General features: G+C 36.4%; 9 protein-coding genes across 13 annotated transcripts; 1 reads left to right on the top strand and 8 right to left on the bottom strand.

The window, feature by feature from the left end:
* Positions 1 to 18,120: 18,120 nt before the first annotated feature.
* LOC113741721 (putative late blight resistance protein homolog R1C-3) lies at positions 18,121 to 22,521 on the bottom strand. Its single transcript, XM_072047147.1, has 2 exons — positions 20,733 to 22,521; positions 18,121 to 20,630 (listed from the first exon to the last, which is right to left on the bottom strand). Exons 1-2 carry the CDS (start codon positions 22,519 to 22,521, stop codon positions 18,121 to 18,123), a joined length of 4,299 nt encoding a protein of 1,432 aa, XP_071903248.1.
* A 3,023-nt stretch (positions 22,522 to 25,544) lies between these two features.
* LOC140005905 (putative late blight resistance protein homolog R1A-3) lies at positions 25,545 to 26,066 on the bottom strand. Its single transcript, XM_072047140.1, has one exon. The coding sequence runs from the start codon at positions 26,064 to 26,066 to the stop codon at positions 25,545 to 25,547; it is 522 nt and encodes a 173-aa protein (XP_071903241.1).
* Positions 26,067 to 27,674: 1,608 nt separating this feature from the next.
* Positions 27,675 to 33,308, bottom strand: LOC113741714 (uncharacterized). Its single transcript, XM_072074930.1, has 2 exons — positions 28,983 to 33,308; positions 27,675 to 28,295 (listed from the first exon to the last, which is right to left on the bottom strand). The coding sequence occupies exon 1, from the start codon at positions 33,227 to 33,229 to the stop codon at positions 31,607 to 31,609; it is 1,623 nt and encodes a 540-aa protein (XP_071931031.1). The 5' UTR covers positions 33,230 to 33,308; the 3' UTR covers positions 27,675 to 28,295; positions 28,983 to 31,606.
* On the bottom strand, positions 29,002 to 31,576 carry LOC140004292 (putative late blight resistance protein homolog R1B-16). Its single transcript, XM_072047138.1, has 2 exons — positions 30,139 to 31,576; positions 29,002 to 29,660 (listed from the first exon to the last, which is right to left on the bottom strand). Exons 1-2 carry the CDS (start codon positions 31,574 to 31,576, stop codon positions 29,002 to 29,004), a joined length of 2,097 nt encoding a protein of 698 aa, XP_071903239.1.
* A 10,571-nt stretch (positions 33,309 to 43,879) lies between the features above and the next one.
* Positions 43,880 to 45,295, bottom strand: LOC113725517 (UPF0481 protein At3g47200-like). Its single transcript, XM_027248764.2, has 2 exons — positions 44,760 to 45,295; positions 43,880 to 44,662 (listed from the first exon to the last, which is right to left on the bottom strand). The coding sequence occupies exons 1-2, from the start codon at positions 45,252 to 45,254 to the stop codon at positions 44,015 to 44,017; spliced, it is 1,143 nt and encodes a 380-aa protein (XP_027104565.1). The 5' UTR covers positions 45,255 to 45,295; the 3' UTR covers positions 43,880 to 44,014.
* A 3,917-nt stretch (positions 45,296 to 49,212) lies between these two features.
* Positions 49,213 to 53,151, bottom strand: LOC140035152 (putative late blight resistance protein homolog R1B-23). The gene is made up of 2 exons (XM_072074919.1): positions 49,966 to 53,151; positions 49,213 to 49,481 (listed from the first exon to the last, which is right to left on the bottom strand). Exons 1-2 carry the CDS (start codon positions 52,882 to 52,884, stop codon positions 49,434 to 49,436), a joined length of 2,967 nt encoding a protein of 988 aa, XP_071931020.1. The 5' UTR covers positions 52,885 to 53,151; the 3' UTR covers positions 49,213 to 49,433.
* Positions 53,152 to 53,930: 779 nt separating this feature from the next.
* LOC113741699 (uncharacterized) lies at positions 53,931 to 54,593 on the top strand. The gene has a single exon (XM_027269293.1). It carries the CDS (start codon positions 53,931 to 53,933, stop codon positions 54,591 to 54,593), a length of 663 nt encoding a protein of 220 aa, XP_027125094.1.
* Positions 54,594 to 55,623: 1,030 nt separating this feature from the next.
* Positions 55,624 to 59,879, bottom strand: LOC113725795 (putative late blight resistance protein homolog R1A-3). Its single transcript, XM_027249158.2, has 2 exons — positions 56,257 to 59,879; positions 55,624 to 56,157 (listed from the first exon to the last, which is right to left on the bottom strand). Exons 1-2 carry the CDS (start codon positions 59,565 to 59,567, stop codon positions 55,830 to 55,832), a joined length of 3,639 nt encoding a protein of 1,212 aa, XP_027104959.2. The 5' UTR covers positions 59,568 to 59,879; the 3' UTR covers positions 55,624 to 55,829.
* A 1,897-nt stretch (positions 59,880 to 61,776) lies between these two features.
* On the bottom strand, positions 61,777 to 70,021 carry LOC113704539 (E3 ubiquitin-protein ligase RHF2A). 5 transcript variants are annotated; one of them, XR_003451718.2, is made up of 10 exons: positions 69,722 to 70,020; positions 68,794 to 68,925; positions 68,652 to 68,698; positions 67,112 to 67,174; positions 66,892 to 67,000; positions 66,420 to 66,805; positions 66,161 to 66,268; positions 65,710 to 66,069; positions 63,443 to 63,537; positions 62,895 to 63,176 (listed from the first exon to the last, which is right to left on the bottom strand). XR_003451718.2 is itself a non-coding variant. In XM_072074890.1 (9 exons), exons 2-8 carry the CDS (start codon positions 68,923 to 68,925, stop codon positions 65,754 to 65,756), a joined length of 1,161 nt encoding a protein of 386 aa, XP_071930991.1. In that variant the 5' UTR covers positions 69,722 to 70,020; the 3' UTR covers positions 61,777 to 62,455; positions 65,710 to 65,753. The 5 variants fall into 5 exon arrangements, 4 of the variants coding, with proteins under 4 accessions (XP_071930991.1, XP_071930998.1, XP_027082236.2 ...); XM_072074890.1 differs by lacking the exons at positions 62,895 to 63,176; positions 63,443 to 63,537 and adding an exon at positions 61,777 to 62,455; XM_072074897.1 differs by lacking the exons at positions 62,895 to 63,176; positions 63,443 to 63,537 and adding an exon at positions 61,777 to 62,451.
* Between the last annotated feature and the right edge of the window lie 451 nt (positions 70,022 to 70,472).

The raw sequence follows: 70,472 nt of genomic DNA, 5'->3' as shown, positions 1-70,472 counted from the left end.
TTGAACATTTATACTTTGGACTTCGGAGTGGCAAATTCAAGTTGTGTGGCTCTGGGCGGAGGACGTGGCCCGTCATTTGGTCACGCATGCTAATTCATTGTCAATTTGTCCCCTAAAATTTCCGTTTATCATCAATTTACACTCCATTTTGAAAGTCAAGGACAAAACTGCCTCTTCATTTTCTTTTTTTTTTCCCCCTTTTCCTTTTCCTTTTCCTTTTGCTTATCTTCGCTTTCTTTTCTTTTAGGATAAATTACACTAACCTTCCCCCTGGCTTTTACAAAAATTAGAGACTTTCTCTCTTGATTTAAAAGTAGCAGCAAAGGGTATGTCTGTGTGTGTGTGTGTTTTTCCCCCCTCCTAGAGCTGGCAAAAAAACCCAAACCCAATAATCCGCCCAATTAGCTCATTAATTTTAAAAGATGGGTTGGATCAATTGGGTTATGTGTTTTGTTGGGTTGGATAAGGACAGCTCAATTTATTTATTGGGCGGGTTGAATTTTTTATTTGGGTACTCAATACCTAACTTGTTCAAAAGTAATTCAAAATAATAAATGCAAGATTCAATACACGTATGTCCAACTATTTGCATTTGGACATGTGTTAGTAATTCATTGATTAATTTGTATTCAAAATTCTCATATATATATATTAATCAATTTTTTTAATTTTATTTAAAAGAAAAAAGAAACTTGAAATAAAAACTCATGGGTTGTGTTTGGGAAGAGATGATTTGAGATAAAATAATTTGCTTCAAATTCCAATCACCTTTTTATCTTCCCAATAACCTTTTTATCTCACATATATCACATCATAAAAAGTGCTACAGTAATTATCTCAAATAAATTATCCAAATAAACTCTTATCCCAAACAAATGCTTATTTTACTTTTATAACAGTAGTTAAACCCGTTCAACTTTTATAATAATTTATTATGCCTTTTAAGAGTATATTGTTTTCCTCCCCCTTTTTTTCTCTTTTTTTTTTTGTGTGGTTGTTCTCAAGTTGCTACTTGCTTTTGTTTGTTAATATTTCGTGTACGTAAAATAGAGTTTTAAATTTGTTCTAATTGCATTCTTTTTTTAATATTTCATGATTGCTTTTGTTTGTTAATATTTCGTGTACGTATAATATTGTACAAATTTCTTTTTTTAACCTTTTAGCATTATATAATTTTGGATTCTTCAAATTTACAAACAAAAGCTTACTTTGTATCAACCTAATTTTTCAATAATTCAAAATAATGTGATCCCGATGTGGTAAAAATGTCAGAATAGTTCATGAATTCTCCACTCATTTATTTCTTAAAAAGTTTGGGTTTTTCCTTAATAATTTTTTGGGAACCAATACCCTTTTTACAAGCATATAATATTTTCTACTTTATATCAGAGCTATGGTAATTCTAAAAAATTAATATGACCATAGCATCAAGTATGATCCTAGATGATTCTAATTAATCAGGTGATGAATTATCTAACTATATCAAATCAATTAAAAAAATACCTTCTAATATATACTATATGTATATAGATCATGATATTAACTTCGAATAAATATAGTTGACTTGCATATTCTATTTTGTTTTAATTAATTATGGCAACCTGGGCATGGCTAGTCCAACCATTACATTTCGTCTGAAGCAAATCTTCAACTTCATGAGAAGCTTGGAATCAGCAAGACAATTAATTTTTCCTCTTAATTACCGAGTCCAAAAACCAAAATGCAGTAATGTCTCCAATCATTTAATAAGTTTCAATCAATTAGTAGTATTAAAAAGTATAAAGTAAACAATTTTTTTAGCTAATCTATTTAAATGTACATTTTATTATCTAAAATTCACAATACAAGTAATATAAAATATTATTCTATTTATGATGTGTTTTGAAGGGACTTAAGAAGTGAGTGTGTGTGAAAATACATTTATGTATGTGAAAATGTGTTTATATGTGTGAAAAAAATCTTTTTTGTATATTAAAATGCATGTGAAAAAAGTTTATGTATTAAAATGTATTAATTAATATGTTGGGTCATATTTGGGTCATGGGTTTGAGATAATGCAATATGACCCAACCCAAAATCAATCAAATCTAAAGTTGGGCATGTTGGGTATAACTCATTTAAGTGAAAATCCAATATTAACCCACCCAAAATCCGCCCAACTCGCCCAATTGCCAGGTATACCCTCTCCTTTCAGGTCAAAAATTTAAAAACCAAGCAAATTATTCTTCTTCCGCCTATGAAAACATTTCCAATACTAAGAATAAAATCACATTTAATTAAAATTAATAATAAAAGCTTAGGCCATGTTTGGATTGTTGTTTTCTAAAAAACAAAAATTACATTTTTGACTAATGCATTTTTCAATCGTCTTTTTTATCTTACATATATCAAATTATTATAGTACATTCGTGTATAAAAACTTCAAAAAATAACAATCCATGTGGATTCTTCATTCTTCTTTAACCTTATCTTTTCTCTTCCTTTTTAGTTTTTCCGCCCACATGATCCTGCTTTTAACTTAAAAAAAAAAAAAAAAATCTAGTCAACTCTGACTCTGACCCCATCAATAAATTTATTCATATCAAGAATCTGCCATGAAGCATCACGAGCTGGAGGTAGCCAAATGGATTTGTTTGGTACAAATTCCTGTTTATGTTATCCTGAAACTTTTTGTGATTTATCAGATTGACAAAGTGGCCATTTCTCATTTGGTCCTGTCCTAGATTACGACATACTCGTACTTTTTCGTTGCTGTCCTCTTGCTTTAGGAACCTGGCTTTTACAATTATGATTTGGATTTGGAGCAACAATTGAAAAGCTGGAGAAGAACCTCGATTGAGCTCCTAAATACTTCGAACTTGAGACTGCATTTGTTTCTTGAAGAGCCATATTTGGATTGAAAATCTTCTACTAACATACAATTGACTATGGCATCACCTTCTACAAATCCATGCTGTATCAGTTGCAAAGAATCATACTTTTTTTCCATTTTCTCCCATCCTGTTCAAGCGACCTATAGGCATTACCGTCAATTGCAAAATTAAAATGCTTTTGCAGCTTTGCATATTGTTAATCAAGAACTCAAAATCACCCCTGCTGCACACTTTCATCACATACAGCAGCAAAAAAGAGGCATGGGAAAGAACTCTTCTTCTGTTTTCTTTTCTTGTATCAGATGGTGTTTAACCATTTTCTTGTAAAGCCAATGTGAAACATGTTTCTGACTTATAAATCCATTATGCTAAACTCGTATTCTACAAAATGGATTCAACAGATGCTGTAGACTTAATTTTAAGTTTATAACCATCAGGCATAAAGTATATTGACCATTAACTTTTTGATGATCAATTTATCCACTAGTACAGTAATCCGTTACTAACAAATTTCTATATATATGTAGGGCAAATTACATTTTACCTCCCTGTGGTTTAGCATTTTTTTATATAACCCCCCTATGGTTTCAAAAGTTATACATAATCCCCTCATGGTTTGGATTAAAGTATCAAAATGACGGAAATAGTCATTCGTAACGGAACTTCTAGAAATGTCGTAATTACCCTTATAAATAAATGACACACTAATCCCGTATTATTTTTATATTTTACTAAATAACCCCCTTATGATTTAATATTTTACCATATAACACCCTTATGATTTTCAAAATATACACATAATCCCCCTTGGTTAATAAATAATTTTCAATTTTATATAAGGGTATTTTTGATATTTTAGATGACTCCGTTACGAATGATCATTCCTGTCACTTTGACACTTTAATCCAAATCATGAAGGGATTATATATAATTTTTGAAACCATATGAGAGTTATGTAAAAAATGCTAAATCACAAGGGGGTAAAGTGAAATTTGCCCATATATATATATATATATATATATATATATATATATATATATATATATATATATATATAGATATATGCAATGAAGTGATACAAATTACAGGATGTTGCTGCAGTATGTTTAGTAATCAAAGAAGAGGTGTGGAAAGTAAAGCATATGGCAAAGAAGCAGGCACGTGGAAAGGTAAAGAATATGTCAAAGAAACTGACATGTACGGATCAAGAAGGGTTATTTTTACAAAAGTAAGTGGTGACCTATAACCGGGATTTGGAAATGTTGCGTACTGCAGAAGCTAAAAGTGTGTTGGAATGTCACGAAATTAACATAAATATAAAGGGCCTAAGAATAAAACATTTGTGAAGAAGCGTAAGCAGTACTAATTACTAAACAAAACTTTGTTGGCAATTGAGCTCTCGACATTTTTCATTTTTCTTTTGGCTTTTAGCTGTAGAATTGCTGTTTAGGGAAAAAAGATATTGGCTTTTGGCTATTGGCTTTGAGTATCTTTGTGCTTTGTACCGTTGAAAAATGGTTGAAAAAAAAAGTAGCAACTACAGTCACAAAACTGCTTTTGGCAACTTTCTTGCAAGAAAATCATTTAGTTGCATTTGATCGTCATTGGTAAGGGGTCGATGGTTTCTAATTAAAGAAGTTACTTGTTTATGATAAAATGGGCACTCTTTTCTTATAATGAAAAAAAGTCATAAAGAGTTGATGTTTTATTGAAAAATGAGTTTATTTTTATTTTATACGATAAACAAATTCCTTTTTACTTTCAAAATGGGTACTCTGTTCTTATGATGGAAGAAAGTCATAAAGACTTGGTGTTTTATTGAAAAAATGAGTTTATTTTTATTTTATTTGATAAATAAATTTTTTTATGGAAAAATGGGTGCTCTGTTCTTAAAATGGAGGAAAGTCATAAAGAGCCAGTCTTTTATTGAAAAACGGGTTTATTTTTATTTTATCCGATAAATAAATTTATTTATGAAAAAATGGGTACTCTATTCTTATAATGGAGAAAAGTCATAAAGAGCTGGTCTGTTATTAAAAAATAGATTTATTTGTATTTTATCTGATAAATAAATTTATTTATGAGAAAATGGGTACTCTGTTCTTATAATGGAGGAAAATCATAAAGAGCTGGTCTTTTATTAGAAAATAAATTTATTTTTATTTTATTCGATAAATAAATTTAGTTATAAAAAAATGGGTACCCTGTTCCAATAATAGAGGAAAATTATAAAGAGCTGGTCTTTTATGGGAAAGTGATACTTTACACAAAGCGACCGCAATTTGGTTTATGAAATAATCCCAAATAAAAATTTAGAATGAATTTATTTGTTTATTAGAAACTCTGCCAGCCTACAAAAAAATAGTTATCATCAAAAATGTGAGGAAGATAGAGGGATATGCTATGATACTGCACAAGCAATTCTGAAACATTCAAGCTTCAAAAACAATGCGAATCACAAGGCTGGAATTTGGTGAGATCCTAATAGAAAAATCAAGTGACCAAAAACAATTTTGAAAGCACAATGGAACAGTTGGAATATCACTCTTTAAATGAAACACATATTTCACTTTGACCTAGCCGAACTTCATTGACAGCCCAAAATCAGAAGCAATAAATCTCATCTCTAATCTCCATAACAAGTTAAAAAAAGGGACGCTCATTACTTGGCTAATTATACTTATCAGTTATATAACTTAAGTGGCAACTGTAGTCATAAAATTAGGATTCCCAATTTTAATAAGAATGCAACAGAGAACTCCAAAGTATTCTACTTGTCAAATTTTCTTACCAATATATGCACCAAGATCGAACCTTCCATCAAACTTTTACTCTTAGGATGCCATCACAGGTGATTGACAAGCGCACACAACAATTCACCGTATAAACAAGCAAAAGTGGAGATGCTGTAATTCTAAGGTTGTCTCATATTCAAATCAAATGAACCTCGTAATTGTAAAATTGTATGCATGACTTCATCAAGTTACAAAAACACACTCCACGTCACATGATAAAACCAGAAAAGGCTCTGACTTCAATATGTCACAATACCTAGAAAGTTTGGTCCTGCCTTAGAATAGCTTTTTAGTACAAACATGAGGCAAGCAAAAATTAACAGATGCTAAACAGCTGAAGTCTGCAAATGTTGACCTTGGTCGATCAATCCTTGGTTTTGATGATTAACAAACCAAAATGTAGATTTGGGCTAATGTTTTTATGTGAGTAATTTGTTAGAACAGATTCTTGTGGCATAAAAGAAGAAGCAAAAACAGGGCACTCATGTGGGACGTCCGAAAGGAAGCTATCGGACGTCCGAAAGGATGAAGAACATCAAGAAGGAAACTCTGTCGGACGCACATCGATCGCATCGGACGTCCGAGAAATTTCGCAAAGATTTGATGACTCTCTGACGACGGTCGGACGCAGGGTTCGGACGATCGACAGGTGGTTCGGACGTCCGACAGGCCAACGACTAGTTTTGACAGCATTTAATATTTGACCGTTGGAGAGTCTTTTGAAGCCATTTCTCACCTTCTATAAACACCCCAAAGCACAAGAAGACAACAGACTTTTGCCAACACAAAATACAAGCTTACAAGTGAGATTTTTGAGTAGAAAGATTTTTTGTTGGTTGTATAAGGGGTTGGGAAAGTTGGGTTGTGAGGTTGCTCAAGTGAAGGTTATTCTCTAGGAGGAGTAAAACCTTGGTGAAGGTGAACCTATCACTTGAAATGGTAAAACCTTGGTGAAGGTTGCCTCATTTGTATAAAATAGTTCTTAATTGGGTGAGTGATCTTTCAAGTGTAGGTTGTTGAGGGTTAACTAGAATTGTTGTAAAACTCCTTGGCTCAACCAAAGTGTGTTTGGGGTGAGGAAGGAGTGAGCCTTCACTTGTACATCTTGGTTAGCATCGCCATCAATTGAAGAGGCTATTGGATTGATATTTGGTTTGCATTTCTTATCTTTTCTCTTTAATTAAGTTTTCTTTATTGTGCTTAAATTTGATATATCCTAGTGCATCATTGTGAAATTGTTTGTACTCATTGGGTTGCACCGGGCACTTACAATTGGTATCAGAGCTTGGTCTCTTTTGATCAAGCTTAACCGCTTAGAGTAAAGATCATGACAACCATAAAAGTTTCTTTTTTAGAAGGGCAATCTATTGATAGACCACCTATGTTTAATGGTTCTCATTTTAGCATGTGGAAACAAAGAATGATGATTTTCTTACAATCCGTTTATATTGAATTATGGTATGTGGTAGAAGATGGTCCTTATGAAACTAGAATAGTTGACTCTACCACCAATTTGAGTAGATTAAAGACTAGACAAGAATTGAATGAAAAAGACAAGAGATACCTTTCTTTGAATGCCAAGACCATGTGTATATTGTACAATGCATTAGATGTAAATGAATCTAGTAGGATTAAATGTTGTAAATCAGCTAAAGATATTTGGGATAAATTGTGTGTATTTCATGAAGGTAACCAAGATATTAAAGAACAAAAGAAATCTTTGCTTGTTTCTCAATATGAATTTTTCAAAATGCATCCTCTTGAAAATGTTGATAAGATGTGTAGTAGATTTTGTGACATTATTGAAGATTTTAAATTGCTTGGAAAAGAATATTCTTTGGGTGAGAAAAATAGAAAGTTTTTGAATGCCTTGCCAAAAGAATGGGAAAACAAAATAAATGCTATAGAAGAGGCAAAGGATTTAAATTCTATGTCCATTGAATCTCTTGTGGATACCCTAACCTCTTATGAATTAAAGCTGAAATTCAAAGTGCAAGAGGAAGAAAATGCAAGAATGTATAAGAGAGGCATAGCTTTTAAAGCATCTCAAGTGGGGGATAACCCATCCTTCATGGGTAATGAAATCATGGAAGTGGACAATGATACAACTCCTCACATCAAAAGTTCCAAGAAGACCTTCAACAAGAGATGCTCAAGAGGAGATTGCAAAATTACATGGGATGAATGCAATTTAAAAAGAAAAAAAGAAGAGTTGGCCCAAATGGCACTAATGGCCGTTGAAGAAGATGAGGTAAATTCTTATCACTCTTCTTGTGATGAAGATAATGAAGATGATGATGTGAAAATTCTTATGATTAAAATGCATAAAAGTTTGAGAAAATCTTATGATAAAAATAAAGATTTGAAAACAAAAATAAATGATTTGTTGGAAGAAAACTCCAAACTGTTTCAAGAAAACAAATGTTTGAGAATGGAAAATGATGATTTAAAAAATCAAAAAAGTGTTTTTGATTGCAAAAATAATTTGAAAAGGAAGTTAGAAGAGAAAACAAAGTTTTATGAAAAAATGTTGGAGGAACAAAATGTGTTAAAGAAAAGAATTAATGACTTGAACGAGTTTCTCCAAAATGAGAAACAAAAGTTTTCTCAAACAAAAGAAAGCAAATCTTTTCAAGGCACAAATAAGTTTGCTATGATAAGAAGTAAGAAAATTAGTTGCATTAAATCCACCTATGTGCAAAATACTTCTATCATGTGTAACTTTTGTTGCAAATTTGGACATATGCAAAATGATTGCTATATAAAGAAAAATATGAGAAAAGGCATGAAATTCATGTGGATTGCTAGATCATGTCGTATTAACTCACAAGGACCCTATAAAGATAGGGTACCAAATGAAATTTCTCATATTTAGGTACATCATGAAGATTTGATCCAAGTAGTGCTATATGGTTGTAAGTACATTTGAAAATTTTGATATTCAATATGGTCTTGATCTGAAAAATAAAGGGGGAGTTTGTTTTTTTTTTTGATTGATGCCAAAAGGGGGAGTAGAATTTATTGAAATTTCTTTGTATGTTGGCACTTTCTAAGGGGGAGCTTTATTTGAACTTATTTGATAAAAGAAATCTTCATTTTGTTTGTCATCATCAAAAAGGGGGAGATTGTTGACCTTGGTCGATCAATCCTTGGTTTTGATGATTAACAAACCAAAATGTAGATTTGGGCTAATGTTTTTATGTGAGTAATTTGTTAGAACAGATTCTTGTGGCATAAAAGAAGAAGCAAAAACAGGGCACTCATGTGGGACGTCCGAAAGGAAGCTATCGGACGTCCGAAAGGATGAAGAACATCAAGAAGGAAACTCTGTCGGACGCACATCGATCGCATCGGACGTCCGAGAAATTTCGCAAAGATTTGATGACTCTCTGACGACGGTCGGACGCAGGGTTCGGACGATCGACAGGTGGTTCGGACGTCCGACAGGCCAACGACTAGTTTTGACAGCATTTAATATTTGACCGTTGGAGAGTCTTTTGAAGCCATTTCTCACCTTCTATAAACACCCCAAAGCACAAGAAGACAACAGACTTTTGCCAACACAAAATACAAGCTTACAAGTGAGATTTTTGAGTAGAAAGATTTTTTGTTGGTTGTATAAGGGGTTGGGAAAGTTGGGTTGTGAGGTTGCTCAAGTGAAGGTTATTCTCTAGGAGGAGTAAAACCTTGGTGAAGGTGAACCTATCACTTGAAATGGTAAAACCTTGGTGAAGGTTGCCTCATTTGTATAAAATAGTTCTTAATTGGGTGAGTGATCTTTCAAGTGTAGGTTGTTGAGGGTTAACTAGAATTGTTGTAAAACTCCTTGGCTCAACCAAAGTGTGTTTGGGGTGAGGAAGGAGTGAGCCTTCACTTGTACATCTTGGTTAGCATCGCCATCAATTGAAGAGGCTATTGGATTGATATTTGGTTTGCATTTCTTATCTTTTCTCTTTAATTAAGTTTTCTTTATTGTGCTTAAATTTGATATATCCTAGTGCATCATTGTGAAATTGTTTGTACTCATTGGGTTGCACCGGGCACTTACAATTGGTATCAGAGCTTGGTCTCTTTTGATCAAGCTTAACCGCTTAGAGTAAAGATCATGACAACCATAAAAGTTTCTTTTTTAGAAGGGCAATCTATTGATAGACCACCTATGTTTAATGGTTCTCATTTTAGCATGTGGAAACAAAGAATGATGATTTTCTTACAATCCGTTTATATTGAATTATGGTATGTGGTAGAAGATGGTCCTTATGAAACTAGAATAGTTGACTCTACCACCAATTTGAGTAGATTAAAGACTAGACAAGAATTGAATGAAAAAGACAAGAGATACCTTTCTTTGAATGCCAAGACCATGTGTATATTGTACAATGCATTAGATGTAAATGAATCTAGTAGGATTAAATGTTGTAAATCAGCTAAAGATATTTGGGATAAATTGTGTGTATTTCATGAAGGTAACCAAGATATTAAAGAACAAAAGAAATCTTTGCTTGTTTCTCAATATGAATTTTTCAAAATGCATCCTCTTGAAAATGTTGATAAGATGTGTAGTAGATTTTGTGACATTATTGAAGATTTTAAATTGCTTGGAAAAGAATATTCTTTGGGTGAGAAAAATAGAAAGTTTTTGAATGCCTTGCCAAAAGAATGGGAAAACAAAATAAATGCTATAGAAGAGGCAAAGGATTTAAATTCTATGTCCATTGAATCTCTTGTGGATACCCTAACCTCTTATGAATTAAAGCTGAAATTCAAAGTGCAAGAGGAAGAAAATGCAAGAATGTATAAGAGAGGCATAGCTTTTAAAGCATCTCAAGTGGGGGATAACCCATCCTTCATGGGTAATGAAATCATGGAAGTGGACAATGATACAACTCCTCACATCAAAAGTTCCAAGAAGACCTTCAACAAGAGATGCTCAAGAGGAGATTGCAAAATTACATGGGATGAATGCAATTTAAAAAGAAAAAAAGAAGAGTTGGCCCAAATGGCACTAATGGCCGTTGAAGAAGATGAGGTAAATTCTTATCACTCTTCTTGTGATGAAGATAATGAAGATGATGATGTGAAAATTCTTATGATTAAAATGCATAAAAGTTTGAGAAAATCTTATGATAAAAATAAAGATTTGAAAACAAAAATAAATGATTTGTTGGAAGAAAACTCCAAACTGTTTCAAGAAAACAAATGTTTGAGAATGGAAAATGATGATTTAAAAAATCAAAAAAGTGTTTTTGATTGCAAAAATAATTTGAAAAGGAAGTTAGAAGAGAAAACAAAGTTTTATGAAAAAATGTTGGAGGAACAAAATGTGTTAAAGAAAAGAATTAATGACTTGAACGAGTTTCTCCAAAATGAGAAACAAAAGTTTTCTCAAACAAAAGAAAGCAAATCTTTTCAAGGCACAAATAAGTTTGCTATGATAAGAAGTAAGAAAATTAGTTGCATTAAATCCACCTATGTGCAAAATACTTCTATCATGTGTAACTTTTGTTGCAAATTTGGACATATGCAAAATGATTGCTATATAAAGAAAAATATGAGAAAAGGCATGAAATTCATGTGGATTGCTAGATCATGTCGTATTAACTCACAAGGACCCTATAAAGATAGGGTACCAAATGAAATTTCTCATATTTAGGTACATCATGAAGATTTGATCCAAGTAGTGCTATATGGTTGTAAGTACATTTGAAAATTTTGATATTCAATATGGTCTTGATCTGAAAAATAAAGGGGGAGTTTGTTTTTTTTTTTGATTGATGCCAAAAGGGGGAGTAGAATTTATTGAAATTTCTTTGTATGTTGGCACTTTCTAAGGGGGAGCTTTATTTGAACTTATTTGATAAAAGAAATCTTCATTTTGTTTGTCATCATCAAAAAGGGGGAGATTGTTGACCTTGGTCGATCAATCCTTGGTTTTGATGATTAACAAACCAAAATGTAGATTTGGGCTAATGTTTTTATGTGAGTAATTTGTTAGAACAGATTCTTGTGGCATAAAAGAAGAAGCAAAAACAGGGCACTCATGTGGGACGTCCGAAAGGAAGCTATCGGACGTCCGAAAGGATGAAGAACATCAAGAAGGAAACTCTGTCGGACGCACATCGATCGCATCGGACGTCCGAGAAATTTCGCAAAGATTTGATGACTCTCTGACGACGGTCGGACGCAGGGTTCGGACGTCCGACAGGTGGTTTGGACGCAGGGTTCGGACGATCGACAGGTGGTTCGGACGTCCGACAGGCCAACGGCTAGTTTTGACAGCATTTAATATTTGACCGTTGGAGAGTCTTTTGAAGCCATTTCTCACCTTCTATAAACACCCCAAAGCACAAGAAGACAACAGACTTTTGCCAACACAAAATACAAGCTTACAAGTGAGATTTTTGAGTAGAAAGATTCTTTGTTGGTTGTATAAGGGGTTGGGAAAGTTGGGTTGTGAGGTTGCTCAAGTGAAGGTTATTCTCTAGGAGGAGTAAAACCTTGGTGAAGGTGAACCTATCACTTGAAGTGGTAAAACCTTGGTGAAAGTTGCCTCATTTGTATAAAATAGTTCTTAATTGGGTGAGTGATCTTTCAAGTGTAGGTTGTTGAGGGTTAACTAGAATTGTTGTAAAACTCCTTGGCTCAACCAAAGTGTGTTTGGGGTGAGGAAGGAGTGAGCCTTCACTTGTACATCTTGGTTAGCATCGCCATCAATTGAAGAGGCTATTGGATTGATATTTGATTTGCATTTCTTATCTTTTCTCTTTAATTAAGTTTTCTTTATTTTGCTTAAATTTGATATATCCTAGTGCATCATTGTGAAATTGTTTGTACTCATTGGGTTGCACCGGGCACTTACAACAAACGTTAATTACCTCCTGTTCCTTGAGTTTCTTATCAAGTTCTCCAAAATGTTCCTGGGAGTCATACTGACCACAGTGGTAAAAACACCTGTTTAGGAACTCTTCCATCTTTTCACCACAGTTTTCTCTACAAAGGAGAAAGTTATGCAAGAAAGTTTTAGTCAACTGCATAAGCACAAGTTCAAAACTACCACAAATGGCACCTGGAAACAACATGCTTTGTGGCAGGAGTAACAATAGCATCGACAGGTAACATTAAGCACATAAAACCAAGGCTTATGGCTTATACCGAATGAATACTAGAAAGCTTATTTGAAATAACAATAAAAATATTCTATAAATGATTAAAATTTAGTACATTAGTTAGTAAGTACTTGTAACATACTTGTATAATGCATGATTATATGTATAATTTAATATTCTTTTGTACTTATATATTTTAAAATATTTTGTGAAAAATATTTTGACCTTTCACATAACCTTAGAAAATAATAAAATTTTATCGTATTATAAAATAATAATTTTATCTTATTATATTCATAGGTTTTAAGTTATGAAAATTGTGATATAGAAACAAGTGATATTCTACATGTAACTAGGAAGATTTGTTGTTATTGTTATCCAAACTTTCAAATTTTTCAAAAATTGAAAATGATTACAAACTTACTATTCTACAATTAGTATAATTTGTTAATTAGCCAAAATTCTAGCAAAAGGCAAGCAAATGCAACTTGTAATCAATCCATTCTGATGCATGAAAAAATAAGGTAGCATTCTGCAAATAAATAAAAAAAATCCACTTTATATGGTTCGTTGTGACAACCAGGCTTATCCCCATTTTTGTTTGAGTTTTGATTACAATGGATATAACCTATTCCCTCCAAACCCCAAATTTTGAATTATAACATTCAACCAAAACATGCTCAAACTCTCAGGCTTGATCATACAAGGACAACTAGTGTGAATATCCGTGCTACGCACGGTACTTACATTATTAAAATAAATTAAAAAATTATACCATTTTAATTTGAAAAAAGTTAAAAAAATTATACCAACATAATTCAAATTTAAGATTTGTCTAACAATAGTTCAAAATATGACAAAAACTGTAAATCATTCAAGAATTGTGTTTTTGCAAAAGATGGATCTTAAAATAATAATAATAATTTACATTAGAAAATGAATGATATATGGATAGAAATAAATGTAATTTCATTTTTTTTATTTTAAAATGAAATACTTACCAATATTATGCATTCGATTTGATAATCTTATATATATATATGCATTATGAGAATATATATATGTATGTATATACCTGTGTGTGTGTGAATTAACTACCTTTGAATTAATTTTTTAAAAAAAAATTATTTATTTTTAATGCCTTTATAATTTGTGAATGATTGTGAGAGTAAAATATATTATGACAATAAGATACGTTGAATTGTGAAAATTGTAATTTAAACAGGCTCCTAAATTTTGGATATTTGACTTTCGTAGTTGCGAATTTCTTAAATTAACGGTTAGTTATTACTCTAAGTGATATGGTAAGTGTCAGTAATAAATGTGAGATGTGAATTGGAATTTGCAGATATCATTTTACAGTGGTGGTTATTATCCGTTAGTTAAAGTTTAGGAGTTTGAATTTTATGGGGTAGTGGAAAAAACATAAGGGAAATGTGGAAAAAATATAAGTATGATTATAGGATTTGTAGGGCCGCTTACATGATTAGTTAAGAGATAAATATTTTTTAATTAAAAAATGTAAAATTCTATTAAAATAGCATTCAGATTTTTGATAATTTTGAAAGCTCTTTATCCAAAACCCCCTCAGCAATACATTTAGATATAGATATTAAGCGATAGTTATGATAGCGCAATAGTTTTTACCTGATATAACACGTTGTTACACTTTTAGCGATCATTTGATTTATTGTTGGACATATTCGCCTAAATAAAATAACACCTAAAATTATGGAAGTAAGTTTCCTATCTAAAATAGTAAGTTAAGTGTAATAGATTAGTAACTTTTATACCTCAAAAGGTAAATTGGAATAAATATTAAACTTAATTTTTAAATAAATAGATTACTACTTGATATCCCAAACTTACTTTTAAAAGAGTAAGTTTAGTTCAAATAACAGTAAGTTTTTATACATCAATAGTAATTCTTACTAATAACATGGCAATAAAAATGATTAAGGATCAAAATTTACCATTTTTTGGAATGCATGAACAATTTTTACATTAAAACCTTATCTCAAAGTAGTATTAGAAAGCTTATTTGAAATAATGATAAGATGTTTTTACTAATGATTAAAACTTAGTACCTTAGTTAGTAAGCACTCATAATATACCTTAGTAAGTTTAATTCAAATAATAGTAAGTTTTTATACATAAATAGTAATTATTACTGATAACATAGCAAATTTGATTAATAATCAAGATTTATTGATTTATGGGACGCATGTACTATTTTACTTTAAAACTTATTTCAAACTAATATTAGGAAGTTTATTTGAAATAACGATAAGATGTTTTATCAATGATTAAAACTTAGTACCTTAGTTAGTAAGTACTCATAATATACTCGTATAATACATTATTATAGGTATAATTTAAAATTTGTTGTACTTATATATTTTAAAATACTATGAAAAATAGTATGAACTAAACCTACTCTCCAAAAAGTAAATTTCTGATATGCAGTAGTAATTTATTTTTAAAAAATTTAAGTTGCATATTTATATCAATTTACGCTTGAACATACATCGATCGGTGCTAAAAAATTTTGGGGTTGCATAAAGGCAGAGCGAAGAAGGAGAAGAATTGAGTTTTTTGTCCGTTGCAATTGTTCCATTAAAAATGGCTCTATTCGATTTTACCCATTTTTTGTTGGGTAAAATCGTTGGTTCTAACGATCAATTCTTCATTTCCCGTCAATTGTCCTTAATTGGCCAAAATTACGAAACTTTGAGGATGCTATATGTTTGGGGTGAAACTTTGAGGATGAAAAGTGCATTTTTTCCTATAAAATATTTAATCAAATGTTATTTATTGTCTTAATTTTTGTTATGACTATGTTACATATTTATTAAATAGACATACCTTTATAATTAAAGTTAATATTTGATATTTTAGGATGCCATATATTTAAATAGATGAAAATTATTTTGAATATAACATATTAAAATAATTTTATTTGTCAATCATTTTGGCCTCCCCTCCAAGGAAAAAATCTTGATTTCGTCACTGCTTAGGAAGAAATTGGGGTCTATTGCTAATAAAAGATTGTGAAAATTTACCTTTATATCTTAATTATTTGAAAAAATCTAATGAACAAATTTTGCAAAAAAAAAAACCTTGTTTCTTACCAACAAATTAAGTAACTAATAAAATCACATGTAATGTTGTTTTAACATATTTAATTTATGTTAAATACAAATTTTACCAGTTTCTCTTTCGTAAAAATATAAGTATAACACCTTTTCAATTTTAATTACAAACATTTATTTATTTTACATAAATGTAGTGATTCAGAATAAAATGCCCATAAATAGCTAGTATTTTGTTAATGTAATGCAAAAAATCCATAAAGAGCTGGTATGTTATGGGCGCAATCTTTTTTACTTTCACATATTTAAATTTTGTTAAATACAAAATCTACCAATTTCCCTTTCGTAAAAATATAAGTATAATACTTTTTCAATTTTAATTACAAACATTTATGTATTTTACATAAATATAATGATTCAGAGTAAAATACCCATAAATAGTTAGTATTTTGTTGATGTAATGCAAAAAACTCATAAAGAGCTGGTATGTTATGGGCAAAAACTTTTTTACTTTCACATATTTAAAAATTGTTAAATACAAAATTTACTAGTTTCCTTTTTGTAAAAATATTAGTGTAACACTTTTTCAATTTTAGTTACAAACATTTATGTATTTTACATAAATGTAATGATTTAGAGTAAAATGTCCATAAATAACTAGTATTTTGTTGATATAATGCAAAAAAAAATTATAAAGAGCAAGTATGTTATGGGCAATTTGTTTTTTAGTTTCAAAATCAGTTTATGCTAAATACAGGACAATCAGTTTACCTTTCACAAAAATATTAGTGTAAAAGTTTTTCAATTTTAGTTATAAACATTTATTTATTTTACATAATTGTAATTATTCAGAGTAAAATGCCCATAAATAAATAGTATTTTGTTGATGTAATACCCATAATCGGGAGAATCAATTGGAATCCACTATTCCTCAGTCTTGGACGCTTTATGTAAAGTAGAGATATTTGTATTCAATTAAATATGAAACATGCAACAATCTGTCTTCCCATGAACCCAGTTTCCACAAATGTTAATATTTTACTAATATAACAATTAAAATCAATTTCAATAATTCAAATTTAGTAGGTTAGATAAAAGTTGTTAGAAAAGTGAGAAACCCAAAAAAAAAAATAACTCAAATTTATTAAAAGTCCAAAAAGAATTTAGTACTTCAGCTCTAGAAATCCTCCAAATGACTATATATTAGAACAGCGATAATCAAAATAGATTACATAATTAAAAAATTTAATATTTCAAACATTTATTTTCTTAAGTTTCACTTTTTAAAGGCTCTCAACTCGTTATTCAATAATGTCCATATGTTGCTTCAAAACCAAGCATGGCTGTGTTTAGTACTGCTTACGCTTCCTCTTCGGTGTTTTATTTCTAGACCCATTATATATATGTTAATTCCGTGACACCCCAATACATTTTCAGCTTCTGCCATACACAACATTTCCAAACCGGCCCGTGCCTGTTATAGGTCACCATTTGCTTTTGTAAACATATTCCTTTCATCATCCGTACATGTCAGTTTCTTTGACATATTCTTTACCTTTCCACGTGCCTGCTTCTTTGCCATATAATTTACTTTCCACACCTGTCTTTGAATTAGATGAATACGCTACAGAATTTACCACAAATTACATCATCCAAACAATCCTGCAGAAATCATTGTGCTATTCTTTTACAGAGCTGTAAAGTTGCAAGCCAAAAGCATGGCAGATGCCATCACATCCATAGCCTCTTATCTCCCATGACACAACAGACATGACTAAGCATCAGTTCAAGATCGTATCAGATTGTGAACTCCAATTTTCAAGCAAAGCTAATGTAAAACATGTAATACTTCTTAGCAGCGGGGCGCCCTGTGGGGTTAAGTTCCCACATCGCTTGGGGGGGTTTGGGGGGTTTAGTAGTTAAGTGCTGCGGAGCACTTCAAAAGTTGCCGGCTTTTGAAGTGTCTTCGCAGAGTTCATTTATCGAAAAACTCAATCAAAAAAATTTGAGTTATGAAAGGGATTCCGCAGATATTTTAGACTTAATTATAACCATCTGGCAAAAAGTGTATTGATCATCAATTTTTTTCACAATCAATTTTTCTTTACTACTACATTAATTTGTTACTAACAATTTCAGCATATAGATGCAGTAAAGCCAAAAAACATTACATCATTCTAAACAAAACCAAACGGAAGATATTCACTCTTATGGCAGATTATCTTTCAGAATACCCTGACCTTCCCTTTGAATTTCAATCGGACCATGAAGAAGTATCCTCAATTTCCCCTGAGATGCAGATTTTCAGATCCTCATTTCCATAGTCCATCTGTTTTTCCATGATATCTCGAGCTAAATCTCCAGTAGAGTATAGACATCCATGCACCTCGATCAATTGAAGAGTTAATGTTTCCCATAAACAGGAAGGGAGCTCTTCTAATTCCACACAATCTTCCAAAACTAATTTCTCAAGACAGGGAAAATTATCTTCCGAGCCCTTCCAGCAGACTATATTCAAGGATTTCAACATCAAGACTTTGAGATTGGGGAAGAGTCCTTCTTCCATGTCCCATTCCTTAACCCCATCACCATCAGATTGTCCGATTAATTTGAGAACCTCAAGATTGGATAGCTGTCCAACGGAGGAAAGTAGACTCCAAGAAAAGTCCACCAGGGTCAACCGTCTAAGATTTGAGGGGAGAAGAAGTTCAATATGATGTGGACTCACCTGACTAAGAAGCAGCTTTAGTGATTCAAGTTGCCTGAGAGAGTCCATTGCCACAATCTTGATGCTGTCACTAGTAGATTCCTCTGATTCTAGGAGACAGCATTTCAGTTCGCGGATATTTGGAAACTTTCTTATCATCGCATCCAAGCTTTGCCCTACGTAAAGCTTTGGAGTAGAAAAGGTGTCTAAGTTATACAAGACAGACGAGGATTCAGGGTTGTCATTGGCCAAACTAAGATCAATCAGAGCACCACGTACATGAAGATGCCTCAATTTCTGCATATTCCAGAAAGCATCTTGCAATAAAGAAAGGCCACCACCTGAATAATATGTTGTCACAATAAAAGTTTCCAAATCTAGGAGGTTAGCTAGTGAGGATGGGATGATGTTCATCCTACCTAGAACTGCCAAGTACCTCAGCCTAACGAGCAAGCATAATTCATTCGGAAAAGTAAAACCTAAACTAATATGTCCCAAATCCAATACTCTAAGAAGTTTCATCTGATGAATGCAGGATAAGCTGTATGATACTTCACGCCTTCTAACACCAGATGTAGAATGTTGTAGAGAGCGTAGGTGGGGACAAAATATCCTTGACTTCGCAAATTGCTTTGGTTGACAGTAAATGGATAACCGACGTGGGTGTTGTAACTCATCCAATTCAAGAAATTCATCATACCCTTGTACCAAATGTAGAAAATTTTGATCTTTGGCTTTTCCAACACAGAACACATGTAACAAATCATGAATGCGGCAGGTCTTGACCCCACCTGTGGATCTTCGTTGCCCCACCATAACCAAGCTTCTGTTAATTAGAGCCATTATATAGCCTTCTGCTATTTTCTCTGTGCTCTCCAACTCATTTTTCTGCACAAATCCTTCTGCTACCAATAACCACATCAACCTCCGGATAGGTATTTCTTGATCTTCTCTAAATGCTCCAAAGTAAAGAAGACATGGTTTCAAATGGTCAGGTAGATGTACATAACTCAGCTCTAATATACTCTTGCATTGTCCTGTGGCACCAACCACGCTATTTGAACTTAGCCTTTCTGCAACTTTCTCCCAACCATCTTGATCCAGGGTTGCAAGAATTCCAGATATAATGACAATTGACAGTGGCAGCCCATTACAATTTTTTGCTATTTGCCTCCCAAGAACATCTAGTTCTGGAGGATAGCCTTCTTCCCTGGTAACTTCCAGCTTTCTTTGTAGTAATTCCCATCCTTCTTCTTCAGTAAGTAGCCGAAGAAGGTGAGGCTTACCAGGAATCTCCTGGTTTCGACTTGTTAAGAGAATTCTGCTCCCATTGGTATCATCTGGGAATGATTCTTTCAAAGCATTCCATGCCTCAGTGTCCCAAACGTCATCCAAAACTGTGAGATACTTCTTTTGCTTCAAGTGTTTACGAAGTGTGTTAGCCAAATCATTTTCATTCCTTTCAGCATATTCATCTTTCTCGTCAATGCAAGCTAAAATTTCTAGTAACAAATCTTTCTTGCTATATACTTGGGAGATACAACACCATGCAAGAATGTGGAAGTGAGATATAATTGAAGGATCATGGTAGACTTTTTGTGCCAAAGTTGTCTTACCTATTCCAGGCATGCCCACTATGGACACGATGTTGAACTGTTTTGATCCTCCTATAAGTTGATCAATTATTGCTTGCTCCTGATCCTTCAGATCTACAACAACTTCATTGATTGCTGAGATACTACTCTGTGATGGCATGTCCCTCGGGCTCTTGGTAACTTCTTGGGCTTCAATGACGTACTTATCGGCTTCAATCTCCAAGGTCTCAGTCTTTTCGCCTCTCCACTTGCTTATTGCTGCTTTGGAAAAATTAGGAAGCCAGTAGAACGCCTGGTTCAGAACCATGGTAGTTTTCTGAGCTTTGAAGACATCCTTTTCGTCATCAATCTTTGAGAGTTCAGTTTTGACAAGATTAACTTCGTCAAGTACTTGGTGGGATTCCTGGTTTGCTACCTGGTGCGACTCCTGGTGGGTTGTTCCAGTACTCCACTTGCTTCTTGCTGTTTTGAAAAAATATTAGAGAAAATGGAAAATTATTTTAAAAAAATTTGGAGGTCTAACTTCACCATTGTTGCAATTATTGTTGAAAATTGAAATGTTACCTTGTGATGTCACATGCTTCGAGATTGTGGTTGCATTCTGGGCTTCACTCTTAACAAGCTTAATTTCTTCTGTGATGTTGTCAAGTAACATCAGAGAATAAAATGACACATCTCCAACTACTAAGGAGTCGATAACAAACTCTGCCTTGTGTGCCACCTCAATAACCTGACTCCAAATAGCTTGGAGCTCTTCATGCTGGTTGTGTTGCTCCCTGTTATTTTCCAAGAATGATCTTAAGAAAACAAGATCATTCTGCATTGTTTCAATTGGGAGCTTTTCGTTCTGGTTGAGCTGCTCCAAATTATTTTCCATGAATGATCTTAAGAATAAAAGATCCTCTTGCATATTTTGAAGATGGAGGTTTGGATGCCTGGTGGGATGCTTCACGGTCTTCTTCAAGTACGATCTTAAGAAGTTAACTCTATCCTCTGCAAAAGAAACTGCATCAACTTTACAGCTTGCCAGCTCCTTCAAATTTTCTAGGAGAAGATCAATAAGCTCCAGTGTGTTGGTTGTCGAAACATCAAACTTTAATGCCAATGGATGCTTTTTCTCAACTTCTTCCTTGATAAGCTCAATTTTGTCCAATAAGCAAAATATCGTAGCATCTATTTCCTTGGCCAAGACTTCCTCAATTCCTTTCTGGTACAGTGAGAAAATTGCAACACCAGCATCATTGACCACAGCTCCAACAAGATCCTTGGTTCTTCCATCTAGTCCATCATACTTCTCTTGCTGCTTCTTGAGAATGTTTCTCAAGAATCGCAGTCCATCATAGAGTGCCTGCATTTGATGCTTCAGGGATACCATAAAAGCGGCAGGACAATTTTGTAGCAACTCCCAAAGATTACCTAGGAGAGAATCTACAAAATCCCCCACTATAAACATATCGCTTTGGGTAGACAGAGTGAGGGATGCTGATTGAAATTTCAATACGCCAATGTAAGCCGAACGGACTTCATGATAAACTGGCTTGATCTTCTCTATTGATAGTGAAATATTTAATTCCACTCCACCAAGCACTTCATCATCATCCCTAAAAAACCAAAAAGCGTAACAGAGATGTGCTGCAGATAAAGCCACAACTCCACAGTGCTTCATGAGTTCCTTCTGTGCTTCATCAAGCTTGCCTTGCATCCTGGCAAAGAGAATAAAATTTTTAAGGAATACTAGCTTCTCTTGAAGGGCTTCGAATAAGGGTTCGAATAAAGTTTCAAATCTGGAATCACAGGCTTCACCCATGAAGCTAATATCCACAAGATTCTCTAGCAAGGAGTCTAGGAATTCCATGAATTCTTCTATCCTAGGAGAACTGGATTTCAACAAGCAATCAAGCAGTTTGGAATATAATTCTCTCCCTCTAAACAGCGAAGGCTCGTAATCTAAAAGACGCCATCTGTATTCAGACAGAAAAACGGGTAGCCATACGGAGTTTAACATCTCAACATAAGCATCACTGATTTCTTGCTTAACATTCTCCAGAGTATCTCCACAACTAGAGGCTGCGCCAGCTGGGTCGATGCGGGGCAATCCATTCTCCAGTCGGCGAAGAAGATGATAAAACAGCCCCAGTTTTGAATTTTCAGGATAGCCAAGGCTAAACCAGAAATATGCCAATTCCCTGGCACACACAAGAAATGTTTTCACCAGTCTTAGCTCCACCATCAGCTCATTCAAGCCTTGATTATCCCTGGTGAAATGACATCGCCTCCTCACCAGTGACCGCAGTTTCTGTGACGTTGAATCGATTACAATGATGCAGTCCATCCACAGTTTTCTGCTTTCCATGATCGTTCTTCCAGTGCTCTGAGATCTGAAAAAATTGAAGCAGGGAAAACTTTTCTGCGTTCTTCTTCCTCTCGATAAAATGTCATATCGATTTCAAGAAACTAATACTACCGCGTGGTTGATTTTGGGGTCAACCATACTATTTTTCTTTTGTTTCACTATTAGTACAAAACCAGACACTTAGCTGGTATTACCATGTTCTTCTACGCAAAATGTAACAAATGGCCGTTAAACTACGAAAAGATTTCTGTTATTAGTCATTAAAATTTTTATTTTAGTAATATTGATAATCCAACCAATTAAAACTGTTATTTTTTGTCACTATTTTTTTAAAAAATTTTCTCTATCAGAAGAGAGGAGGGACGGGATTGAAAAACCTGGAAAAAAGTAATTAGCATCCAAAATTTCTAAATTCTGATGTTTCAAAAGGCCTCTTGACATATTTTTTTGTCAATCAACTTTGCAAAAGTGTTTTTTTTTTTTTAAACGCAACTAAATATAAGTACTTTTTTTTCACTCAATCAATATAATAAATACGTTCTTCTTGTAACAATGTACACTGCTATTAGCCAACTAACCATTTTGATTAAAAAAATTTGACAAAAAAAATGGAATTTAAAGGGTAAATTATCTTTTACTCCCCTATAGTTTGGTGTTTTATCACATAACCCCATATAATTTAAAAACCCAAATATAACTCCGTCATGATTTGATTCAAAGTGTAACTATTAATTTTTTTCAGTTGAAACTAATAATCAATAGTAAAAAAATCAAAGTCAAACTAATAAATAGACAAATTCATCCTTTTACTACTTTTTTTTTCTAATAAAAAAATGGTGCTTTATTTGAAGACTAACGTCTGAAATCATGCCAATTTCCCCGAAGGATGCAATAAAGAGAGGCTACTCCAAGAACCTTTTGGTAATGTCGAGAATATGGTGAAGAAGAGAAACAACATATATCGTGCATTTACTATTTTCTTTCTCTTATATTTTATACAACCATTTCCCCACAGGCATTATACAATTTGAAAATTAAGGAAACATGGCATGAAAACATGGAAATGTGATAACGTTTTGATAAAAGTATCTTTATACTTCTCTTAAATATTCTTTACTTATTATGGGCTGCTTTTGATTTTCTAACCCATATTTCTTTATTGTAGTCCTATATGTAAGAGAGAGAGAGACCAAACTTGGCATCGAGAATTACTTGTTTTTGCATGTCCTCATTACCAAAAACTAACTACTGCATCAGGTAAGATGTTCAACATTAACTCATGCTGAACTTAACGTGTGAAGTAAGTAAAGAAATGGCGCACATAATTTCCTTCTTTTTGTTCTTCTTCTTTTTGCATTTTTTGCATTTAGGCTCAGAAAGTGATTGCAAGAAATTCTTTGTTTGAAATTAAACTAGTGTGCTCTGAGATTGCTTTCTGTGGAGGCCAATTGTGTATTTGTCCGCCTTAGCAACGGGTGCTTGGAGAGGGGTTTCCCCAGGATTCGAACCTAACCCAAGTGGTACCAGGACTTCAACCCCAAGACCTTTACCCCAAAGGACCAGGATTCGAATTCTGGGGAGGCCCCCCTCCAAGCACCCGTTGCTGAGGCGGACAAATACACAATTGGCCTCCACAAAAAAGGCCCCAGTCCTGGTACCACTTGGGCTAGTGGTTCGAATCCTGGGGAGGCCCCCCTCCAAGCACTCGTTGCTGAGGCGGACAAATACACAATTGGCCTCCACACTTTCTACCCTAGAAATAAACTTTTTTTATTATCAGCCACCCAGTGACTATTGATTATGTCAAGTCAACCCCAATTTTTCCAATTGAAATTCTAATACGAGAAAAAGTAAGAAAAGTGATTGCATATATCTGCCTCTCAATAGATGATTGCATGGTTTTGAAGAAACCAATGCTACCAGTGGTTGATTTGGTCTAACTGCTGCAACTTCTTTCAACTTGCATGGGGAACTTCAGATTTTGATTTGATTATCTGTTTCTCTTCTCTAGGTTTCTGGCCATCCTTGTTGCCTTTTTAGTGTGTAATGCAGAAACAAAAAATAGCAAAATAAAAATCTTCTGATGCATATTGGAATTGATTATAGGCCCCATTTCCTATTTAGTCCTTGTAGTCTCAATCGTTTCCACTTAGCTCACAGCGCAGTATGAGAGACAAAAACATGTATATTCCATTTGCTTTCATATGGTATCAATTGCCAGAAACTATAATGTGGCCCGTTCGGCAAGTGAGTTTTTTTGGGTATTTGTCTAAAACTTTGCTGTAATTTATTGTAGAAGTTGTAGAAAAATTTTTTGAAATGTATAAATTTTTGAATATTTTAAAAATTTTTTTGAGATTACTGTAATTAAAGTTGTTAAGAAACTTGTAGTAAACAAATTTGGCCAAAAACTTACTTGCTAAACAAGGCTTATAGTTTTTTCATTTGCCCTTAACTTGCAGTCAAAGGATAATAACACAAGATTAATCATCAAATGCTGAGACCAATATTTATGACACAAGACTAATCATCAAGTATCAAATTAGACCTATCATAATATTCCAGACCAGCATCTCAGACTCAGCAACCTTTCCTAACACAAACTAAACAGACCAGCATCACAAGAGTCAATTCACAGAGCTGCACAGGTGATACAAGCAAAAAGCATTAGACACAGCATCGCATCCATAGCCTCTATGTTCCATGACACGCCACACATGACTAAGCATCAATACAAGATTGCAACAGATTCTGTATTACCATTTTCAAGTAAAGCTAATATGGAACATGTTTTCGACAAACAACTCTGTGATATCTTACACAACATGGATTCCACAGATGCTTTATAGTCATAACCATCTGGCACAAAGTATATTGAACACCAACTTTTGCACAATCAATTTTTTAGTAACCTACATATGCAATAAAGCAAAAAGATCACATCATTCTAAACAAAGCCATTGGAACATGTTCACTCTTATGGTGGATGATCTTTCGGAGTACCTTGTCCCTAACTTGAAATCTCAATCGGACCATGAAGAAGTATCCTCTATTTCTCCTGAGATAAGGAATTTTAAATCCTTATTTCCATAGTCCATCTGCTGTCCCTTGATGTCTCGAACTAAATCTCCAATAGAGTATATACATCCGTGCACCTTGATCAACTGAAGAGTTGATGTTTCCCATAAACAAGAAGGAAGTTCTTCTAATTCCACACAATCTTCCAAAACTAATTTCTCAAGACAGGGAAAGTTATCTCCCGAGCCCTTCCAGCTGACAATATTCAAGGATTTCAGTTTCAAGACTTTGAGATTGGGGAAGAGTCCTTCTTCCATGTCCCATTCCTTGATCCCATCACCATCGGCTTGTCTGATTAATTTGAGAACCTCGAGACTGGATAGCTTTCCAATGGTGGAAAGTATACTCCAAGAAAAGTCCACCAGGGTCAACCGTCTAAGATTTGAGGGGAGAAGGAATTCAATATGATGTGCACTCTCCTGGGCAAGAAGCAGCTTTAGTGATTCTAGTTGCCTGAGAGAGTCCATTGCCACAATCTTGATGCTGTCTAGGGGTGGCAATGTCCCCCCGCTCCCGGCCCGGCTTCCCCCGCCCCGTTGCCCCACGGGGTTAAAAAAATTTTATTATATAATTTCATTATAATTCTATTTGAGCAAATAATCAAGTACTAAAATATCAACATATTGTCAAATTATTATTCATTGTAACTTCACAATTAAAACTCATAAAAATAATTAAACAAAGGTTATTTAAAAACAATCTAATATGATAAAACAAATATAACTAAAATAATCAAGTTTTCACTTTTGATACAAATACAATCAATAAATTATTATTGTATTTTTTTTTAGAAAAAAATGTTATTGTATTAAGTGTAGTTAGGAATTTAAAATAAATGTATTAATAAATTTAGTATAAATAATTGATAATTTTTATTAATAGATATGTATAATTAATAATATCATTATATACATAATTATGTACATATATATATATATATATATATATTTCAAACGGATGGTGGGGCGGGGGTATACTCCCCCGCCCCATTCTAACCGGGGAAAAAAATTTCCACCTTCCCCCGCCCCAATGGCCCCCCGCGAGCACCCGCACCTGTTGTCGTCCCTAATACTGTCACTAGTAGATTCCTCTGATTCTAGGAGATAGCATTTCAGTTCGCGGATATTTGGAAACTTTCTTATCATCTCATGATGTGTAGACATTATTACAACAAATGTAATTACTGATACAAAAAATGTAAATAATAAAATGCAAAATCACAATAGTTTTTTTACACATTAAAATTTGTATTCAAAATTAAATTTCCTCCCTCGGTCCCTCCAATTTCAAAATACACTACAATTTGTTACCATTAATTGCACTCTGTAACCATTACTTACTGTAATTGTTGGTTGTAGAGAAATTGAATCCCTTAGGTATCTTTTCCTTTAATCATGGAAGGCCAACAAAATCTTCATTATTTTCTTTTGATCTAAGAATACCAATATTTGGACAATTAACCAAAACAAAGTGTAGCTAAATTCTGGTTAGATGCATAAAAACTTTGACGTTTCAAATTAAAAGATGGTTTAATCACCATCCTTGAAGTTTGCATTTGTTTACACTACTATCAATTACGATCACACGTAAGTAATAAGTATGTTAATGGACAGGATCTTATCCAAATTCAATCTAGATCTAATATATTTGGGTAGGGTTGGATTTAATTTTTCAAATTCAAATCCTAACCAGACCCAGATCCAATAAAAGAAACATGCGTCTGGATAGGGTTTGGGTAGGATCTAATTTTTCATGATTTATATCCAATTTAAAACGATAAGAGATTTGTAATTTACGTATTTTTCAATTGTTTGAGGCTGAAGGGATTTGGTCATCTTCTTCAGCAACAAAAAGTTTGTTTAGACGCCAACATTATGGCAAATGGAAACTTAATTAACGTTGTGCATTCAACCACTGATGATTGGGAGGAGTAAATACCTACCCTCATATTGGATCATCTTATCTTGTATGAAAAAAAAAATAGAAATATTGCAAGCAAAGGGTTAGAGAAACACGATAAGACACTAGGATAAGTAACATTATATGCCTAGTTCCATCAGGCCAAACAAGAAGGCTTAGGTAGAAAACACCAAGGAAATTCCGGTGTATTTATGTGACTTCTGTATATTACTGCACAATTTTGTCACCTGTGGAAGTGTTTTCTGTTGCAGCTTCCTTGTAACATTTTGAGAACTTATTCATCAACCAACCAAACATAATGAAGTTACATCAAGAGTACATTTCTCTTACTTTGAGAGACAAAACAGAAACAGTAAAAAACAAAAAAAATCACCAGAGTGAAACATTAAATAGAAAATAAAATGACAAACAAGCAATGAAAAACTAAAACCAGGTATCAAGGAAACACTCTGATAGACCAAGAAATCTGCTCATTGGTGAAGGGCTTGCTAGACATAATTTCTTAAGAAAGAATATGAAACCTTGGACTAGAAACTGCTGCAGATGGAGATTTCTTCTTGTCCTCTGTCGATGAATGATCGCCTTCTATTTCTTTATGTTGCTGGATTGGCAAACCAGGAAATGAACCATCCTCTCGACTGTTAGATAAGAATTACAAATTCCCAATAATACTCAACTTGCCAAATATTAAGAGCCAAGGTCCTCTGTTGAACTGTTACAGGACAACAACAACTCCTTCCAATGTCTTCAGCTCCTCGTGACTGACTTTTTTGTATCTTAAAGCCAAAGTAAAAGCAACATATTGATCAGTGTCAAGTTATTACAAAAGTAATCACCTATATCATAACATGTAACACAGTTATCTATTGTGTGAAACGAAGAGATTTTTAGAGATTTTAAGAAAAACTAATGTGCAGCTTGATCAGCTGTGGAAATGTTGTGCTCTTCCTTAAACAGTGGCTATTTAGACAAACAAGTTTGGTATGGTCTGAGTCATGCAATACCAAAAGGAGGATATTTGGTCCTTTTTCTAGTATCCCCTCCTGCAGATTGAATGAGAAAGAAAAGAGGCTGGAAGATTTACAGGAACATGGCTTCAGGAGAAATCGATTCATCGTTAAAATTAACAGATTGGTTTGATGCTAAAACGGATATGTTTATATAACTCTTACAGTGAAAAAAAATTAGCCACAAATTCCAGAGATGGTCATCTAGCCCCTAAATTGTGCAAGTTCTTCTTTTCTCTAAATACAAAATCCTACTAATTATTTACAAGCTCTAGCATCTCATGCATTAATATCACAATAAAATTCATGATTCAGTGAGTAAAATCTAGAGAAGATACTCAATCTCTTTTTGTTTCCTCCTCCATTTTTCTGTCTAACAAAATTTTGAGTATGCAAGATACTCCTGCCAAATATCTTCTTCATGAATCAAAAGCTAGGAATGATTTTACCACTTACATCTGACATGAGTACAAATTTATTCTGCTTCAGAATCGCTCTTCTCCTCTGGAATGATGTGAACCTTGAGATCTTCATTCCCCATGCTCCTCTGCTCATCCTCAATCTCGCATACTAAGCTTGTAAGAAAGTCTGAACACTGCTGCACCATGATAACTTCAAGAGTGGAAGCATACCATAAGCAAGAAGGGATCTCTGTCAGTTTTTCACATCTCGAGAGCACTAGCTTCTCAAGACAGGGAAGGCTATCATCACATCCTATCCATCTCAATGTGCACAATGCGCCCATTCTCAAGGTTTTGAGTTTAGGGAATTCCCCTTCTTTCATTTCCCATATTTTCCAATCATGGGGTCCATAGGACAAATTGAGGACCTCAAGATTGGGTAGTTTTCCAAGTGTGGAGACTGTACCACAAGGGAAGTAAGAAAGAGTCAACTTTTTCAGATTCAAAGGGAAATGATACTCAATCTTACATATTGTAGCATAGTCATCATGAATAATACTGAGGGACTCCAGTCTATTCAGAAAACTTAAATCCACAATGCTGCCTCTGTTCTCAGTAGATGCCTCTAATTTCTCATAATCGAGCTCGCATTTTAGTTCACGGATATTTGGGAACTTTCTCACAATCTTTTCAATGCCTTGTCCATAAGAAATCCATGCAGTGCTCAAGGTGTCTAAACTATGAAGAATGGATGAGCTGTCAAGATTGACTTTCTCGAAAGAAAACCTCGTATGCTGAGCAATTGTGTGAAGATCATGGTTCAAAGTCGTGGTCGCGGTCACGGTTGCGGCCCGGAACGTTCCACATCGGTTTCGGCATATCGGTCGCGATCTCGGTGAGACGTAAATTTTAAAGTATTTACTATTCTAAAAATTGTTAATAATATAAAAAAAGTATGCTAAACAAAAATATTAAAAAATAGCAAAAGAAATGGCCAAGTCAATCCGTCACGGTGTAACTCGGCCAATTTCTTGTCTTGACTCGTAATGACTCGGAGTGACTCGGCCGAGTCAATCCGTCGCGGTGACGTCTCGGTCGATTTCTCGGCGAGTCAAATATCTCGGTATCGTTTCGTCACGGTATCGTATCGGTAGGGACCGAGACGGTGACGACTCGGCCGAGTCGTCTCGGTCTCGGCCGAGACTTCGAACCATGATGCCTCAATTTGTTCATGTTCAATATTGTATCGGGCAATGCAGCATCATTTGAATCCAACAGAAAAGTTTCCAAATTAGAAAGGTTAGCTATGGATGATGGGATGGAGCGCATGGTACCTTTTATTGCCAAAAAACGCAACTCCACAAGCAATTCTACTTCACTTGGAAAACGATCACCTACATTGAACTGCCCCAAATCCAACACCCTGAGGAGTTTGAAGATGTGAAAGACAAATGAGATGTTTGGCTGTTGAAATGGGTACCTGCAGCCATCAGCAGAGAGCAACAGACAGCGCAGTCGAGGACAAAATAGGATCGACCTCTCGAACAGCTCTAGTTTGGAGTGAATGCCCAAACGATGTATATTGCTTGACACATTATAGATACACGAGTCATCATTCCCATGCAAGAACCGCAAAAAGTTTTCTTCTTTAGCTTTAAGGACACAAAACTCATGCAACAGATCGTGAATATGGCAAGTCTTAATCTTGCCTAGGAATCTTCTTTTGGCAACCATGACCAAGCTTCTGTCAATTAGATCAATCATGTACTCTTCAGCCACAGCCTCTAAACTCTTCATTTCAGTTTCTTGCACAAACCCTTCAGCGATCCATAAATACTTCAACCTCCAAATTGGAATTTCTTGGTCTTCTTTAAATGCTCCGAAGTAAAGAAGGCATCGCTGCAGATAATCAGGCAAATTTCTATAGCTCAGCTCTAGTATATCCCTGCACTCTTCTGTGCCCAAAACAGTGTAGGAGCTCAACCTTTGAGCAACTTCTTCCCAGCCATCAGGCTCTCTCGTTGCAAGAATTCCAGCTATGATGATAACTATAAGAGGTAGCCCCTTACAGTTTTTTGCTATTTGCACTCCAAGCTCATGTAGTGCTGGAGGACACTCCTCATTATGAAATACCTTCTTTCGTAACAATTCCCAGCTCTCTTCATCAGTGAGTGAGCGAAGATGGTGAAGTTTATTAGTAGGTCCAACATGCAAAGCCACCTTGTGATTTCTACTTGTTAAGAGAATTCTACTACCATTAGCATCATCAGGAAATGATTTTTCCATGAGTGTCCAAGCTTCACCATCCCACAAATCATCCAAAATTATGAGATACCTATTTCTCTTCAAACGCTTGTAGAGTTCTTCAACCAAATCAACTTCTTTCATTTTAGCATATTGTTCAGAAAGCTTAGGAACAATACAAACCAAAATCTCAAGTAACAAATTTTTTCCGTTATATACTTGAGAAACCGTAGACCAAGCAAAAGTATGAAAATGGCATCTGACAGAAGGATCATTGTAAAGTTTCTTGGCTAAAGTGGTCTTACCCAGTCCAGGCATACCCAGAATGGAAACAATTTCCAATTTCTTTGATCCTCTTACAAGTAAAGTGGTCACTATCTCTATCTGATCAGATAGAGCTACCATAACTTCATTTGTTTTTGAGATACCACTTTCTCATGGCACAGAACTCGAAATCTTGACAGCTTTCTTGGATATGAAGCCTTGTTCTTGGTCATCAATCTCTAAGACCTCAGCCTTGATAAGCTTAATATCTTCTGCGATGGTGTTAAAAGGAATGCAACAAGAATCAGATAGATCTCCTCCTCTCAAGGAATGAATGACAAACTCTGCCCTGATTGTCACTTCTATAATGCTACTCCAAAGAACTTGGGGCTTTTCATGCTGGTTGTAATACTTCGCAACATTCTCAAAGCGAGATTTTAAGAATTCAAGATCTTCTTCCACTTCTTGAACTCTATCCTTTGTAAGAGAAACTGAATAGACTATATTGTTTGCCAGTCCCTTTAGATTCTCTAGGAGAAGATCAATGAAGTCCAGTTCTCTGGTACTTGGAAAGCTGAATATTGATGTTCTAGGATAGATGGGGGCTAAGTCTGCCTTAACAAGTGTGATCTTTTCCAAAAATTCAGTGACTGCCAGATCCATTCCCTTGGCTATGTGGTTTGGAAAAAGAGAGCAAATTATAATCCCTGCCTCATTGACAACAACTACGATAAGATCGATCATTTGTTCATCCAACTCATCGAACTTCACCTGCTGATTCTTGAGAATGGTTCTCAAGAATCGTAGTCCCTCATAAAGTATCTTCATGGAAACCATAAAACTCCTACCGCAGTGTAGTAGGTCCCAAATATTTCCCAGGAGAGAATCAATAAAGTCCCCCAATACACTGCTGATTGTCACCAAATTCAGAGTGGGCGGTGATCCTGATAATCCTGGAGCAGTCAGGACTTGGATATAAATCTCATGGGCTCTGGGATCAATGGGCTTGATCCCATCCAAGAGGTCAGAAATCTTCAACTTCACTTTATCATGGACTTCTTCTTCAGCCTTGTCAAACCAACACAGGCAAGAGAGGTATGCTGCATTGACAGCTACAACTTGAGAGTGAGCCAAGACATCTGCCAACTGCCTTTCCTCAACCCCTCGATAAATGGCAAAGACAATAAAACTTTTCAAGAACTTTATCTTTTCTTGAAGAGCATGAATTAGTAGCTGCACATCTCCATAACAATCATCCTGTAAGAGAATATTGACTAGATTCTCTAACAGGGAATCCATAAATTCCATGAGTTCATGATCTCTTAAAGCAGCCGAGCTGGATTGCGATAAGCAACCCAACAAAGTGATGTAGAATTTGTCAAAATCTTGTTTAAAAGAATAGATGTTATTTTGACAATCCTGGACCAACTTAAAGGCATCACTAAGTAATGAGAATGCATCCTCTTCCAGTCTAAGGGAAAGAGAGTGCGACTCCATAGCATTTTTTTGAACAGAATCTTGGAGGCTAAACAAGAAAGATCCCAGACGTACCTCACGATCAATAATCTTCTCTGCAGGTTCTGGATTGCTCCATAATATTCTGGCACAGATAAAAATTGTTCTGACAAGTCTCAACTCCAGCTTCAGGACTTCCAAATTATCTTCTATCTCCAATAGCTGGTCGAATGCATCGATTTCTGCATTGTTATCCAGCAACTCCTGAACATCCATTTTAGCAAAAAAAATCTCCAGATTGAGTAAGATCGAATCAACACAAGTGGAGGAGAAGGCCATCAGAGATTTCCGTGCAGCAATACAAGAATTCAAAATGCCACACTTGTTTGGTCAACCCTTCTGTTTTCAGAGTGAAAAGCTCAGTGGAATGATGATTAAATATCAGCAAAATGCGAACAAAATCAACAAGACAAACTATATGAGGCAATTTCTGCCACCCAAATGGACTTTCAACCACTGAAAACATTATTATATTAGTAGTACTGACTATATGAAAGGAATTGAATGATTAAGAAAGACTAGAGAAAGATTAACATAGAAATCACGTCAATTTATTGAAAGGAGACATATAAGCAAAGGTCACTGCCAATAGTCTAATACCATAAAATAGTGTCCACTTGATTTATTAAAATTAAAAATCTAGGAGGAAGGAAATTAGCAAACACGTTTCTTTTGAATTATTTTCTTTTGGTTCAGAATTTCGGCCGTCTTTTCAACACCTAGCAGTCAATAATGTGTTATGGATTTTACATAGTTCTACTGTATATGCACCCTTTTGCTATGTTCATTTTTTCATTTTGGTTCTTTTTTTCTTTTCGTTTCCATTTTGAGGCAAGAAGGTGAACTGATTCTCTCAACTATAAAATATTGGAGCTACATCACTTCTGTTTATCTGGATTTGAGATGCTACTAGTCTGTACCTATGAGGTAGCAATACAATTTAAACATGTTATACTTGTGTGTTACTGTTTTTCTAAGAAGCGGCACATTTTAGGCCTTCTATAGGCCATATCAGAGACATGTATCAATGAAGGAATAAATGAAGGAAAAGAATAAACACTAATTTGCATTACCGATCAGCTGAGATTGTCAAAAACAGCAAAAGAAGGAAAGAAACTTAGCAAACATCTTCCCTTCTATTTCCTGATATACACATCAGGATTGAGAATAAAAAGGGACTGGATCTAAAATGTTTGACGGTAGGCAACTAGACAGAACCAGTCTATGAAAAATTGATTATGTAGAGGAGCGAACTTATTTTTAAGTTTTGAACTTTTGTATGTTACTCTTTGACATTCTTTTGAACCTGGCTGAGTTGTCCGTAGAATGTTTTATTTGCTTTTGCAATTGATGGTTCTCAACATCCACCAGATAAAATAATATGAACTCTACACATTTGATATTTTCAATTTTGTCTTTCTGTGCTGGTTCAACAGTTCAAGTACAACTCCCAGCCATACTTCCAGTGCAACAGGGTCGATGTTCTACCAGCTGAGCTAGATTTAAACAATTTACCACACCACTTTTGCGGTCAAATATGAAGTGCTAGTTTATGTGCATGTACAATGAATTCTTTCATCCTTCTTCTCATACAGCAACAATTCATCCAGATCAATTGTTTTGTCATTTTAACATCAATATAGCTTTTGTAAACTTGATGAAAACATCCAGATCAATTCATCTTCTGATTTACAGCCATCTGCAGGTTTATGAACCTAATACTACAGTAGTGAAACACCATCAATTCTGTTCATCCTGTACATGAAGAGTCTGTTATGGTACAGACACCAGAGAAGCCAGAGTCCCTTTTGCAGGAACCAGGGAAGAATGAATCCAATTGGATGAATCAATAAACAATGAATCAGTAGAGTAGTTCACTGTAAGAATCTGAACTTCTATTAATCAAATCGTGATAACAATTTTAAGAACAGAAATGGCGGTAAAAGCTAAGAAGGGGAAAGAATTGAAGGAAAAATTGGGAGGGAAGCTGAGGATTGCTCCTCAAGTCAATACAGATGAATCTAGACAAATAATTTCAAAAGCTACCTCACAGAGCAGACATGCCTGCTCTTTAATACTAACAAATCCTAACTAATTCTAGCTAGACCACTGAGGGCGATACACGTGTCCCAAGCATCTGCAAGTTGCCGCGCGTTTTGAATTTCTGTTATGAAGGCTGAAACCCAGGAAAGGCGTGGTTCTTGGTTCACGCCTTTGATGACTTCTGGTCCATTGATCACGCCTTCTTCTGCTGATCTTCACGCCTTCATTGCTTCAGTTAGCTGGTTCCTGCCTCTGTCCTTAGATAAGTTTTCCATTCCATTACAATACCTCCCCCTCGAAGCAAACCTTGTCCTCAAGGTTGAAATTGAGGAAACTTTTCTCTGATCATCACAGCATCCTCCCAAGTTGCATCTGCAGGTTCAGTTCCCCACCATTGTATTAGCCACTGAGAGACAGCAGCATTCCCTCTTTTGATCATTCTCCTACCAAGCAAAGTTTCTGGTTCGACTCTGATCAGTCCCCTTTCGTCAGTATCTGGGAGCTGTAAGATGGGTGTGGTCCTATCTCCTAGTTTCCTTTTCAACAAGGAGACATGGAACACAGGGTGTACCCTGGACTCAGTAGGTAACTTAAGCTTATAGGCCACCTTACCAATTTTCTCCTCAATGAGGTAGGGCCCAAAATATTTAGCAGATAGCTTGGTATTACTCCTCATCATCACTGTCGACTGCCTGTAAGGTTGTAACCTTAAGTAGACCCAATCACCCACCTGGAATTCTCTCTCACTCCTGTGTTCATCAGCATATTTTTTCATCCTCTCCTGAGCAGCCTTCAGATTATGTTGTAGCAGCTCGTCCATCTGCTTTCTGTCCCTTAAGTAATCACCCACTGTTGCCACCTTAGCTTGCTCATAGGGGCCTAAGGCTAGCTGAGGGGGTTTAGATCCATACAAGGCCTCAAAAGGGGTCATCTGGATGGCAGTGTGGTAGGTAGTATTATACCACCATTCTGCCAATGACAGCCAAGTGTTCCATCTTTTGGGCTCCAAATGGGACATGCACCTGAGGTACATTTCCAAGACTTGGTTTACCCTTTCTGTTTGGCCATCTGTCTGTGGATGGTAAGCAGTGCTCATGTCCAACCTTACTCCTTGTAATGTGAACAATTCAGTCCAGAAATGACTGAGGAAGACTTTGTCCCTATCTGAGACTATGCTTTGGGGCATGCCATGCAGTTTGCTGATATGGTCCAAGAAAAGTCTAGCTACCTTAGAAGCATCAAAAGGATGAGTGAGGCTCAGGAAATGGGCATATTTAGTGAACCTGTCCACTACCACTATGATGGTGTCCTTCCCTTCTGATTTAGGCAGGCCCTCTATGAAATCCATAGTGATGTGACTCCAGGAGTGTTGTGGGATAGGTAGTGGCTGGAGGAGGCCTGGATAGGTCACACGTTCATCTTTGCACCTCCTGCAAGTATCACATTGTAGTATAGCTGTTTTGATTTCCTTAAACATACCTGACCAGTGAAACAGCTGCTTTGCTCTCATCCAGCTGGCCTGTACCCCTGAATGACCTCCTAGCTGAGAGTCATGAAGAGTGGAGATGAGTTTCTTCCTTATTTCTCCCCCCTGGCCTACCACAATTCTCCCCTTATACCTTAGGATTCCACTTTGATAGGTGAAATCTGAGTTCAGCTCTGGATGTGTTAACAGTCCTCTGATGATATCCTGTGCCCAGTCATCCCCCAGGTAGCTGTCTGCTACCTCTTTCATCCATTCTGGAGTGACTGTGGATACGGCTGCACACTCAGTTTCATCCCTTCCCTTCCTGGATAGTGCATCAGCCACTACATTCTCCTTCCCCTTTTTATAGCAAATCTCATAACTCAAGCCCATCAGTTTAGTCAACCACTTCTGTTGGAGAGGGGTGGTGATCCTTTGCTCCAGCAGATATTTCAAGCTTTGATGGTCAGTGTTGATGATGAAATGATGTCCTTCTAAGTAGTGCCTCCACTTGGTGACTGCTGTGACCAGGGCCAGCAACTCATTCTCATAAATTGATAGCCCCAGATTCTTCTGTCCCAAGCCTTGACTGAGATAGGCTAGGGGTCTTCTGTTCTGCATTAGGACTGCTCCTATCCCTCCATAACAAGCATCTGTCTCAACTATAAAGGGCTGGGAAAAGTCTGGGAGGGCCAGCACAGGGGTGCTGCACATAGCTAACTTCAGTTTCTGAAAAGCATCCTCAGCTTCCTCCCCCCAGTTAAAGCCATCCTTTTTGAGGAGGGTGGTTAAAGGTTTTGCAATAGCTCCATAACCTTTGACAAACTTCCTGTAGTATCCTGTTAGACCAAGAAATCCCTTCAGTTGTTTGGTGTTCATTGGTTTTGGCCACTGCAACATGCTGGTAATTTTCTGGGGGTCTGCCCTGACTCCTTCTGCTGAGATTATGTGTCCTAAATACTCCACTTGTTGTTGGGCAAAGGAGCATTTACTTTCTTTTGCATAGAGCTGGTGTTGCCTCAGGATCCCCAGGACTTCAGTGACATGCTTCTCATGTTCTTCCAGAGTAGGGCTGTAAATCAGAATATCATCAAAAAACACTAAAACATGTTTCCTGAGTTGTTTTTGAAAAACCTGATTCATCAAGCTTTGGAAGGTTGCAGGGGCATTTGTCAGCCCAAACGGCATGACCTTGAATTCGTATAGACCCTGGTGTGTCCTGAAAGCTGTTTTGGGTATGTCTTCCTCCCTTACCCTTATCTGAAAGTATCCAGCTCTGAGATCAATTTTGGTGAAGTATTTGGATCCATGTAGCTCATCTAGCAGCTCATCAATAAGAGGCATTGGAAATTTGTTCTTGATTGTCAGATCATTGAGCTGCCTATAATCCACACAGAACCTCCAGGAGCCATCCTTCTTCTTGACTAGAAGTACTGGTGAGGCAAAAGGGCTGCTGCTTAGTTGGATAATCCCAGTCTGGAGCATTTCCTGTACCAGCTTTTCAATCTCAGTTTTCTGGATGTAAGGGCACCTGTAGGGTCTGATTTGGAATGGCTTTGCCCCTTCCTGAAGGGTGATGTGGTGATCTTGGCTCCTCTCAGGGGGTAATCCCTGAGGTTCCTGGAACACATCTCTAAACTCCTGCAGTAGCTTCTCTACCTCTGGTGGGATTGGCTTCTGGTCTGAATCCTGATCCACCACTGCACTCACCTGTGCCATGATTCCATAAGCCTGCTTCCTGGACCATTTGTATAGCCTACTACCCCTGATCAGCTTCAACTGTATTGCATTGCCTTCCCCTTTTAGTTCAACTTGCTGTTTTCCCTTTTTGAACCTCATACTTAGTCCTCTGAAGTCAAACTCCATTGGACTGTATCTAGCTAGCCAATCAACTCCTAGTATCATATCGCACCCCCCTAGCCTTAGAGTATTGAAGTGGTGCTGGAATTCATATCCCTGCATCTTCCATGTCACAGGCTTGGTGATGCTCCTAGACTGCAACCTTTCTCCATTGGCCACCTTAACTGACAGAGCCCCTCCTTTAGTTTCCAAATTCAGAACCTTAGCCATTTGTTCATCCATGAAGCAATGTGTGCTGCCACTGTCAACCAGTGCAGTAATGGTCTTCCCTTTAATCATCCCCTTTATCCTGATGGTTTTGTGCTCACTCCCTCCTGCCAAAGCATGAATAGAGACTTCTATATGCTCATTCTCTATTTCTCCCTCAATACAGTCACAGAATACCTCAGTCTCCCCCTTCCTTCCCCCTTCTTCCTCAGTGGTTGGTACCTCCTCTTCTTCCATAATTAACAAGTTTAAATGGGATTGTTTACAGACATGACCAAAAGTATATGGTTCAGCACATTTGAAGCAAAGTCCCTTTTCCCTCCTAAGGTTGAGCTCTGCTGGTGTGAGCCTTTTGAATTGGTTCTGGTTAGTATAGTGGCTATTGGAAGTTTTGGGGATCTGTTTATCAGGTGGTTTGGGGTAGTTTGGGGTTTTGTCAGTGAGTTTAGGGTGTTGTGAGGCTTTAAACAGGGGCTTCTGGTAGCTGGGGTTATAGGAAGGGCCTTTGTGGATTTTCTGCAATGCCCTCAGGTTTCTCTCCTGCAGTTTGGCAGCTTCTACAGCATCTGCCAGTGTTTTAGGTTTGGCCAGTTTTACCATAGTTACTATTTCCTCTTTTAATCCACTTAGAAAACATGTTTTGTAATAGCAATCTTGCTGATGAGGGAGAGAAGGCATTACCAGTGCTTTGAGCATTTCGAAATTTTCCAGGTAGTCAGTTACTGAACCTGTCTGCATCAGTTTGTTGAATTCTTCTATAGCTTCCTCAGGGGATCCATCTCCAAACCTCTCACAAAGTGCATTGCTGAGCTCCTCCCACGGAATATCCTCCCTTCCATTGAATACACCATGAAACCAGATGTCTGCCTTATCCCTGAAATAAAGTTCTGCAACCTCAGACTTCATTTCCTCCTCCACTCCATTGATTTTGAAGTACTTATTGGCCTTCCTGATCCATTCCCTAGGATTTTCCCCAGTGAATGATGGCAGATCCACCTTAGGTAACCTGGTGAAGGATCTGTGACCCTGTGGTTCAGATCTGTCCATAGCTCCCTTCTGCTCCTCCTTCCTCCTGTTATCCTCCTTATGCACTAAGCTAGATTCTGAGCTGTTGCCTTCCACATCTTTCCCTTTATCGTTTAACTTTGCCAACATTTGTGCCATCATGTTCATCATGCCCTCATACTTCTGATCCAGGTTTTTGAGTGTTTTTTCAGTATTTTCTTGTCTGTGCTCCATGACCCTGACGGCCTGCTCCAGACCATCACTTCTGTTAGCAAAAGTTCTAACCACACTTCCTAGCTCAGTGATCTCCTTCCTCATTTCTTCTTGGCTTTTAGTCATTTTTTTTTTATATGTGTATATCTATACCCAATGGCTCGTAGCTAGCTCTGATACCACTGTTATGGTACAGACACCAGAGAAGCCAGAGTCCCTTTTGCAGGAACCAGGGAAGAATGAATCCAATTGGATGAATCAATAAACAATGAATCAGTAGAGTAGTTCACTGTAAGAATCTGAACTTCTATTAATCAAATCGTGATAACAATTTTAAGAACAGAAATGGCGGTAAAAGCTAAGAAGGGGAAAGAATTGAAGGAAAAATTGGGAGGGAAGCTGAGGATTGCTCCTCAAGTCAATACAGATGAATCTAGACAAATAATTTCAAAAGCTACCTCACAGAGTAGACATGCCTGCTCTTTAATACTAACAAATCCTAACTAATTCTAGCTAGACCACTGAGGGCGATACACGTGTCCCAAGCATCTGCAAGTTGCCGCGCGTTTTGAATTTCTGTTATGAAGGCTGAAACCCAGGAAAGGCGTGGTTCTTGGTTCACGCCTTTGATGACTTCTGGTCCATTGATCACGCCTTCTTCTGCTGATCTTCACGCCTTCATTGCTTCAGTTAGCTGGTTCCTGCCTCTGTCCTTAGATAAGTTTTCCATTCCATTACAGAGTCATCTTTTAGTTATCTTCTTTGCTTGGACCATTAGCCTTACAGCAAATGAGGAAATAAATCACGTTAAGCATACTTAAGCCAGCGAGACTGCAGTAGTAATAATCATAATGACCTTTATTGACATTGATTGCAATCCAACTTTCGTTTCCTCCTCGTTTTGCGAATTCATCGACATCCCAAGTGTGAACAAAGTGGAAACCACACTTGAAATGCTTCTGGGAAGCTCAGAATAGTAGAACTCATTTTGTACAGCTACACTCAAAGCTTCACAGAAGCCGAGCAGGAAATATTGCGGAAGAAGCCAAAGTGCTGGCATGTCCAACACTGCTTCTGGATCATCTGAATATCCTTCACTTATAGCCAGACTACGTCATTTACCCTCCACAATTGCTGCCGCTATCATGGAGAAAAGGGACAGGAGCATTCCACCTCCCATTCTTTTCCTTGTCGAGAAATGAACATGTTTCCCCATGATTCTTGATGTAATAGGAAGGATTATACGATCATAAAGAGCTACCCAATGTATTAGAAAGATAACATTAAGCATACTAAAAGAATCTGCTGATATTTCAAAGCTTGAACCAATTTTCCGATTGATGGACTTTGCTTGAAAAAAATAGTTCTGGCTGATATTTGCTGACATTATCATTCCTGAGGACCATAATTTTTCTTTTTTGGGTAAATCATACTTAAGCCTCTTGTAGTTCATCCTTTTTCGTGTTACCCTCTCATAAATTTAGGATAACACTTATCACTTTGAAACTTTAATCCAAAGTATGGGGCAGTTATCCATGACATTTGCTTCAAACTGCTTTCCTTTAGTTTATCATTAACAGCTAGACAAGAATTAAAAAAAAAATCTCTTTTTGGAATCACTGCTATAAATTTGTAATCCCTAAAAAATTCCCATAAGAAAATGGAAAAGAAAAATCCGAAATCGGTCAACTTTTTGTTGAACGAAATAATATGAGGCTTACGGGGCAATAATGAAATGTAACATCAAAAGAGAGGGTTCAAGCCTAATGGGTTTTATTTGCTGAAAATGAATGATTAAGGGAGTGAATACATAATCAACGAGACTGAAGTTTTAGAAACTTTTGCAGAAGTGTTTTTTCACGCATGTGCATGGAGAGAAATTGTTCCTGAAAATGAAATAAAGAAACAAAGGAAAAGATTCCAGCTAAAATACCTCAATGTCTACATAGAGTCTTGCCTGTCAATGAAATCAGTAGAAGCAGAACAAGGAAAGGGGAGGATAAATGTCCATGCTGTGGGGAGGCAACAGAAACTTTGGAGCACATGATGTTTTTCCGCCAACATGCTGAATGGATATGGAAGGCTGCACCAATTAAGTGGGATGGTTTTCTTTCCTTTAGGCAGAATTTCTGGTTATGGTGGACCACTTTGATGGAGGCAAAGGAAAGAGAGGATGGGGAGGAACATAGTGCATTAACTGTAAATATCCTGTGGCAGAAATGGAAATCCAGGAATCAAATGCAATTTAAAAAGGTAAGGAAATGTCAGGCTTGACAGCACAAAAGGCAACATATGAATGGCAGGAGTATAGGATGGCACAAAGGGGGGAGGATCACGAACAAGATGAAGAAGAAAACAAGCAAGGAGCTGGAATCAGAGGAACAACACCTGAAAGGAGGGTGATAAAGATAAATACAGATGCAGCCCTCAACCAAAGGAAGGAAGTGGCAGGATGGGGAATTGTGGCTAGGGATGACAGTGGTAAGTTAGTGTCTGCTTGGGCTGGCAAAAAAGTGTACTGAACCAGTAATAGAGGAAGCAACCGCGATTAGAAATGCACTGTTAAAGGCCAAAAGGTTGGAGAAACATCTGGATACAATCAGACTGCAATGTGGCTGTAGCAAGGATTGAAGAAGACTGCACTGGGGATCCAGTGATTGGAACGATAGTCGAAGACATCCAAAAGCTTAAGCAAGAGTTCCGGAAATGTTATTTTTCCTTTATTGGCAGGGAAGGTAACTATTTTAGTCACCATTGGCAAAGTTTGCCTTAAACTTGGTTAGTGAAGTGAGTTGGGAACAATCTTTCCCTCTTTGGCTCAGTAGTCTAGCCAGAAATGATGTAGGAGCAGTTGCTCCAACTTTGTAAGTTCATTTTATCTGCAATATAAGTTCTGCTATCGTTTGGAGAAAAAAAAAGGCACCTTTTGGAGAGGAAAGAAACAGATGGCAAAAAATGACACTATGGAACAGAGGGGACAAGCTATACTATGGACGGAGTATTTGAAGCCCTTTCTTTTTTTCTTTTAAGGTGAAAAATAGACAGAAAGTACCTCTGTCTTTTATGATTATAAAATTCAGTCTGGACACTAATCCAATGGGGTGATTGGTCGACGGGTCAACAATGGTTTTAATAGGTGGGTTGATCGGTTGATTCAGTGATTATAATATAATAAAGGTTAAATTGCTTGTCATCCCCATGTGATTTTACACAACGCTGGATAATTTACCTAAAGTTTTAAAATAATCACATAACCTTCTTGTGATTTTATATAAATTGAAAAATGAATTAGTTACGGCGTTTCTATCAAATGTACTTTTAAAACGCGCATAATAAAATCTTAATATCCATATAACCCCCTTATAATTTATATAAGTACCCACTTTACTCCTTGTGGTTTTTACATTTATCAACGTAGTCTTTCAATACTTTTATACAAGGTGATTAAGTGGTCAATTAATTTAGTATTTAAGTAAGAGTACTATTGGTATTTCAACTAATGTCTAACGATGTTACATAAGTTATTTTCTATTAATTTTTTACTTTACATAAAATTATAAGAGGTGAGTTGGATATTTTGAAACGTTACACGGAGGTTATATGTAATTTAATCTATAATAAATAATATATTTAACTCATAATAATGTTTGAATTAGGGGTTCAATTGACAATTCAACGGTGTTTTTTTTTTCTTTTTTTTTTTTGAAATTTTACCGGTAGAATCACCGACTTATGGATTGATCAATGGGTTTATTCCTTATTCGGTCTAAAAATATTCACCTGAAATACCACCTATGCCTTTGCTCAAATGCTTAGTATAACAAGGAGGTATAAGTGAATATTATTGAACAATAAGGTGCTCACCAGGAAAATGTGAAACCATAAGGGTAACTAGTAATTCAACCAAAATTATTTCTCTCAGTCCAGCCAAAACACTGGAAAATTATGAGGAAGACGTTCTGTTTATTAAGAAATGTTTTCTTTGGAGAACATGATAGGAACTATGTTACATCCAACCAAAAGAAAAAAAAAAATCAGCCTTCAACGTGGAAGAAGCTATGAGCTTCTGATGAGGATAAATGTTTGTGCCAAGGAGACAGTAAACAAGGCAATCTCTATGATTCTGAGGTGAGGTAAGATGGGACGGCAACGTAGTCTGAGTTTTGCCCAGACTGATTGACTGCTAATATTGACATCTTCCATTAGCTCATGAAGGTAGCATCTGTCCATGTCAAACACAAGTTGCTTAACAAGGCTGTTGAAAAAATTCACTACTTTTCTTCATCATTCTCTGGTTGTCTGATGATCCCTGCTTTCATCAGAACTCTAGCATCATCTCTTGAGCACAGCAGATTGCCGAGGAAAACTACTAGGGACGTAAAATATGGTGCAGAACCTCTATCACCCTGCTCATGAGCCATCAAATTTCTCAACACAATGCCTGTGTTATCATCAATGAACAATTGGGAAATCTTCAGCACTCTGTCCTCGAATTCCAAATCTAACATGTTACCGGACTTTTTCTTGAATGTCAGCCCACAAAGGCTGAGTGATTTAGCGCTGTAGATCCAGCCTTTCCCACTATATGTATTATACGTACAGGACCTTCTTGCTTGGGTAGTAGAACAGTAAGTTTCAGTTGGAGCAAAGCTAGCATGAAAGAGAGCAAGTAAATGTGTGTATTTCCTGTCTGCATGATCAGTTGTTTCGCTGGTAATGGCATCTTTCCCTGGCCTGAGCGACTCGAAAAATTGGAGAGCGAGCTTGTTGAGAGAATCTTTTTCATCACCCAACCTGGTAAGATCAAAAAGCCTTTGGAGTACAAATAGAGGAAGTTGATTTTCAATCAGCAGGAGATCAAGACCAAGATTGGATGGCATCCAACGAGTAGCAAAGATGGGATCATCTGCCAGCTTTCCCTGTTCAAGAAATTTTTGTCTTCATATAAACCCACTTGGAAAAGAACAACAGTGTGAAAACTTGAACCTAAAACACTAGGAGATATTAAGACCATACCTGGTAACTTTTTCCACCGAGGCGCAAGAGCTCTATCACAAAGCAACCATCAACTAGCATCATTTTTGTGAAGCTATCACTGTCAATGTGTGTTAAGTCCTCTGCATAGCATTCTCTTGTTTCTGCTTCCAATTCTTTCATAGCATCACTGAGAACATTGAGTACATAAATACCATGATGTCTGCCTCTTTCCAAAAGGGAATCAAAAAGTCTCAACTTTTGAGCTTGCATAAACTCTAAACCAGGCCTCTTGTGATGAAGTGGGCCAATGGAGACTAATCTGGGAGCATAAGCTTTCTCGTTATCTTCGCGAACGTGCAATGGGATCCTGCAGATAGGCCATTTTCTGCGAGGAAGAGGCTCTTGCATGACAGGATCAATGCTGATTACAGCATGAGCTTTGCCACCTGCTTCTTTGATAAGCGGAAACACTGATTGAGTTATTTGTACTGACTTATTTTTGCCATTGGTGAACTTGGAACTTTTTGCTTCCATGAAGGTATTCTTCACGATATCCAACACTGGACTTGGATCCATTTTTGCTGACCACCCTGGATCATTCGAAGTTCTATATATATAAAGCAGCACAACCCTTTTTTTCTAATCCAAAAAGTTGAAAAAGGTAGCATATATAAATACATGTTATTGCACACAAAGCTGCTTTTTGGCAGTAAAGCTGCACCATATAAAGTAACTACAATATTAAAACACGGGATTCAACACGTTGAAGGTTATTTTAATTCGCTATCCTTTGTACTATTTCACTTTTGAAAAGCATGTCAAAGTTCAAGAGAGCCAAGAAAAAGCATGTCAAAGTTAGTCAAATCATGTATATGTCGTCCGTGTTTGCTTTCTTTTTTTCCTAAACGGAATGAAACACACACACACACAAATAATGAGAGACACGCAGAAGTCCGTGTTTGCTTTCCGTCCTTGTCTTTTTTGATTTCCAGACTGGTTTCCAATTTTGCTGTAAAAAGCGGTAATCAGGAACCGGGAAGGTGGAGATTGGAAGATTCCATTTACACATTCTAGTTGAACAATTCCAACTAAATTAAATTTGTTAAGAGACAGAAAAGTATCCTGGTTGAACATCTTAATGACTGTGCGTTCATACAGTGCTATGCTTGGAAAGATAATGAGTGGACTGGTTGGAGCAATTTATAGCCATGGGCTCCCTCCTTCTTTGCTTTGCTAGCTTTCTGTCCGTTCATACAGTCGCAATATCCAACTAAATCAAGCTAGTAATAAAATGGTTTCCGGCAAACATAAATAAAGCGTTTGCAGACCTATATTTTTCAAAGGATAAAATACACTTTATCCCTTGTGGTTTAGTGATTTTTGATATAACTCCATTGATAATTTGGACTAAAGTATCAAAGTCATGGAATTTGCATTCTATAATGGAGTCAACTAAAATATCAAAAATACCCCTTTGTAAAGTTGAAAATTATTAATTAACCATAGAAGGTTATATATTTATTTTGAAAACTATAAGAGAATTATGTGATAAAATACTAAATCACAAGGGAATTATGTAATAAAATATAAAATCATAAGGAGTTAAAAGTATGATTCATATTAAGTTTATATATTTTGATCACTTCAACCATTTTAGTTTTTAAACAAAGATATACTCGACATTTCCTTCGGCTTCGTTGTAGAGGATCATTTCTGTTACATTGACATTTTTAGTCCAAACTATAAGGGGATAATGTATAACTTTTAAAACTATGATAGGGCAATATGAAAAATTACCAAACCACATGGCGTAAAATGTATTTCGCCCTTTTTCAAATGTACATTAACATACACACTAGTGCCACATCATTATAAGTTCTGAGTAATCAACAGGTAGGGATGGCAACGGAGGCGGGCACCCGCCTCGCGGGGGGTCATTGTATACCCCCGCCCCGCCACCCGTTTGAAAATATATATATATATATATGTACATAATTATATATATATAATGATATTATCAATTATATTACTAATTATACATGTCTATTAATAAAAATTATTAATTATTTATACTAAATTTATTAATACATTTATGTTAAATTCCTAACTACACTTAATACAATAACACTTTTTTCTAAAAAAAATACAATAATAATTTAGTGATTGTATTTGTATCAAAAGTAAAAACTTGATTATTTTAGTTATATTTGTTTAATCATATTAGATTGTATTCAAATAACCTTTGTTTAATTATTTTTATGAGTTTCAATTGTGAAATTACAATGAATAATAATTTGGTGATGTGTAGATATTTTAGTACTTGATTATTTGCTCAAATTTAATTATAATGAAATTATATAATAAAATTTTTTTAACTCCACAAGTGCCCCGCAGGGGAGGCCAAGGGCGGGGGACGGGACGGGGGCGGGGGTTGGGGGAGATGTCCTCCGCCCCACCTCCGCCCCATTGCCACCCTTATCAACAAGTGAGTGTAATAATTTTTTTTCTTTCATTTCATTTTTCTTTTGTACAAAAAAATAAAAAGAAAGATGGCATTATTACAGATGAAACTGAGAGATATATAACTCTGATTTCGTAAAATTCAGAAATCGGAGAACAAAATAGATACACATGAAATTGAGCTCCGTTTGATGCAGTTTATTTCATAATTTAATAAATTTTTGAAGTGACATATAATCTGATCCTTTGCAAAAGCAATTGATTCAACCTTGCAGCTTAGTAGTTCCTTCATATTTTCAAGGAGATAATCGATAAAGCCCAGCTCATTTGTCTTGGGAATGTCAAATTCTGACGTTAATGGGTACTTGTCTGCAATTTTGGGCGTCAAAAGCTTAACTTTTTCGAGCCAAGCAAAGAGCACAAGCTCCATTTCCACGGCTGACCCTTGTTCCAATTCATGAGTAAAAAGCCAGCAAATTATAGTACAAGCATTATTTACAAAAAAAATTATCATACAAATATGCTCTCAAACACTAGAAATAAGTATTTATTAAGTACTTTTTGTAAAAATTCTATTAAATAAACTACTTTCTTATAAATTACCGCAATCCTGAATTGGCTCTAAATATGCAAGAGGAATCTGGGAATTTGGGAAGCATAACTGAAGAAGGGTTGAAAATTATGGCAAAATGCAATGAAAATTAATCATCACGAAATTGATTCTACGTTTTGTGTAATTATTTTTATACTTGATAAACTTTGTACATCTGGTCAAATTCTGCCACAATGAAGAAATAATGAAGGAATTGCGTCTGAATCACATTTTTTTATGGATGGTTTTCTTTTTCTTTTTTCTTTTTTTTTTCAATTTGTGGTAACTTTTTGGTATCTCATTTACAATTCAAAGTTGCAACCTAAAAGGATAACTTTTATGTTCTAAATTGTGTCACCCTAAATGGTAAAGTTATAAACTTTTTTTTTTCTTATCTTCACTTTATCATTGTGGTAAAACGTATTGGGATACTTGGTCAAAAACTTTGGCAAGTTTAATTAGCAACTCACTATTGCTTTGGAAATGCTTTTTCTCTAATGTTTGGTCTCATTGTTTTTGCTTCAAATTACCCCTTTTTTTATTCAATTTTTTGCCTTTCATATGAGCACTTCCTAGTTTGATCAATTCCAAAAATTTCGCTCTGCAACTTTAGTCCATCTTCTGGAGAAATGAACTTCAAAATATAGACAAACGAAGGAGAAAATTGTGGTGTGGACAAAGAAATCCAGACAAACATAAGAGAAATTGTTGGAGCAAATGAGGAAAGGCCAGCAGAAATAGCAATTTCAAAACTTCATTGTCAAACCACTAGCAATAGAAGAATTCCACTGGGACTGCACTTTCATTACAGAAGGCACAGAAAACGAATTCAAAGTATCAGAAGTAGCAAGAAAATGAAGAAACAAAGAATATCCTAAGCTGAAACCATTGCCAGGTACTGAAGTGAAACACAGAAGCTAATGGATGAAACACTCAGCAATATTCTTTATTCACAAAAATCCACTACAGTCATGCATTTATTAGCACAAAGCATCCTTCTTCAAACAAGAACTAAACTTGGTAACAGGTGGTCATCACAACTTCATTTATTAATTAGTACATTGATTTCATATCCAAATCTCTGTCAACAATGAAAAACATAAATAGATTCAACCACTTGACATGTTATTTGACATGTGAGGGCGAATTCTTGCTTCTGAACGGAACATCCATGGTCTCATATCACTGGAAGATAAAGATCTTGAAATCATAATTTCCTGAGCTGTTCTGTTCCTCCTCAATCTTCAAAAGTAAACTTCTATCCAAGACTGGGCAGTGACGCACCTCAATCATTTCTAGAGGTTCAATAACCTCTAAGCAAGAAGGGATCTCTTCTAGTTTGCGACATTGCTGCAGCACTAATTTCTCAAGACAGGGGAAATGATCGCTCGTGCTGGTCCATCTCACAATGTCCAAGGAGCCTAACTTCAAGAATCTGAGTTTTGGGAGTTCCCATTCTTCTTCCATGTCCCAAGTATTCTCCTCACAGTGGATGGAAAGTAGTTTGAGTACCTCAAGATTGGGTAGATCTCTCAGTTCTGGAATTATACTCGAATGCAAGTATGACAGAGACAGCTTCCTTAGGTTGGAGGGAAAATGAAGCTCGCTATGACACTTTACTCTTCCAAATGATGAGGACAGGTGGAGTGATTGTAGTCGACTCAAAAACTGCACTGCCACGGTCCTGTTGCAATCCCCAGTAGATTTCCCTGATTCAAAGAGTGTGCATTTTAGTCTGCGGATGTTTGGCAACTTCCTCAGTATCTTTTCAATGCTTTGCCCAAAAGAAAGCCTAAGCACAGAAAAGGTCTCTAAATTGTGTAAGACACAGGACATTTCAAGGTTTTCTGTGGCCAAACTAGACCCAAGCAAGCTAAAACCACCATGCAGATGTCTTAATTTCTGCATATTCCAGATAGTATCTGGCAATACAGCTGTACTATCACTTTTGACAAGAAGAGTTTCTAAATTTGAGAGGTTCGATATTGATGATGGGATCGAATCGAATTCACCCTGAGCTGCCAAGTACCTCAACTCAACAAGCAATAGCGTTTCACTTGGAAAACAAAATCCTAGATGGATTTGCTCCAAATTCAACACATTAAGAAGTTTGAAGATGCACAGATTGAATAAGAGACGACAATGCTTCGGTCCATACGCATTATCAAGAGGAAAGAATAGTATAGAACGTACACTGGGACAAAATATCCTTGACCTCTCAAAATGTTCTTGGAGAGAATACACGCACAACCGTTGCTGATTACACTGCCCATTGAAGGTGAGAAGCTCATCATACCCACTTACCAAAGACAAAAATTTCTCCTTTTTGGCTGTTACCACACAAAACTCATGCAACAGATCATGAACACGACAGGATTTAATGCCTCCTAAGGATCTTTCTTTGGAGATCATAACCAAGCTTCTGCCAATCAGATCATTGACGTAGTCCCCGGCCACATCTTCTAAGCTCTTTCCATCACTTTTTTGAACAAATCCTTCGGCGATCCATAATCTCATCAGCTTCCCAAAAGGAATCTCTTGGCCTACTGGAAATGCACCGAAGTAAAGAAAGGATGGTTTCAGATAATCAGGTAAGTTTCTGTAACTCAACTTTATTATGTCCATGCACTGTTCTGTGATAGGAAGAGTATTTAAGCTTAGCCTTCCTGCAATCTCTTCCCAACCATCCTGCCCTGAATTTGAAAGAATTCCAGCTACGATGACTACTGTGAGGGGTAATCCCTTACAATTTTTTGCTATTTCCCTCCCTAGTTTCTCATCATAGCTATCCCTGCAAGATAGCCTCTTTTGTAACAGTTCCCAGCTCTCATCATCAGTGAGTTGGCGAAGGGGGTGAGGCTCACAGTTAGGATTAATTTTTTTGGCTACTTCAGGATGTCTACTTGTTAAGAGGATCCTGCTTCCATTGGCATCATTGGGCAGCGATCTTTCCAACCCACTCCATGCGTCAGCATCCCAGACATCATCCAAAACAATGAGATACTTATTTTTCATTAAACGCTTTTTGAGCTCTTCCTCCAAATCGACTTCACTCTTGTTCAGATATTGATCAGAAAGTTCAGGAACAATCCATCCCAAAATCTGAAGAACCAAATCTTTCTTTGTATATACTTGAGAAACAATGCACCATGCATGACTATGAAATGTGCGTGTAACTGAAGGATCATTAAAAACACTTCTGGCCAAAGTAGTCTTACCTAGTCCTGGCATACCTACAACAGAAATGATACCCAACTGTTTTGATCCTCTTACAAGTTGATCAATTATCTTCTTTGCCTCATCATTCAAACTCACCACAGCTTTGTTGATTGCTGGTGTTCTACCCTGTGATGGCAAAGCATCGGAAGACCTGATAGGTTTTTGGGATGCCATGCTACACCTATTGTCACCAAGCTTCAAGGCCTCCATCTTAATAAAATTAATTTCTTCTGTGAGTGGACCAAATATCATTGGAGAATAATCAGGATCATTTCCGACCACTAAGGATTGAATCATAAGTTGTGCTTTGTACGCCACCTCTACAGCATGACGGGAAAGAGCTTGAAGCTTTTCATCCTGATTACGTTCTTCCAGATTATTCTCCAACAAGGATCTCAAGGATATAAGATCATCTAGTACTGTCTGAATTTCATTGCTTGCAAAAACATTTGAATCAACCTTACAACTTGGCAAATCTTTGAGATTTTGTAGAAAAAAGTTCATAAAGCCAAGCTCATCAGTCTTAGGAAAGATAAGTGCTGATGTTACTACCTTGATAAGCTTAATCTTTCCCAGCAGGTTGACAAGTGCAGAATCCATTTCCTTGGCCAATCCTTCTTTCAATCCTTGCACAAATAGTGAGCAAATTACGATCCCTGCCTCACTGACAGCAGCTCGAATGAGATCCTTAACTTTGTTAGGCAACTTCTCAAAGTACTTCTTGAGAATGGTTCTCAAGAATCTGAGCCCCTCATAGAGAATTGGCATTTGATCCTCCAAAGAAACCACACAAGTAATACTGTGCGTCAGTCCTTCCCAAATCCGATATAGGAGAGAATCAACAAAATCCCCTAGTATATGCTCTTCTATCTCCAATGTTCGAGCATGTGGCGATCCAGATAGCAAGACTTGGATGTATGTCTCACGGATTTGTGGATCAACAGCCTCCATCTTTTGTAGCAGCTCAGAAAAGATCAACCGCATTTTATTATCCCGTGCTTCTTTATAATCATATGGGTAAAATGCCCACATGTGGAAGACTCTTGCTGCTGCATCGATAGCCACAACTTGTAAACGCATGAAGAGAACTTCCAACTGCCCATACTCAAAGCCTCGCCATTCTGCAAAGCGAATGAAGTTCTTCGAGAAAGCCACCTTCTCTTTGAGGGCTTCGAGTAAATCTCGCACATCTTGATCATCAACTCTTACCCAAGTTTGGACATCCTCTATATTCACTAGCAGGAAGTCGATGAATTCCATAATATTTGGGCCCCAGCTGGAATGGTTTTGCAATGAATTGTAGTAATCCAACAAATTGATATAGGATCGGCTGATTTCTTGCTTCGAATTGTAGATGCAAGTGGTTCTTATTTCGCCAACCTTGTGATCAAACTTGGACTCCCAATCGAAAGTCCAGACCTCCTCTCCTCCGAGACCATAAGAGTACTTATCTTTTCCCTTCAAGAGATTGAAAGAGGCATCGCTGCCCATCCCCATGAAACCCTGATCATAGCTGAATACTTCTTCTCCCATACAAGAACGACCATACGAGTACGTTCCCTGTTCCGAGGGGAAGAACTGTTCCTGTTTCAGGCCGATCAAATGGGAATTCAAACCCAGTTCGCGGAATCTTTCTTCACTAAGACAATCATTATACAAGTCCAGAATCTTTTCCTCTACTGCAGGTTCAAGGCTAGTCAAGAAAGATGCCAGATTATTGTTGTTACCAGGTTTGGAATACAGATCGTAGTTCCACTCTCTTGCACACCAAAAGAGGGTCCTCAGAAGTCTCAACTCCGCCTTCAGGTCCAACACCCTGAAATATTCTACACCAAAATCTTTCACCAGCAACTCTAGATCAAGCAAGACTGTAGCTATGATATCAGAGGCCATCTCTGTCTCTTTCAGATCAGATCCCTCAGCTCTTCAGCAGGAATAGAGAAAACTGAAATGAAAACTTGAACAGCTAAAGCTAATGCTGACTATTCCACTCTGCCACTGGAGTATTCAGTCAAATTCCATTAGAAAGGAGATAAAGTTTGGAAAAAGATCCGCAAGTTCCGGCATTTGCAATGAACTGAAATTATTGTAGTAACTTAATACTCCCAGAATGGACAAAGTAGCCGGCTTTCGCAAGTTCCGGTTATTGCTAAAGATTCCACGCCCAAAATGGACTCCGTTAAATAATTTTAGTAACTAACATTCACCGCGTTAATCAAGAGTGTCATATTTTTTATTTTAAAACGTTTTAAAAAAATTATCATGTTAAAAAAAAATCAAAATATATTTTAATTTTTTTTTTCAATATAACTCTTCTTCTTCTTAATCATCTGGATGCTATCCATTCAAATTTAAACTTTAAATTTTAAATTTATAAAATTTAAATTAAAAAAAATACAAACATCACATTCAGATTTCAGATCACTATTTTTAAAAAGTTAAATTCTCAAAATGTAACTAAATAATCGGAATGGAGGAAGTAATTACAATTCTGCAATGCATCAATCAAGCTTTACTTTTCTTGAGGTGATCGGAGCACTACATTTCCATGTCTTGATGCTTTTTTAACCGGTGGATGGGGGACCAAATGCTAGATTTTGGTGGGGTAACGGAGAAAAGGAAAACACTGTACACTGGACAAGCAAGAAGAGAATCTCTGAAGTAAAAGGAAAAGGAGGATTGGGATTTAGGAATTTAGTGGCTTTCAACACAGCCTTGCCAAAAAAAAAAAATTTGGAGATTCAGAACACCTCCAAATTTGTTAGTAAGCAAGGTAATGAAAGCTAAATACATAAGAATCATGGTGCTGGAAAGGGAGATGGAAGATGTGATTGCTATGGAGAAGAATTTGAAACTATAGAACATATGTTTTTCTTTTGTGCAAATGAGAGGGAATAAAAGAGCAACAACACAACTTGTGGAAATGGTGGGAAATAGTAATGCATGCAAGCTCAATGGACCATGGCCAATACAGGATCAACATCACAATCAGCATATTATGGCAAATCTGGAAAGCTCGGAACAAAGAGGTGTTTGAAAGAATCAATCCAACCTCAAACAAGATTGTGAAGAAGGCACAAGAAGAATGGATAGAGTATGAACTGACAAAGGAAACTGAAAGGGAAGAACCAGGCAATGCTGCTATGTCACAACAACAACAACAACAAAGCAGGAGGAAAACATCAAAGGAAGGAGTCATCAAGTTGCATATTGATGCAGTAATATCTGCAAGAATGATAAGAACGAGGCAAGGCATAATAGCAAGGAACTGGATAGGAGAAATTGTGAAGGCAAAAGGGATAGTACATCAAAGAAAGAGTGAAGCCAGCATGGTGGAAGCACTAGCTATAAGAAATGCATTAGTGATGGCCAAAGATGCAGGGTGGACCAAAATAGAGGTCTGCACAGACTGCAAATCAGTGGTGGATCAAATCAACACACGCAATGTAAATAACTACAATATTGCAACTGTTTTGGAAGATATTCAGGAGTTAAGGCAATGGTTTCAAAGCTGTAGCTTTTCTTTTGTGCATAGAGCAGAAAATAGATGCAGCCATGAACTAGCTCAATTTGCAGTACAGCTAGTCCAGGACATAGAATAAGAATGTGATTTCCCAGTATAGCTGCTAGAATTAGCAAGAAAGGAAATGAGGGCAGTCCCCTTTTGTTATTAAATTTTGTAATATCAAGTTAATATATAAAAAGCTGTTAACGTTTGTTGGAAAAAAGATAGGACCAAATGCTGTACACTTCTTGCAGAGAATAGAATAGTAAACTATTTTGCTGTCGCTTCACATATGCTAAAAAATATATATACACCAGAGCCAGTGTACAAGATATACAGGGATTTGATTTTTGGTTCTCTTGCGAATGCCAATAATGCACGTGCAATAGGGTTGTAAACGAATCAAATCAAATCGAATTTTAATCTAATCGAGTTCATTCTCGATTTGATTTTACTAAACTCGAATTCGAGCTCGAACTCGACAAGCTCGCAATATGTTCGACTTAGAGATTAACCTCAAATTTTAGCTGAGTCGAGCTCAAGCTAAAAAATGGATAAAATAGTAAATTTTTTTAACAGATAATAAAATATTAGAAATTTATATATAATTTCATTATTAAAATAAATATATATATATATATATGTGTGTGTGTATATATATATATATATGTATATATGTAATCGAACCGACTCACAAGCTAACAAATTGAGTATCTTTGAACTCAAATTTGAATTCGAGCTCGACTTGATCGACTCGAATTCGGTGTTGACCGAGGTCAAATTGAGTCTTAACTCAAACTGCTTCTCACTCGACTCGTATGCGGGGGACAATCCAAGATCAGGTAAACCAGACTCGACTCACCTCCACTATTGATTTCAAAATCAGTTGATTTTAAAATAACGGATTCTTTGTGCTTCAAAAAACAGAGGGTTATCTAAATGAAAAGAATAACGGAAGAAGAAAACTGCAAGTAAGTATTAGAAATCACAAAAATTTTTCACAGTGATACAAAAGTTGAGGAAGGTTAACGTACATTATCCTTTAAATGGTAAAATTGCAATTTTACATAAAGTATGGAATCTTGTGTTGCAATGATATTCCATATCCTGTTAAATAAACCTTGCCATGTCAAATACACCTCATGCGATATTATTACTATTAGGGGATTTTGAGCACATCATTGTGGAGAAAAAAATGTACAAGTCTTCGCTATCAAATATAAGAGCAAAATACATGGTAATCATGTTGGTTACCTCTACCTAAATCTGGGCCAACCTATGAAACAGTCTGTGATGATCAAAACACACAAGCAGATTGCAAATTGGTTCTTCCTCAAACAAAAATCTGGAAATCCTCATTTCCAGAGTCTTTTTGCTCTTCCTCAATCTCCCAAAGTGAATTTACAACCGAATCTGAACAGCCGTGCACCTCAATCGTTTCAAGAGTTGAAACTTCCCCAAAACAAGAAGGGACTTCTTTCAGTCTCCAGCATTGAACCAAGACTAATTTCCGTAGACGCGGGAACTGATCAGATGAGCATTTCCATCGAGATATACGCAACCGTTCCAGTTTCAAGTATTTGAGCTGAGGAAACTCAAATCCTTCCATGTCCCATGTGCCCTGCGGAGAGACTTCACGATCTAATTTGATCACCTCAAGACTGCACAGTTTCCCAATCATTGGAATTTCACTCCAATGGAAATATGACAGACTCAACTTCTTTAGATTCATCAACTGAAAACGAAACTCAAGATGGTACCTTCTCGGGTGATCTAGCTTGAGCGATTCCAATTGGCTCAGAAAGCCCATTGCCACAATCTTATTACAATCTCCATTATATTCCTCATATTTGAAGAGCCTGCATTTTAGTCTGCGGATGTTTGGGAATTTTTCCAATATCTTTTCGCTTTGTACTGAACTAAGAACCAGAACAGAAATGCTGTCTAAATTATGTAAACTCCCCAGGTTCTCTTCAGCCCAGTTAAAAGTAAAACCATTTCTTGCGTCTAGTCGCCTCAATTTCTTCAAATTCCATATAGTATCTGGCAGTAGGACATTTCCGTCTGCTTGGACGATAAAAGTTTCTAAATGTGAGAGATTGCCTACTGATGAAGGGATGGAGTTGGCTGAAAGATGAATTGCCAAGTACCTCAGCTCAGAAAGCAACTCTATCTCGCTTGGAAGTTCACCATGTAGACAAAATTGTCTCAAGTCCAATACTCTCAGACGCTTGAAAAAGAGAAATAGGAATTTAGGAAAACCACTTCGGAGCATCTCATCCTCCTGAGCATAGAACATCAGAGAGTTCACACGGGTTGAGCATAGCCTTGAGTCCGCAAAAATATCCTGCCCTGAAAAAATGCATAACCTTTGCAGATTGCGTGGCTCATCAAAGGTGAAAAGTTTATCATCTCCATGTAAAAACTGCAGAAAATTTTCTTTCTGGGCTTTTACCAAACAAAACTCGTGCAACAAATCATGAATGCGGCAAGTTCTAACACCACCTAGGGATCTTTCTTTGGAAACCATAACCAAGCTTCTGCTTGTCAGTTCATATATGTACTCCTCAGCTACATCCTCCAAGCTCTTTATCTCACTTTCCTGGACAAATCCTTCAGCGATCCATAAACTCATTAACCTCCAAGAGGGAATCTCTCTGTCTTCGGGAAATGCTGCGAAGTAGAGAAAGCATGGCTTTAGATATTCAGGTAAATGCTGGTAACTCAGCTCTAATACATCCATGCACTGATCTGTAGCACAAACAGCACTTAAGCTTAGTCTTTCCGCGACCTCTATCCAACCATCATCTTTCTCCAATCTAGCAAGAATTCCAGCTACCGTAACAATCGTGAGAGGTAAACCCTGACAATGTCTGGCTATCTGCATCCCTAGATCACTGTGCGCTAAAGGAAAGCCTTTTTCTTCAGGTAGCTTCTTCTGCAGTAATTCCCAACTCTCCTTATCAGTGAGTCGTTGAAGATGGTGAATTGTAACATTCTGGTTGATTTCCAAAGCCACCATAGGAAGTCGACTGGTTAAGAGGATTCTACTTCCATTGGCATTATCTGGGAAAGATCTTTCCAACGCATTCCAAGCCTCACTACTCCACACATCATCAAGAACAATGAGATACCTAATTTTCATCAAACGTTGCTTTAGTTTTTCTTCCAACTCATCTTCATTCTTCTTTGAATATTCATCACCAGAGTGGTGTTTTTTTCTTTGTAGCTGATCCTCAAAAAGGTCAGGATCAATACAACTCAAAATCTGAAGCAGCACATCTTTATGCTGATAGAGCTGAGAAACAGCACACCATGCACGGATATGAAAAACGCATCTAATTGAAGGATCATCATAAACATTTTGGGCCAAAGTCGTCTTACCTATTCCAGGCATACCAACAATGGAAACAAACCCCAACTGCTTTTGTCCTCTTGTAAGTTTGTGAATTATTGTGGCTTCATCTTCCAGCCTCACCCGAACTTTGTTGGTTGTCCTGCTCACACTATGGGCTTCCAATCTATACTTATTGTCACAAATGTTCATGGCTTCCATCTTAGAAAGATTAATCTCTTTAAGTTCTTCCCTGATGGAATCAAATATGATTGGAGACCTAAAATCTGGAATGTCTCCAATGAACAAGGATTTAACCGTCAGCTGTGTCTTATGCGCCGCCTCCATGACACGTCTCCGAAGGGCTTGGTTGCTCTGGTCCACACTGATCTCCATCAAAGATCTTAATGATGCAAGATCTTCTCGGATAGTTTGAATTTGATCCTTTGCAAAAGCAATTGAACCAACCTCACAACTCGGCAGCTCTTTCAGATTTTCTAGGAGAAAATCCATAAAACCAAGCTCATTGTTTCTTGGAAAGATGAATGTCGATGTAACTACTTTTACAAGCTTAATCTTTCCCACGAAGTTGAGAAGTGCCAAATCAAATTCCTTGGCCAAGCCTTCTTTCAAGACGTGCAAAAAAATTAGGCAAATTATGATTCCTGCTTCGTTGACCGCAGCTCGAATGAGATCCTTCACCTTTTCATGAAGCCCATCAAACTTCTCCGGGTACTTCATAAGAATGGTTTTCAAGAATCTTAGTCCCTTATAGAGCAGTGGTATTTGCTCCTCAAAATTGATAATCAACACAGCATCACGACATAGTAGTTTATCAAGACTGTCCAGGAGAAAAAAAACATGGTGCTCCAATAGACGTCTGTTCGTCGCCAGAATGTTGGATGATCTTTTCCAGTCTGTAGCTGTCAAGACTTTGATGTAACTCTCAAGCATCTGGGGTTCAACAGACATGACTTTTGCCAGCACCCCAGAAATCTTTGTTTTCATTTCGCCACGCACGGTCACATCCCTTTTGCGACCTGTGGAAATGAAAAAGACGCTTGCTGCTGCATTGACTGCCACAAGTTCCAAATGAGTCAAGAGAACCTTCAACTGCCCGTGCTGAAACCCTTTCAATTCTGCAAAGAGAATGAATCGTTTGAAGAATTCTAGCTTCTCTTTAATGTATGAGATCAGAGTTCCCAGGTAGACATTGCCCAAGTCGAGAAGATCTTCCATATTTGCCAACAGCAGGTCAATGAATTCCCTAAGTTCGTCTCTGGATTGCAAGGAGTAACCCAACGCAGTGATGTTGGAATAGGATTCGTTGATTTTTTGTGTGAAAGACCACAAGCTTCCCCGAAAATCTTCCACCATCCCAATAAAATAAGCTTTCATGTGAGATCGTGGATAGAATCGTTCCTCTACTCCAAGACGAATGGAGTCCAACTCCCTTCCTAATCGGTTAACTGCATCTTCAAGGCTATGCAACAGAGATCCAAGACATGCATTTTCATCAGATTTAAAGTAGAGAAATATGCTGCGCATGAAAGATCCAAGAGATTCCCAACTGATCAAACGATTGCTGCTCCTCCAGTACTTCCGAGCACACAAAACAAATGTTCTCACAAGTCTTAGATCCGTCCTCAGCCCCGCCCACAGATGAGATTCTACGTCCAGATCTTTTGCCACATGCTCTAGAGCATTTAAGACTCTATTAACCGAAGCACAGCCCATCTTTGATTCCTTCTATCCTCTGCAGCAATGGAAGACACTCGAAACCTTGCCTCCTTTTTTTCAACTTCAGCCAACACGAACTCCAGGAACTAATCTACGCTGCTGAAAATTAAGCGGTTCCTCTCTCAATATTTCGGTAAACCCCTTCCTACAATGAATGAATGGAACAAGAAGATCTCTATCTTCTATCTTCTTCTTTTTTTTATTTTTTTGTTGGGTACACAAGGGCAACTGCAGAGCGACTGCCTGGCTCCTTTCTTCCGTGGCCGCAGGGGAAAGGTCGCTTTTACGCGCAACACAGCAGGGTGGCGTTTCGAGTGGAGTTTTCTACCATAAATTTTTTACATTTTTCATTCATCTTTTTTTTTCGCATGTATTAAATCAGTATATTTTTTACAAAAACTTCAAAAAATTGCAATTCAAATGGAATCAAACCCTCCTCTTTTGATAAAAGAAAAAGGAACATTTGCAAAAGGGCAAATCGTTTAAAATTTAGTCTCAATCTAAGTTTTGAATCACTTCTTATTCTAAATTTATCAAATAATTCACACACGGTCATTGTTTTAAGACAAATGACTTGATTCATTATAAAAACAAATGACTGGATCCATTATTCATTTTTGTCCCCTCAGAAGTAGGATTTGACTTATATCATATTCATTTTTCTTTAAAAGGTGAAATTGGATCCAAATATTAATCTTTGTCACTAAACAAGAAAAAAAAAAAAAAAAAAGCAGGATCCGACCTTTTTATACATAAAAATGACAGCATGTGGATCACTTTGCAATTTCAACTAAAAAGCAATTAAAATTTTAAGTTAGGACCAAATTTTGCTTATTTAAATTTATAAAGAATACAAAATTAATATTTAAAAATAAAGAACAAAAAATTTTATTTGCTTAAGGTTCCGTTTGATAAAATTGAATATGCATTCTGAAATCTGAATATTGAAACAATTACTTTGCTGAATTTTAAGCACTAAAAAGAAATATATGAATACCTGAATTTTACTGCTAAATCTATTGATACTATTTGATAAACATTTTATAACTGAATGCTTAGTAAGTTAAATTTGATAATTTTGCCCTTATATCTTTTCATCCAAAAAATAAATAGAACCTGTGATTTAATTAGTATAAAATTGTTAGGTATGAAAATGACAATATTTATTTTTAAATCAAATTAATATAAAAATGAAATATATTATATGAGGAGTATAGAGAAGATGTGAAAGTCATTAAAAAGGGAGAAAAGAGAAATAGAAAACCATTAGATAAAGAATATCAAGTTGTTAAATTAGATAAAAATTTTGAATATAATTAATAAATAATAATAGATTCAGGAGATAAGATAAGGTAATTGAAATAATTCTATTGATTCTTATCAAAATTAAGCAATCAGTTAACATTCTTGTACTCAAAAAATATACACAAGTTCAGCAGATGGATTTTCATTTATCAAATATTCAGAATATTTGAATATCTGAAAAAGTTTAGTTTCAACATTTTTTTATATTATTAAATAAACCCTAAATGTTATGCACTTTTTGGATAGAAGATTATTTGGGATAATTTTTTTTTAAAAAAAAAACTATAATACTTTTTTGGTATGATGTATGTGAGATAAAAAGATGATTAAAAAATATATTGATAATGTAAGAAAATCAATGTATGTAAATAGGATATAAATAAGGCGCAAACCAACAATACCGTAAATTTCTACTCCCACAATCACTGCTTTACAGTTTGATTGCACTATCACTTGTCTCCATCCTTCTTCTTTGCGCTTTCCGCGATGCTATTATATTAAACCATTAGGGAAATTGTCAATGCGGGAGGTTGGCTGCCAAAAACCAAAACTTTTTAGGCTAAATAACCAACTACTCCCATGTGGTTTCGCATACTACCAAATGACTCTCTTAACATTTTGAAGTTTCCAAATAACCCCACATAATTTTATATAAAGGGCAAACTTGACGAAAAGCAATTTCCTATTAGTTGAAATGCTAGTATTAACCAAATGAGAACTGAATAGATATTTATGTTAAATTACATGGAATCAAGTGGATATTATATTATAATTTTACCATATGCATCTTAGGATGGTACCTAGATACAGAGATGCACTTTTCGCTCACTTTTTACTTTGCATAAAACCACAAATGAGTAATGTGAATATTCTAAAACATTAGAAAAGTGGTATGGTAATATGCAAAAACATAGGGTGTTTCTATTAATTCAATCCAATTTGTACATAATAGCATAGTTATTAAATTCGACCCCAATAAACTTTTGAACTTCAGTTGAACAAGAACTGCAGTAAGTATTCTATGCTGCTGAAAATCAATTGTTTTCCTTCTTTTTTCGCAGAAAAACTTTGAACTTCGGTTGAACGGGAACTAGGAGGTATCCTATCCTATGCTGCTGTTTTTGGGTGCTTACTTCTATGAATATTTTGGTCAACCCCTTCTTTTTCTTAGTGAAATTATGAGCAGAATGAAACAAATCCGCCGATTCAGGCAGCCATGTCAAACAATCAGGGAAATCATGGCTAGCTAAACGCTCGAGAGAAAATGCACCTAATAATCACCCCCTTGGTTTTTTGGTTCCATCTTTCTGACACTCATTTTCTTCTGATGAAAACGGGATGTGATGTGAAGGACCAATTTGCTGGTGGTATTGTGGACTTCTTCACCCTGGCGAAGCAGCACTCTGGACTTCAGGTATAATAAGAACCAGTAGTAAATCACTAACCATAGGCCCGGCAGCCAGCCGTTGTTTAATGAGGTAAGATGTAGTACTATATCATTCTCTCCTGCTCTTAGCTCCAGAAATGCACATTCTTGGATACAGATTATGCAAGGTCATGTGCACTTGTGCTTAACCTACCTAGGTTCCAAGAAGAGAGAGATTAATTGCCAAACTAGGTTGATGAATTTATCAGAACCATACAACTGTGTTCTACTTATCGAACAGACTCAGGAGCAAGATCAAAATATCTGTTCTTACAACTTGCATGCAACATTCAGTCATCAATACTCGTTAAACTGTAAAGTAATCCTAAGTTTTGGTCACTGGCTAACGTCTTCTGGGCGTCCATTTGATGCAAGAATGAAGTTTCAAAACTAAAACCAACACTACTCTAAAACTGAGTGTTAAATCATTACAATTAAGCCAAATGACAGGTATCAATTCAACCAAAAAGAAAAAAACTCACTCGAAGTTTAAATGACGGGAAAGTAAAGGAAACAAGCTCACTTTGGCAGGAATAAAACAACGGATATTCTTGGGACATAGATGCAAAACATTTAACTACCAAAGACAGCAATAAGCAAGGCTTTCTAAAGCTTGTATAATTCATAACAAAATCTTTTACATCAGTTCACCAAGCATAATAAGATACCAACCGTATCTTCATTTGACTTAGACGTCAATCAATTTACAGCTACTGTCATATATTCTAATTACAAGGTTCAAGAGCTCTGCCCTTTACTTATTTCATCGTATCAGAATCAATCAATGCACTTTTGACCAGTACTAGATACTTTGTCATGACGGGTAAGCATAACCAGGCCTCCATTGATGCATGAAAATGCTTCTACACCTGACACTGGATACAAAATTCACAAGATTATGACTAAATTTAACCTCGACTGGCGCAGGAAAATGCTTCCATACAAATGTCCATATAAATTGAGCATCATTCACAGAAAAGTTTCTATCAAGCTGCAGAAGTCAGGAATCTGTTAACTTCAAGTAACCAGTCTGCAGACTGCAACTGTTTTCACAGGTTACAACCTCCAAAGTTGCATAGGAAGTATATAAACACAACTAAGGCCTCTGCAAAACACAAAACTAAGAGTAAATTGCACTGACCTCCCTTGAGGTCTGATTGGATTAAAAGATAAACCCCTCAAAGGCTTGAAGAACTGAACCAGCCTCCATTAAGGCTTCACACATTTATGCTTGCCCTTGATAAAATGTAATGGCATCAAAAAGATTGGCAAAGACTGTACAGCAGCCACAGAGAGAGAACGAGAGCGAGAGAGAGAGAGAGAGAGAGAGGAAAACTGACACTGGTCACTGAACACAAAATTCACAAGATTATGCCCTTACCAATGTCCAAACAAATAGAACATCATTCACAGAAAAATTTTTACCAAGCTACAAAAATCAGGAATCTGTAACTTCAAGTAGCCAGTCTACAGACTGCAACTATTTCCATAGGTTACAACCTTCCAAAGCTGCATAGGAAGAATATAAACAGAACTGAGGCGTCTGTAAAACATAAAACTAAGAGTAATTTGCACTAACCTCCCCTGAGGTCTGATTGGATTTATAGATAAACCCCTCAAAGGCTTGAAGAATTGAACCAGCCCCCTTTAAGACTTTACATAACCTATGCTCGCCGTTAATAAAATGTAATGGCATCAAAAAGATTGGCAAAGACTGTACAGCAGCCACAAAGAGAGAACAAGAAAGGGGGTGGGGAGAATAACTTTACCCCACAGCTCTCTCTCCCTCCTAATCACAATCTTATCCACTGCTCGTCCTTCCTCCCTCCCTCTCCACCCCTTCACCAGCTCCCCTTCCTTTGACTCTTCCTCCCCGTTTCCTCTTGCTTTCCCTTCCCTCTCTCCCCTACTGACCAATTTTTGCTTCTCCATGGTACCAGCAGCTGCTCTGCAATCTGTTCCCTCATCACTCTCGCTGGTCTATTCTTCAGTCTCCTAGTCTTGGATACCAAATTTTGTGGAATTTTTGTAAATGATTTGGAAAAGTTGCACGTTGCAGTCATGGAGGCCTGCTGTCATGCGCAGCCGACAGTGGCAATTGTGTCATCAGGTAAGAAGGGAAAACGAAGAAAAACAAAATTAGGACCCCTTTTGGAGTGCTTAATTTATGTCCAGGTCTTTTGTTTGGTTAACACCATTACCAGCAAATTTATCAAGGGAATGCAACACAACTCTTTAAAATGGAGGACTATCCATAATTCAAGCAAACCCCTGGCGATGTCAATGCATCATACTCCGGCTATCCATATTTTTGCAACACCTAGACAGCCCAAATCCAGGCAGTTCAGTTGTCCAATAAACACTGATCAGAACCCAGACTATATCTACCATCAGATTTCATTAGATAATTTTATCATCTCAAAATCATTGATTCCTGCATCATTTGGCTAATTACTAACTGCAATTTAGTTTATCAAAATAAAAAATTGTTGAGAATCAAAGTGCATGGCCTTCAATTTAGGGGCCTAAGACTTTCACTGCAAGGGATTGACTGTTCGTAAGCCTTTAGCACATTCCAACTTTTAGACAGAGCTGCTCAAAAAAAAATAAACTTTTAGACAGGTGGAAATTTCCATGTTTTTTATATAACCACTGATTGGAGAAGACCATTCCAGCCTCTCATGGGGATAGTGCACCATTCAATGGTGAGAGAGCAACCAGCAAGATAGACCATAAGCTCTACTACACCTCCCCCCCAACCCCCCAAAATGCCCTCCCCTCCAAAAAAAGATGCAAGGAACTCCAGTTCAATCTTAGACTTGTCCTTATGGAGCTACACATAGACACCGCAATGACCTGATATATAAATGCGACACCATGATCTAAGTCAAATGGCTTTCACCATTACAAGGAGTCAAACCTATATGATCAAATGACATAGAACAATAACATGAATCCACAAATTATACCAGTTTCCATGTATCGATCTGATGTACAAAATCCTAAACACGCAAGGAAACTAATTTAAAATGAATGGTGTGAATTCCATTAACCTACACTGTCCTACCAAAATTCGCTACTGTGTTTCCAACATACTCTTAGTAAACAAGAGACACACCACAGGCATGCTTCTCTTGCTTGGTATTGTAGACATTGCTTTATCCACAACTTCTGAACTTGTTTCCTATCAAATTTATCATAAACTATACTGCAAAATGCATATTACTTCAGAACACCATCAAACCACCAATACATCAACCTCCACCAAGATTGCTAATGACATTCAGAAAAAAGAAAAAAGGTATAAATAAACAAAAAAATAGAAAACAATAGGAAAGAACAAGCTAACCAATAGGAGAGTAGAACAGGTACAAAGTCAAACCACAGGCTATTAGATTAAAAACTCACCACATAGATGAAGCGCAATGGTAGATATTCTTCTCAATCAACATTTAATTTGAAGCAGAACTTGCAGCACATGGAGCTTGACTACCATCCTCAGATGAAGACTGGTTAGCTGATATGTCCACATGTTGCTGCTGGTCAGCCAGACCAGGAGTTGGGCTATCCTCTTCACTATTTGATACAGAAGCAATAGTATTTCTTCTACTATCTCTGGTTTCTAGATGACCCATCAGGTCCGTCACAGTAGCAATACCTGGATCACTTTCTCTTCTACCTTCAGAACTAAGGTCCTGTGTCGTACTGTTTCTCGAGAAAAATCTCTCCTTCCAGCCTCTTGTGCTCTTGGTGATAGACTCTTTGTACCTTTAACAATGAATTTGGCAAAGATCAGTTGAAAGACTGTTATGAAACTAATTAGCAATTGTCGGTAGCACATAGCAACGTTCTGTTCTACCTCATTGACATTGCACTAAACCGCGATTTTAACGATTCAGAGAAAGACTGCAAATCTGATGGCCCAGCTCTGTCCTGACTGCCAGGGGAGGATTGATTAGGAGACCTCCTAAAAGAAGATAATTTGACATCAGAATAAAAAGAAAAGCAGAAGATAGAATCGTATCTAGAATACAAGTTGAAATATAATAAAGCAATTGCCATACATTCTCATGCTAATGGGCTAAGGAAAAACTTAAAATCAACGTAAATATCACTACCTATTTGTCAATTGCACATGCTGATTAGCAACAGGGCTTGATCCTGATGCTGGAGCAGGCACTTGATCCGCTTGGCCAGAAGTGGGTGGAATTAATTGCGTAGAATCTCCTCCTATGGCGAGCAATGGAGATGCTGAACCAGCTATCATAGCTGCAGGTTCATTCCCCCCAACACCCTGTAGAGGTGGAGGCGAAGCAGCAGCCGTCGTAGAAGGGGCATTAGGATTAGTAGAGAACACAAGAAAGTGAGGACGGCCTTGAGCTGATGACCTACTCCTCTGGCCTTCCCTCCTAGCAATATGACGAGCCCTTCCCATGGCAGCAGCAGCAGCTAAATGCTGAATAATACGTTCTTCAAGCTCGGATTCAGTTGCACTAACTGGTAACTGGAATTTCAAAATGAAAAATAGATGTATAAAAGAAAATTTTAATAACTGAGCAAAAAGGGAGCCACAGTTGAAAAAGTACAAACATGCTGCAACTCAAAATCCCCCAAAGTTGGATGATGAAATATAGTGGTGTTCCTAGGTGGATTCATCCGGATATTTCTTTCATGCTCTACAGCATCAAGGAGTTCCTGGCTGCCAACAAGAAAATATGACTGCTTCTATCCAGGTAACAAAATATGGAGGATGGGCAGAAATATATAGTAGGTTCACTGAGAGAAAGGACCATGGAAGGGGAGCACTTACCTGCCAGGGTCCTTCAGACTGATAGGCTGCCAACACATTGGGCACTTGGAGCTTCTCTGACACCTACAAGATATAGTCACTAATTATGCTTAACCCTGGCCCACATTTTCTATGTCAATCATGAGGCACGAATCTAGGCAAAGTATGAGCTTCTACCAAAAAGAAGGTCAATATTAGGTTGCCACCAACTTGAGAAACTTTAAACATCAATGAACAAAATGTTCTAGTTCAAAGGTAGATCATCCATCACTTGAGAAAAGAATCAGTAAAACAAAAAAACCACAGAAAAATACCACGGGACACAGAAATATACTAACAACAATGTTCAGAAACATTATGATGAGAGAACCGCCATAATCCAAAAAGATGAAAGAAAGCAAAAAAGGAGAAAAAAGCCTTGAATCTGAGGGAAAGTTTTTATCAATCTTTTCTCCAAAAAAAATTACCAAAGCAGAAAGGATCAAGCAACTTAGATCAGAACCTTCCACAAGACCAAAAACGAAATGGAAGTGGAAAAGAGTGAGAGAATTGTCTTTAAATGGATAGGCACTATTACAGGGTTAGCGAGGCTTTTACTTTTGTCATTAGCAGGAGATGGTCATATGCATCTAAAATCCCTGTACTTTCTCGCTTTGAATGTGAGTAGACTACGCATCCATTTTCCTACATGTCAGAAATTTTACATAATAAGCTCTACTGTGCACAATATCCAGATATCTTGCTTAATCTATTCCCCCATGTTGGCTCCTCAAGTTTGTATTGTGCAACAGGGGAAAAAAACAAACAAAGGGGGAATCCACTTTTAATATGGCTGATTACAAACTTCTTAAGAGGACTGATGGCAGCCTCTGCATTTTTATTCACTTCTCAATTAATTTAGTTAAAGTACTCCAATTGCTATATTTACAGACAGAAAGAACAATTTCCTACCAATGCCAAAGCAAAAAATGATCCTAAAAGAGAAGTATTATCTATCTTCATCAAACGCCATGGCAGTGAAAAGACTGAAGCAGTTTTATGGCAACACTTAAGTAATAAAATACATAATAAGTTCTAATGGATGGCATCATATTATGTAGGATGGTATCCCCCTCAAATTACTACCAAACAAAGAGCACAGAATTAGAGAATAGCATAAAGTATTCTGAAGCCTCAGGCTTAAAATAAATATCTTTCAGTTAATGCTGCATTTCCGTCAATCCACAAATGCATATTGTTAAAGAATGAGAAACATCATCATCTTTGACCCAAACATATCACACCCTTAGAAGCATACTATCAAATCCCGTTTAAGGAAGCATTTACACATAGAAAGGTCAAATGTTCAGAAGGGTAGGCTATCAGTCTATTTACTAATGCAATAATGATTAGAACCAAAAAAGACCTCAAGTTCAACAAATAATTATCATTTACTTCACATGAGAGAAACAGCATGTCTGCCATAAAAATGTATGATTTTTGAGCGTTGAAGACATCTTTAAAGTTATTAAAAGCAACCAACTTCAAGATAAGATTTTTCTTTAACAGATTAAGAGAGTACCATTCAAGAACACATTGAAGATGAAATTCATGCTTGCAATTTGTCACCTGCAACAGAAACATAATCAAACGTCACCTAGTTGGACAGAGTTACAATCACAATTTCAATTGAGCACGCAAATGCCTCATAAATATATACATACAGTCGAAGGATCACTTTCAACAAATTCTTCAAGGCATATGCTGCAAGCATCATCACAGGCATCCTGAATTCCACCTTCCACGAAAGCTGCCACTGATGTCAAATGACTCTCGGGTGCTTTACCCTCTTCCATCTGCAAAAAAGTTGCAATCTTTAGAATTAAACTACTTAAAAAAGTAACTCCCGGGTTGCAAAAAACTTTTCCTTCTTACTATTAGATTAAAATCTCAACAATGTATTGGACATACAATAGATAAGTGCCTAAAAAAATTAATGTCTCGTCTACACAGACAAATATAGCAGCTCACAAAAAACAACACCTCACTGAATTAAGAGAAACCAAAGGTGGTCTAACCCTACTTTAAAAGATACCAACTTCACAAAATTGCTAGTCAAAATGAAGCAAAGGGTTCGATTACCAAAAGAACAAGTGGCAGTTTATTGAAGGCTTGTATGGTTCCTTTGTTCCAATGCCTATTGGTTCCCAAAAACAAAAGAAAAAGAGAAACTGGCTGTATTTTCACGTGAACTAACATTCTTCAGCCAATTATTCACAAACTAGAAGACTGCAAATGGGACAAAAAGGCAGCTTTATTGTAATCAATTTACAATCTAGCCCTGTGATACAAATTCCAGGCAAAACCCAGAACAGAAAATAAAAAACCCCACATAAACAAGAACTCGTTCAGCTTAAAAAGAGAAGAATAAATATATAAAGCTCAAGTCCAGACCAGCAAAGGATATAAATCCAAAAATCGAAATGGAAAATCACAGAAATAAGCTATTTAACGAGTGCCCACTAAGCAAACTGGTTAGAATTCACCAATTCCACCCAAAAAAAATTTTAAAACTCACCTCAGAGTAGAAAAGTGACCTAATCTGGCAGATCAAAACTAATCAAAACCCAAAATACTGATTCAAAATTTTACCTTTATTCAAGAGGGATATATACCAGGCCTAAAAGATTATGATGAGATTATCTAAATGAAGTGGGAACGGTATATATTTTGGAGGCAAGAATAAGAAGAAGAGGAAAAAGGGAACGAAGACTTTGTAGAGTCTCTCCCTTGTGGATGATTTATTGGTAGAAATTACAGTAGAATTCTTGATGGGTTTTTCTTTTTCTTTTTACTTTTCCTTTTCTTTTTTTTTTTTTTTGGGGAGTGGGATTAACCACTTCTTCTTACGGGCGGTGGTGACTGATGACTGATGACTGAGCCCACACAGACCAGCTTAGCAGGGAAGGACTAAGGAGAGAGCCAAAGAGGTGACCGCAGCTCGGTCTTCTGCTAGCCAATGTTGCAACACGTGGCTTAGATATCTCATCTCTTTGAATTTTCTATATAGTTTGGGGGAAAAAGTTTCTTTTTTCTTTTTTCAAAATTTTTCAAAAAGAAAAAGTTGAAAGCTGGATATTTGAAAAAAAGTAGGATTGTGCTAATGGATAAACAGATTCTGATTCTGCTTTGCTGTATTATTCTGTGTTTTCCACCGTCCAAATGTAATTTAGAGATTGGGATTTGGCCTTATTTATGGGCTTTTAAGGTAAGGTTTGCTGTCAAATACGATAGATTAGTTAATAATCACTCGTATTAGGGTGAGGATTTGGTGTCTTTTCACTAATTTAGAAGAAAAGTTAGTTGTTTCACTTTCAATATTTTATTTCGTAGTTACAATAAT

This window comes from Coffea arabica, chromosome 1c, assembly GCF_036785885.1.
Source record: "Coffea arabica cultivar ET-39 chromosome 1c, Coffea Arabica ET-39 HiFi, whole genome shotgun sequence".
Taxonomy (NCBI): domain Eukaryota; kingdom Viridiplantae; phylum Streptophyta; class Magnoliopsida; order Gentianales; family Rubiaceae; genus Coffea; species Coffea arabica.
Note: the sequence above shows the minus strand (reverse complement) of the source record. Positions and strands in the feature narration are given on the sequence as shown.

Coding starts and splice junctions, on each gene's coding strand:
- LOC113741721 (XM_072047147.1), bottom strand. CDS start 22,521: ATGGAAAGCAGAAAACTGTGGATGGACTGCATCATTGTAATCGATTCA. Junction 20,631..20,732: donor GAAGCATGTGACATCACAAG/GTAACATTTCAA, acceptor TTTTCAAAACAG/CAAGAAGCAAGTGGAGTACT.
- LOC140005905 (XM_072047140.1), bottom strand. CDS start 26,066: ATGGACTCTCTCAGGCAACTAGAATCACTAAAGCTGCTTCTTGCCCAG.
- LOC140004292 (XM_072047138.1), bottom strand. CDS start 31,576: ATGGTAGCTCTATCTGATCAGATAGAGATAGTGACCACTTTACTTGTA. Junction 29,661..30,138: donor GAACAAATTGAGGCATCATG/GTTCGAAGTCTC, acceptor TTCATAGTTTAG/ACACCTTGAGCACTGCATGG.
- LOC113741714 (XM_072074930.1), bottom strand. CDS start 33,229: ATGGCCTTCTCCTCCACTTGTGTTGATTCGATCTTACTCAATCTGGAG.
- LOC113725517 (XM_027248764.2), bottom strand. CDS start 45,254: ATGGAAGCAAAAAGTTCCAAGTTCACCAATGGCAAAAATAAGTCAGTA. Junction 44,663..44,759: donor TCGGTGGAAAAAGTTACCAG/GTATGGTCTTAA, acceptor TTTCTTGAACAG/GGAAAGCTGGCAGATGATCC.
- LOC140035152 (XM_072074919.1), bottom strand. CDS start 52,884: ATGGCCTCTGATATCATAGCTACAGTCTTGCTTGATCTAGAGTTGCTG. Junction 49,482..49,965: donor CAAGGATATTTTGTCCCAGT/GTACGTTCTATA, acceptor TCTTTGAATCAG/GGAAATCTACTGGGGATTGC.
- LOC113741699 (XM_027269293.1), top strand. CDS start 53,931: ATGCATGCAAGCTCAATGGACCATGGCCAATACAGGATCAACATCACA.
- LOC113725795 (XM_027249158.2), bottom strand. CDS start 59,567: ATGGGCTGTGCTTCGGTTAATAGAGTCTTAAATGCTCTAGAGCATGTG. Junction 56,158..56,256: donor AAGCTAGATCACCCGAGAAG/GTACCATCTTGA, acceptor GAAACTGTGCAG/TCTTGAGGTGATCAAATTAG.
- LOC113704539 (XM_027226435.2), bottom strand. CDS start 68,925: ATGGAAGAGGGTAAAGCACCCGAGAGTCATTTGACATCAGTGGCAGCT. Junction 68,699..68,793: donor TTGAAAGTGATCCTTCGACT/GTATGTATATAT, acceptor TTTCTGTTGCAG/GTGACAAATTGCAAGCATGA. Junction 67,175..68,651: donor CTTCAATGTGTTCTTGAATG/GTACTCTCTTAA, acceptor TATATCTTGTAG/GTGTCAGAGAAGCTCCAAGT.